The following is a 67,198-nucleotide window of genomic DNA, read 5'->3' as shown; positions in this document are numbered from 1 at the left end:
CTTTTCTTTTAACGTTGTTGCGGAGCACACTGTTCGTTGCCCCGTTGTCGGTGTTGTTTCTTCTTCTCGTTTCTCTGAACCTTTCAATTCCCAAACTGTCCTTTCTCTGCGCCTCCCACTTCCTTGTTTTTGTATTTTATGCGCCTCCCTAGCTAACATTCCTTTATGCACATGCTCTTAATTCCAACTCTTTGTGGCGGGAGTTCTTCAGAGAGAGTGGTTTGTGGATTGTTGGAGTTGTCTGTCTCTTGAGGAAAGTGTAGGAATGCCTGGTGAATGGAATGTGTTAAATCTTTCTCATTTTAAAAACGTTATTTCTGTGGTATTACATGCAACCTACCTCAAGTGAAAACTTTTTTTGAAACAATATTTTTATTAAAGGATGCGCATATGCACATTTCTAATTTAATTTATTTAAAAAAAGAATTAAATTAAGGATGCGCATATGCGCATATGACCCGCCTGTCATTGGGGGTGCTGCTGCTGGTGGGACCGAGAGAAAGGCCTTGTCATTATTAATGGGAAAACGTGAGATGCTTTGGAGACTGGTGATGGCCCAGCCACATGAGTATGGCTGAAGTGGGAATGGGGCATGTATGTCCGCATGCACACTCCACCTACTTGGCTACTTCCTCGATCTTTATGTGTTCGGTGTGAAGATTGGAGAAAGGGTCTTGGAAGTTCTGTTGGCCTGCCGAGGACCCAGATGGCAGGAGCTGAATTTGCCATGGCCTATGATTCAGGGCTGCTCTCACACAACCCACTTTCACCCCAGTCGTGTCATAGGCAAATGCCTCCATATACCATACTACTTTATTGTTATCCATAGATCCATGAGAAAACAAGAATCAAACATGAAATCATACAGTTAGAGATATTATCAACTTTCATCTAATACACAGAGAGCTCTAATCCTGGCCGCCACTGTAAGAAATTTAGCAACAGCCAAAGTTACTCTTGAGGACTTGTCTTCCAACAGAAACTTAACATAAAATTTGTCTGGACTTCTGGACAGTTTACTCAACAATGGGGTGATCATAAGATGGCGGGCCTGATTATAAAAGCTACAGGACAGAAGGATAGGCTCCATCGTCTCCACTTCCATATTCTTACAGGGGCACCGTCGTTCCTGATGAGGGACACCAGCATATCCGCCCTGAAGTAATTCAATAGAATAAACATTGCATCTGGCCTTGGAGAAAACAATACAATATTTAGCCACTGACAGGTTCTTTAGATAGTCAGCCAGCTGAAGAGGCCCAACGTAATGAACATGCAATGCACTGGGAGAGCAAGAAACATAAGAGCGAGTACGTAAGTCACAGAAGGCTATATCCCACAACCTTTGTTTGACAGATTTAAAAGCAAAATTCAAGCCCAGATTAAGGAGGAGGGATGAGGAGAGACCGATTGAAGCTGCCTTCCTGGCAAGAAGCTTGGACCAGCTATTCACATAGTTGTCCAGAGCCAAACATGAAAGCAGACCTGAGCCCCTCCCAAAAAGTCTAACTTCCATCCAAAATTTTAAGGCAGACCACCAAGCCCTAAGCGAAAGAGAGCTTTCCCCTGGTTTCCAACAAAAGTACGGAATTAGGGACACATTTTGGAAGTTGAAGAAGGGTCCTCATAAACCTTGTATGTAGCCTATCTATCTCAGATGTTCACCCCCCTATCAAAATGTTGGAGGCATATAAAAGCTGGGCTGCAGACTTGACATTAAACACTTTGATAGCAGATGGTATAAACATTCCCCCTTTAGTAAAGAAAAAGCATGTTATTGCGCCTGAACTGACTGAAGCTTTATTAAGGGTGGCCGATCTATGGGCACTCCAGGACAGGGTATGATGGAATAACAGCCCCAGGTAAGAGAAATTTTTCACCTGTTCCAGGATATGCCCGTCAAGGGACCACCGACGTTGAGAAAATCTATTTTCAAAGAACATGACTTTAGATTTCTCAAAATTAATTTTCAGATCGCTGGTCAAACAAAAGTTGGAGAATTTAATTAAAAGATGTTTCAAACCAGGTCTAGAGCGGGAGAGAATAACAGCATCGTCTGCGTAAAGTAAAATAGGAATTTTCCTTGCGCCAAGTTTGGGCAAATGTCCTTCATGGTCAGACAGGGCCTCCTCAATATCATTTATGTATAGGTTAAATAGCGTAGGTGTTAGGATACAGCCCTGTCTTACTCCTCTAGACATAAGAATTTCATTTGAAAGCTGTCCCTGGGCGTTGCTAGACGTACCGGGTGTTCCGTCGTTGAGGAGCGGTGAAAGCGGCTTTTCCCGTTCAGCCGTGACGCCTCATCATCCACACCTGCCTTCGATTTGTGGCGGAAGTTTGCGCCGGTTGTGCTGCTGCCGCCGCGAGAACGGTTGCGCAGCCACACCGGCCTGATTGCCGCGGCTTTTTTTTTCGCTCGCTGCACGGTTTGCGCACGTCCGAAAGACCGCAAACTTGCGCAGCCGTCAGCGATGCCGCCGCCGGCCCTGGCGGCGGCAGCGGCGGCAGTGCCAGTGCCAGCCGAAGTGCTGCTGGTGCTGTTGAGGGTCAACATTGATGCGCTCACTTCCTGATGGGGGTCGTGGCGGGTGTCATATGACCCGAGGTCAATCGTCTGCATGGCCACTCTGTGCCTACATCTCCCATCATGCCTCTGAGGTGTCGGCGGCGATGACCGCCTCTGTGCCCTGTGCCCCATCCCAAGGAGCCAACCCACATCTGGCCGTAGCCATGGCAGCAGCCCACAAACAGCTCTGCCCTCTGCCAGCCTGGTACCCACACTAACAGGCAGCGTACAGCACCGCCATTATGCGGCCACGGTAGCTGCCCACCGCAAGGAGTCACCAGCCACTTTTGTGGTCCTCCGTTCCTGCGCAAACTGTCACTGGGGAAATAAAAAAAAAAAGCCGCTCCGCCGCGCTGCCCCAGCTGCCGGACTGCGCGCAAATGGCGGAGGCGGCTTGACCGAAGCCGCTGACCACTCCCCCTTAGCACGCCTTTTCCTGCCCAGTCCGGACCGCAGTGACCTCACATCCTCCCACACGTACTCCGAATTACCGCGGGACAGCAGGAAAAGGCGTCCTAAAACTCACTTTTTTAAAGTCGGGAGAAAGAGGCTTCACCGCGGGATAACGGCGGATCCTCGTGAACGTCATCTGGAAGCCTCGACGTGACTGCGGAAGGTAACGCGCGCTAGAGCCTCGTCTAGTAACGCCCCCTGTGTGCCACATCTAACTCGCATCCTGCTGTCGCTATATAGAACCATTATAAGATTAAGAAGTCTTTTGTCCACCAGGATTTCATCTAATTTCTCCCATAGTTTAGTTCTAGGGATGGAGTCGAAAGCGGACTTCAGATCCATGAAGGCGACAAACAGTTTGTTACGTAGAAATTTAAGAGGTTTCTCCGCTAAGTGAAAAAGAATCAGACCATGATCAGAGGTGGAGTGATTCTTTCTAAAGGCAGCTTGGGCCTCCGTGACAACTTTCACCCGACTCGTGTCATAGGTAAATGCCTCCATATAGCTGACGTGTTCTTTAAATATATGCATTGCATAGATGGGACTGCAAAATTCATTTAATCAGCTCTAAAGAGAGGACACTGCCAGCCCATTTATTTTCTCCTGACTCTGGAGTGTTTTTATCATATCTAATGATGCCAGAAGAACTTTGGAACTCTAAGTACTGATGCCGGAGTTCCTGTGTTCCCTTTCCTGTGCCTCCTTCCCTTCCCATTTTTAGAAATATCCTTAATGAACAAGCTAAGATTGTCTTGTTCATTGAGCACAGACCACTCTAAGGAAGGTAGAGCTCTAATCCTGGCCGCCACTGTAAGAAATTTAGCAACAGCCAAAGTTACTCTTGAGGACTTGTCTTCCAACAGAAACTTAACATAAAATTTGTCTGGACTTCTGGACAGTTTACTCAACAATGGGGTGATCATAAGATGGCGGGCCTGATTATAAAAGCTACAGGACAGAAGGATAGGCTCCATCGTCTCCACTTCCATATTCTTACAGGGGCACCGTCGTTCCTGATGAGGGACACCAGCAAATCCGCCCTGAAGTAATTCAATAGAATAAACATTGCATCTGGCCTTGGAGAAAACTATATGTCCGGGAAAGCCGCCAAATGGCTTGACAAAGAAAGATAAGACCAGCCGGTAGCTAGGCAATGAAGGTGTTTATTTACAGAAGCTAAACAGTGCAGGGAAAGGAGGGGAAAATGGGGGTTTGACTGCAAAAGTCAAGGAACAGGAACAGTTCAAGGAGCAGGCTTGTAGAGTAGTCAATGTCCAGTCCAAAGTCAAGGGAGCGTGGCAAAGAGGAGATTCGATAATGCAGTCCAAGTTCAAACACAGCCAACAGTCAGCGACAAACCAGTAACACAGTCCAGAGTCAGGGGCAACAACAGGCAAGACATAGTCACAAACCGGTCCAAGGTCGAAGCAGGAATCCAGAGTAGGCAGACGTGGTCACGGGGTCCAGGAATCAAGACAGGAATCAGAATCCAGGCGTTAAGGCACAAGGTCACAAGATCCAAGAGCAAAGGCTTCCGCCAGAGTGATTCTTTCTAAAGGCAGCTTGGGCCTCCGTGACAACTTTCACCCCACTTGTGTCATAGGCAAATGCCTCCATATAGCTGACATGTTCTTTAAATATATGCATTGCAAAGATGGGACTGCAAAATTCATTTAATCAGCTCTAAAGAGAGGACACTGCCAGCCCATTTATTTCTCCTGACTCTGGAGTGTTTTTATCATATCTAATGATGCCAGAAGAACTTTGGAACTCTAAGTACTGATGCCGGAGTTCCTGTGTTCCCTTTCCTGTGCCAGCAAAGTCCAAAAGTAGTGGATGGGAGAGACCGTAAAAAGCAAGCTGAATTCATTGGTGAGTGAGGCATTTGGGGCTATTGAGGAGGGGGATTACGTGTTGGTGTGGGGAATGAGGTTTGTCCTCTTTTAAAGTCCAGCTTGTCTGGAACCGCGAGAGGTGAGTTCTCCACTTCCTGAATTTAGGGAGACCATCAATTCACAGAACTGCATTCTGCATTTTAGGCTTTGTGGAATTGTCCTGTAAATGCCAAGGGCTCATGCAGAAGGACCCCTGAGGATTGTCTTAGGGTCTGGGCAGGTACATATGGGAGGAGGCATTCCTTGAGGTAACCTTGCCGCAAGCCGTTGGGGGCATTGAAAGTACTGTACTACTACTCTCTTTTATTTTAATGGATTCTTTTATTTTTATTATATACACTGTAGTTTCAATTTAGAGAAATTGATTTGTGCTTGAACGGCAATTTAAATGGCAGTTTTCATTTGCTCAAAAGAAAAGAAAAGAAAAGAAAAGAATGAAAATCCACTAGCTAGCTGAGTAACTGGTGTGTGTGTGTGTGTGTTTACAAAGGCTTACCTCCCTCATCCCCACTGCCACCACCTGCCTGAGACCTCTTGGCACCAGACGCCTCTGGAAGGACACCAGAGGTGTCTGGTGACAAGATTGCTGCATGTCTCTCTATTTCTCTTCCAGATAAGGTTTTTCCCCCAATGTCATCTGCACTGTATTTCACCCACAAGGGAATCCTTTTCCCAAATAAAGGGTATGATGTGGAAACACTCAACTTTGTGGAAAATGAATTCCAACTGTTGGACGACGATGTACTGAATGTTACTTATCCTAAATCAGGTCAGTGGTGCTGTTATGTTCCTGGACTAGTAGTCTTACATGGGCCCAGGCTTGCATGATAATGTGTGTTATTACACTTATGTCAAATGTGAAACATGCAATAAACATTGAACAACAATATATTTACCTCTTCCAACCCACTTCATGATTTACAACTTTCATTCCTTATATCCCAGTATCAGAGGCTGTAAGCTTATATATACCAGTTTCTGGAGGACATGGTCAAGAAGGTGCAGTTGCTGTTTAATTATACTAAAAAAGAAGAGAAAGATTGGGAAGAAAGGGGAAGAGAAATGAGAGTTAAGACTCAGATTAGATATTTGGGAATAAAAATTACGCAGAAGTTAGAGAGTTTAGAGAAAGAAAATTTAAATGTTTTTAAAAAAGAGATTTTAGTAAAATTGGAAAAATATAAAAGGTTAAATTTATCCTGGTTTGGAAGAATAGCATTAATAAAAATGAAGATTTTAGCAAAGATAAATTTTGTGTTTAGGATGCTACCAATAAAAATTTCAGAACTAGAGTTAAAAAGTTGGCAAAGGATTATAAATAACTTTTGTAATGGTGATAAGAAAGCGAGGGTAAATAAAAGTAAATGGTATTTGAGTCAAAAAAAGGGAGGATTGGGTCTCCCGAATATTACATTATATTATGTAGCCAATAGATTAAGCTATATAGTGGAGGCAATTTTAGGATTAGGGAACTTAGATTGGATGGAAGAAAAGAACATGAGTAACATAGAGACTAAATTAGAAAATGTTTTTTTTATGGAAGGAAAAAAAAATGGGTGGAAGGTATAAATAATCCGCTTTTGAGGTCTCACTGGGAAATTTGGAGTAAATATAAAGGGGCGCTGCTTCCGAGCAGCTCTCCCTTGTCACCGGTAATATTGTTGAAGAATTTCCCAGAGGAATTAAAGAGTAGATTAAGCAAAGTTTTAATAGAAAAAAATAAAATGAATTAAGAGATTGGTTAAGAGGAATGGGTACAAGAGAGGATATAGAAGAGGTCTTGAAGGATAAAAAGTTAACTTGGTTAAATTATAGGCAATTAGAACAATGGACTAAAAAGTGGGTAAGAGATAATGGAGAGTGTAGAGAATTAACAAAGTTTGAAGAATTAATAGATAAGAAAGATAAGGAAAGGGGGAAAAGAACAGTGTTAAAAGGGTTGATGAGCGAAATATATAGAATATTGGTGGAGAAAGGGACAATGGATAATTCGGGTAAAACGGTTTGGGAGACAGATTTGAAGGTACAAATAGGACAACAGGGTTGGGAGGGAATATGGAAACAAAGAGCGTTGAGAAATATGTCAGTAAGAATAAAAGAGAATTATTATAAAATTGTATGGAGGTGGTACCTAACCGGTTAGATTGAACAAGATAAACAATCAGCAAACAGAAAATTGTTGGAGAGGTTGTGGGGTTAAAGGAACGTATTTGTATATGTGGTGGGAATGTAACTATGTTCAGAAATTGTGGAAGATGGTGTTTTTGGGAATTGAAGAAATTGTTGAAATGAAGATAGAAAGAACACCAAAAGTTGCATTGCTGTCGCTATTTGAAGAAGATTTTAAATGTAAAAAGGAAATTAAGGAACTGATAACGAATTTGTTGACTGCAGCAAGATTAATTATAGCTAGGAACTGGAAGATACAAGGGGAATATTCTATTGAAGAATGGTATAAAGAAGTATGGGATATAGCTATTAATGATAAATTAACAAGTAATATTAAATGGAGAAGAGGTATAGCTAAATCAAATGATTTTGAAGGAATTTGGAAACAGTTCCTAATATTTGTATTTTCTAAAGGGAGTGGGAATCCAGCAGCAGAAGAAAGTATGAGATTCTGGAATCAGGTATGAGATCCTGTGGTGGGGGGTGCACTGTAGGTGTATTGATTATGTTATTAAGATAAGATATTGTATTCAACTGAATTATGTAGTATGTTGTGTGTTTTTTATGTGATGTAATGTGTATGTTTATGTATTGTAGAAAATAAAAAAATTTATAAAAAAAGAAGAAGAAGGTGCTGTTGTATCCATGTCCTGCTAGAAGGTTACTGGTTGACCACTGTGTAAACAGAATGCTGGACTAGATGAAACCTTGGTCTGATCCAGCATGGCTCTTCCTATGTTCTATTCATGGGCAGTAGGGCTACTAGTCATGATGATTGCTATACCCACAGTATCAGTATGCTTCTGAATAACACTTGCTAGGCAAAATACACAGGAGGATGTTATCAATTATTATTATTATTATTATTATTATTATTATTATTATTATTATTATTATTTTATAAAGCGCCATCAATTTTCATGGCGCTGTACAGAATAAAACAAAACAAGACAATCTGCTTTATGGCTTACAATTTAAAATTTACGTAACAGACAGGGGAGGGAGGGGAAAAACCAATAGGGGTAGGGACATTAAAACGAAATATAGACTAGTATGACGACGCTACAGTTAAAAAGCTTTCGAGAAAAGAAATGTTTCCAAGCGAGATTTAAAAACAGAAATTGACATTGTGGTCCTCAAATGCAATGGAAGAGAATTCCAGGCATAGGGGGCAGCGAGCGAGAACGGGCGAAGACGAGCGAGAGATGTGGAAACTCTTGGGCAGGTAAGAGACATGGTGTTAATGGAGCGGAGGGCACGAGCAGGGCAATGTGGACTTCCCACTGGAGCAACTGTCAGAAAAGCTATTTGAGAGAAGGGGAGAATGTATCACACAGAGAACAGCAAAAGCTTCAAAGTATAGCAAAAGCTAGAAAAGTAGGAATGAGTGGAATTATTTTCAGATACATTCAATGCCTCACCTGTTCTGTATTCCAGTGATTTTAACATTAAGATGTTATATAGAACAGGTATGTCTTAATTATGTGCTGTGAAATCAGACATGTGACCAAGGCCATATTTGGGTGGGCACTAGGGGTGTGCACGGACCCCCTGCTCCGCTTCACTTGCAGATCCGCCATTTTTCGGATCGGGCCGCCCCGCCCCGCCCCCGCTCCGCCCACTTCCGCTCCGCTCCGCCCGGAGCTCCGGATCCGGATCCGGAGCTCCGTTTCCCCCCCCCATAGGCTTGCATTGAAAGCTAAAAAATTATACAACTTTTTTTCTGTTCAAGTTAGAAACCTCATGTTTGGCACCATGACACCTCATGGGGATATACACACGCACGCCAAGTTTCAAAGCAATCCCATCATCCCCTGATTTTTGGCGAATTTTTGAAAATCGGGCACCCCACACACAACATCCCTGCGAGGTGTGTTAAAAAACACGGGGAAAAGCCCGTTCAGATGAAGAAAGAGAAGTTTCCCAGAATCCCAAGTTACCTGTTTTGCCTATGCCCTCCTCCAACTTTGGGATCATCATGACCGAGAGCTGACTCTGCCCCTCAGCCCTTTGAAAAAGGTTTTTTTCCCGCCGATTTTTTAAAAAATTCTAGCCCGCGACCCGTAAGATGCAGAAATTTGAGAGTGGTCTCAAAATGACCCCCATCCACGACTCTCTGTGCACAAGAATTTTCAGAATGATAGCTTAAACCCCCCCCCAGTTATCCCCGATTCTTTCCCTCAATGCAATCCTATGGGCGAAAAGCCGAAAACGCAGTTTGAGCCACGCGGTTGACCCGATTTTCACAAAAAATTAGCCCGCGACCCGTACGATGCAGAAAGTTGAGAGTGGTCTCAAAATGACCCCCATCCACGACTCTCTGTGCACAAGAATTTTCAGAATGATAGCTTAACCCCCCCCCCAGTTATCCCCGATTCTTTCCCTCAATGCAATCCTATGGGCGAAAAGCCGAAAACGCAGTTTGAGCCGCGCGGTTGACCCGATTTTCACAAAAATATAGCCCGTGACCCGTACAATGCAGAGAGGTGAGAGTGGTCTCAAAATGACCCCCATCCACGACTCTCTGTGCACAAGAATTTTCAGAATGATAGCTTCAAAAACAACGTAGTTATGCGCAATTATTTGCCGCAATGCAATCCTATGGCGAAATGTTTTCAAGATGGCGACCGGAGCGCTCCGCCTGAACTCGGAGCTCCGAAAAATGGCCGCTTCTCTTCGCCTTGCTTCTAGGGGGTCCGCGGTCCGCTCCTACTCCGCCTCTGGGTAAGGCGGAGCAGGCCAATCCGCTACTGCTTCTACGCTCCTAATCGGAGCGGAGCACATCCCTAGTGGGCACGTCCCGTTGTGGGCTGGACATGTTGGGCGTGGCCATGTTATCCTCCTTTTTGGTTTCCAAATTATGGTCACCCTACTGGTTGAACACTGTAGGAACAAAATGCTACACTAGATAGGTCTTTGCTCCGATCCACAAAGACTATTCTGTTCTTATGACCACCAATGCACCATAGTCATCTCTAGTTTTTCCCTAGATTTTCCCTAGACAAAACCAAGAGTGAAATAAGGGCATTTATTTAAGGGAAGGAAGGGGAAATGTGCCATGATGATGATGATGATGATTTGCATTTATATATCGCCTCATAGCTGAAGCTCTCTGGGCAGTTCACATAATAAAACTGGTGGAGGGTGGAGATGGGGAGGCCTCAGTTCCACTGCTGTATGATGATAATGCATATCCATCTCTGAAGGCAGGAAGGAGCCAATGGTGCCCCCTGATTGGTCGTAATGGGTGGCCCCATGCCAATAATAATAATAATAATAATAATAATAATAATAATAATAATAATAATAATAATAATCTGCTTTCATAGTGCAATATCCTGCTTGGTGAAGATGTGTCATGGGCCCCAACAGTTGTCAGCGCACTTCAGTACCACTATAAAGCAGTAGTGTAGATCCTGCAGTGCACTTCAATACTGCTATAAAGCAATAGTGTGGCTCCTGACTTTTATATACCGCTTTCAGTGGAATATCCTGCTTGGTGTAGATGAGCCCTCTATTGCAGAACCAAGAGTGGATGGGAAGAAGAGGCAACTGTATGATTATTGGACTCCCTTCCAGGTACCAATTGGATGGGGGAGATCTTGGGCTTGATCTGGCACAATGGAGACCCATCATGGGTTCGCAGCTCAGTTGCGTGGGAACGGTCACCATGGATTGAGGCTAGTGATGGTATGAAGATTGCCTTGGCATATCCTCGACCCAGACACATCACTTCTCACTTGCCATTTCAGCTTTTCCCCAAGTCATTTCTCCAGTCCAAGGCTAAGGTAAGGCAGCAACAATTCTCATATCAAGCCCACCTTCACCTCCTGAGAAGGGTGAGATGTGGCCCTCTCACAATGTCACCCTTGCCTCTCCTACAGGTGATCTATACTCTGCGTAATCCCAAGGATGTGCTGGTCTCATTTTACCACTATTCCAAATGCTGCAAAATATTCAAGGACCCTGGAACTGTGGAAGAGTTCCTGGAGGAATTCCTGAGTGGGAATGGTATGGAAAGAGGACAAACAAATGTCTTCCTCCATTTGGCTTGTAGCACACCTCCCCCCCAAAAGACACACTGAGCAATATAACCACTGAACTCTCCTGTCCTCCTTTACCCAGTAGTAGAAGCCAGCAGTTGAGACTTGTAACTACAAGTGTCTTTCATTTGTTTATCCTGACTTCTCTGAAGAAATTTTGTGCATTTGTCAAAGTGCTGAACTGGATCTGTTATTGTATTTATCTAACACTGTATTTTTGTATCTTGCTCTCCACAAGGCCACAAGACTGGGTACAAGACTGGAGGAGTTGTGCCATGTTACCCCTCATAATCATGGTGTAAGCTTAGTGGTAGAAATACTGGCTGCCACAGACTAGTCCAAAGCCACTCTGTGTATCTCATAACTGAGTGAAGATGGGCTGGTCCAACATGCTATGCCCCACACCATGAAGGCTTTCTTCTTACCCATCCTCATAACCTTATCACAGAACTATTAATTCCAACAGGGCAAAAGGGAAGGAAGGGGAAATGTGCCATGCTCATTAACTGCTTTCCTTGAATATATATATATATATATATATATATATATATATATATATATATATATATATGCCATTCACAGGTAGATGTGAATCACCTGAACATATGGAGGGTGGAAATGACGAGGCCTCAGTTTCAGTTGTGAGACGATAATGCGTATCTGTGTCTGAAGGCAGGAAGTGTATCCCTCCTGTCCCTGTCCCCCTGGACTGTTGACAAGCCACTTTTGGCTCTGCTTTGCTCTTCCAGTGGTGTATGGTTCCTGGTTTGACCATGTAAAATTTGGTTGGAGGTGAAGGGGAGACCCAATGCCTTCTTCAACAGTTATGAAGACCTGCAGCAGGTATGGTTTGACCGTCGGCTGTATACACACCCATCCTGGCTTACGTTGTTTCTTCACTTCTCCAAGTGAAGGTTTTTAACAATGGAAAGCTGTTAAGTGCAATGAGCCTCTACGAACATAAGAAGAGCTGTGCTGGATTTGATCAAGTATCCATTTGGTCCAGCATTCTGTTCATACAGTGGCCAACCAGTTGCCCATGGGAAAGCCACAGGCAGGAAATGACTGGAACAGCACCCTCCTGCCCCTGGTCCCCAGCAACTGGTGCACATAGTCATGCTATCTCTGATACTGGAGATAGTATATAGCTATCAGGACAAGGGGCCATTGGTAGCCTTCTCCTCCATGAATCTATCCACTCCCTTTTTAAAACTATCTGAATTGGTGGTCATCACTATACCCTATGTTAGTGAATTCCATAGTTTAACTATGTACTGTATGAAGAGGTCTTTTCTTTTCTTTGTCCTGATTCTCCCACCTATCAGCTTCATGGGATGACTCCATTGTGTTCTAGTATTGTGAAAGAGAAATGTCTCCTTATCCACTTATCCCCACCGCATGTACATCTATCACGTCTCTCCTCAATCATGTTTTCTCTAAGCTAAGCAGTCCCAGATGTTGCAAGCTTTCCTCGTAGGAGGGTTGCTCCAATCACTTGATCTTTTTACTTCTCTTTTCTGAACTTTTTCCAGCTCTACAAAATCATTTCTAAGGTCTGGTCACTGGAACTGTGCACAGTATTCCAAGTGTGGTCTCACCATAGATGTATTTAAGTGTAATCTTGGCAGGTTTTCTTTTTCATTGGCTTCGTAATTATGTCAAACATGAAATGCTGACCAGCACACTTGGTCAACATTTTCATCGACCTGTTCATCGTAATTAAGAACTCCTTCTTGCTCAGTCAACACTAGCTCAGATCCCATTAGCGTATATGTGAAGTTGGATTTTTTTGCCTCATAATGTGCATCACTTTCCCCTTGCTGTCCTCCAGGGTTCCAACTAAAAGCTGCTGTGCCACCTTTTTAATGTTAAGCATCAGCAGTCGGGTTGTATTCTGGTTCAACTAGAGCCCATCCCTTTTGTACAGGCCCAGCTTGTCCCAAAACATTTCCAGCACCCTAGAAATTTGAAGCCTTCTTCTCTACACCACCATCTTACCCACACATTGAAACTTCTCAGTTTTGCCTGCTTAGATGGCCCTGTGCATGGAACAGGGAGCATTTAAGAGAAAGCCACCTTGGTAGTACGGGATTTCGCACATTTATTGTGGTTTCCAGGACCTGCCTGTCATGGGGACCATTATAAACCAGAACTACTGACTCCACCCCAGCACGATCTACAAATCTGTTGAGTTGGTGTGTGATGTCCACAAGCTGAACCTCCACACTAGGCAGGCAGTTTCCCATGCCGTCTGTTTATTTCTCTGCCAGGACCTGCGAGGCAGTGTGGAGAAGATCTGCCATTTCCTTGGAAAGGAGCTGAATAGCCAGCAAATTGATTCTGTGGTGGAAAATGCCTCCTTCCAGAAGATGAAGGACAACCCGAAGTCCAACTTCACCACACTGCCAGATGACTTTTTAGACCACAAGAAAGGGAAGTTATTGAGGAAAGGTAAAAGCAGACCTTCCTGGGTATTTAGTGTTGTCACATGTGCATTTGCTGTTGTTTATTATTTATTATTATTATTTATTTAGAATATTTATATACCGCTCCCCATTGAAAAATTTCGGAGCGCCCAATAATTTTAGGAAATGTCAACATATTTATAGAGTCAGTTCCCCTTAGATACTATGGCAGAACTTTCCCACCAATCATAATACAGTTCTGAAAATGCAAGAACCAATAAGAAGCCAAGCATTTAGGCATGTACAGAGTATGAGTGCTTCTCTGACTAGAAGATACCACAGTTACAGAAAAACAGCAAAACATCTCTATCTGTTATTTTCTTGGTTATCTTTCGTTGCAGACATCTTCCACCCTCTGACTGCCGGGGTGGACAACGCCTATGTTGTCACGTAGTTTCAGCATCAACTTAACTCTAAAAGCAAAAGCAATTGCAGCATTAAAAATAAGTTTTAAAAGAACAGGAAGCCATGAACTTTATGAACTATAGCTAAGGATGATAGGCCATTTTCTTATACCCATGGGCATAGTAAAAGAACCAGCTACAATTCCACGACAGGTGTACAAGGTAAAATGAAAATAAAAACAGAATAAAACAAAAATTTAAAACAAAATTAAAACAAAATTTAAAAGAAGCAAAAACAGAAATCCAAGGCTGCATGTTAAAGAAAGGCTTCTTGGAATAAAGACGTTTTCAGGAGGCGCCGAAAGGAGTGCAAGGTTGGCGCCTGCCTGACCTCCAGAGGCAGGGAATTCCACAGGAGGGGGGCCACCACGCTGAAGGCTCTTCCCCTGGTGGATTCCAATCGGAGGATGGATCTATGTGGAACCACCAGGAGCAGGCCCTCGGGTGACCTCAGTGACCGGGCAGGTTGCTAAGGGAGAAGGCGCTCTCTCGGGTATCCTGGGTGGCAGCCACTGATCAAGAGAGATGGGAGGCAGGGAAGGACAGCCTCTTCCACCGTGCTTGGGAGCAGCAGGCCAGCTGAAGAGATTCAAGGCCGGGTTATTTATTTAGGTTTATTGATATACAAGCCTTTCCACGTGAGAACCCACATGCATTCCACATGATTCACCCAGTTCTCTCCACCAACACTTTGCCAGCTGCTTCATCTAGTGCCTGCTTGGTGCTCACTCAAGGAATTGCTGGAATGCAGCAGAAGTGGTACTGACACATGTTGCCTGAGTAGTCTGTGAATCTGCCTGCTGACTCAATCAAGCTTTCCCAAAGGGTGCTGAGTGAGTGCAGTTGGGAGACAGCTATAATGCAACAGCCAGTTGGTCCAGGGCCCCAGCACTGTAACGGGTCTGGCTCAGAATGACGTCACAGTAGGCAGCTTCCTCACTCTGCCTAAAGGAAGGGCCAGCCTTTAAAGGGACACTCATTTCTGTGTGCTAGCTCAACTACTTTGCGTTTACTGCTCCCTCTTGTGGTGTTCCAGGGATCGTCGGGGACTGGAAGAACCTCCTGACAGTGGCACAGAGTGAACGCTTTGACCGCGTTTATCAGGAGAAGATGCAGGGAGTGAATGTGACCATTTCATGGGACTGAAGAAGGCCAGACTGCTTCTTCTGCTGTTCTGTTTTCTTCCTGTCTGTGCCTCATATGGCTCAGGTTCCTTCTAATAAATCATTGGGCTGTATTACCAGAGTATTGTTATTTCTCCAGGTGTGAAGGAAGCTGAGCAGGAATTTCACAGTCCAAACAGGGGAGAAGTGCAAACAGGCCCAAAGCTACATGGATATGTTATGTTCAATTCTAGGCTCACATGAAGCTTGCTCCCCAGCTGTCTGGGTGATGTCACAGACTGAAAATATATTTCTTTTGAAAAACTAACCCCCCTTTCTCATAATTTTTGCTTGGTTCCCTAACCTCACTACTCCTCACTTTCCAGAGATTCACAGAGAGTAAAGTACGATACATTCCAACTAGATTTCCTTGTAATTTGTGAACTGCATTACACAGGCACTGTTTCCCACATGATAGCTACCTTTAGGCAGGATCTTCCATTTCTTAATCTTGTTTTTAATCGTCACCTTTCTTTACATGGAGTTGGGTTGAGACTCTGATTTCACTAGAGGCGTTGGAATCAGTTAGTCAGGACCCATGGTCTTCTTCAATGTCACGACTCAAGAATTTGTGGATAACAACCATTCAGAACAAGAGTATGAGAAAATGCTTTCATTTGTGGCAGAGCATAGGTTCATGTCATATAATTTGTGACTCTGGACTTAATGGTCTTATGAAGGAGCCTATTTATTTATTTATTACATTTATATACTTTCCAATGGCTGAAGCTCTCTGGGCGTTTCACAAATTTCATACCCACAAAATACAGCAGAGAGTACAAATATGGCCATGTTGTATCAGTTCAATCGTGAGGCAGGCAACTAAAATGTCGCTTCTTCGCCGTCGCCCTGCTATTCTATATTTTAGAAACGCTTCCGCATGACTGATAAAGCAAAGGAAAAAAAAAAGGAACAAGAACCAAAATAAAACTCCCAATTGCCAATCCTGATTGAAAAGAAGAAGAAAATACTCCAAAGCATGTGAAGTTTTGTATTTTAAATGCACTCAGCAGGAATAAAACGGAGTTTGCTTCTGCTGCCCCAATGCTGAACAGATTAGGCACCATTCTTTTTGTAGAAAAATGGAAGGTAGGTCCCAATCCCTGCTTGGGTCCTAATGCCTGTGCCTAGAAGCATAGCAGGAGGGATCCAGTCTAGCTTCCCTGGGAAGGGAGTTCCAGAGCCCTGGAGCAGACACCGAGAAGGCCCTCTCCTGCATCCCCACCGGGCGTTCCTCTGGTGCTGGTGGGACTGAGAGAAGGGCCTTGTAATTATTAATGGGAAAACGTGAGATGCTTTGGAGACTGGCGATGGCCCAGCCACATGAGTATGGCTGAAGTGGGGATGGGGCATGTGTGTCTGCATGCACACTCCACCTACTTGGCTACTTCCTCGAACTTTATGTGTTCGGTGTGAAGATTGGAGAAAGGGCCTTAGAAGCACTGTTGGCCTGCCGAGGACCTAGATGGCAGGAGCTGAATTTGGCATGGCCTATGATTCAGGGCTGCTCTCACACAACCCACTTTCACCCCACTCGTGTCATAGGCAAATGCCTCCATATAACTGATGTGCTCTTTAAATATATGCATTGCTGAGATGGGACTGCAAAATTCATTTAATCAGCTCTAAAGAGAGGACACTGCCAGCCCATTTATTTCTCCTGACTCTGGAGTGTTTTTATCATATCTAATGATGCCAGAAGAACTTTGGAACTCTAAGTACTGATGCCGGAGTTCCTGTGTTCCCTTTCCTGTGCCAGCAAAGTCCAAAAGTAGTGGATGGGAGAGACCGTAAAAAGCAAGCTGAATTCATTGGTGAGTGAGGAATCATTTGGGGCTATTGAGGAGGGGGATTACGTGTTGGTGTGGGGAATGAGGTTTGTCCTCTTTTAAAGTCCAGCTTGTCTGGAACCGCGAGAGGTGAGTTCTCCACTTCCTGAATTTAGGGAGACCATCAATTCACAGAACTGCATTCTGCATTTTAGGCTTTGTGGAATTGTCCTGTAAATGCCAAGGGCTCATGCAGAAGGACCCCTGAGGATTGTCTTAGGGTCTGGGCAGGTACATATGGGAGGAGGCATTCCTTGAGGTAACCTGGCCCCAAGCCGTTGGGGGCATTGAAAGTACTGTACTACTACTCTCTTTTATTTTAACTGTTTCTTTTATTTTTATTATTTACACTGTAGTTTCAATTTAGAGAAATTGATTTGTGCTGAACGGCAATTTAAATGGCAGTTTTCATTTGCTCAAAAGAAAAGAAAAGAAAAGAATGAAAATCCACTAGCTAGCTGAGTAACTGGTGTGTGTGTGTTTACAAAGACTTACCTCCCTCATCCCCACTGCCACCACCTGCTGTGACCTCTTGGCACCAGATGCCTCTGTAAGGACACCAGAGGCGTCTGGTGCCAAGATTGCTACATGTCTCTCTATTTCTCTTCCAGATAAGGTTTTTCCCCCAATGTCGTCTGCACTGTATTTCACCCACAAGGGAATCCTTTTCCCCAATAAATGGTATGATGTGGAAACACTCAACTTTGTGGAAAATGAATTCCAACTGTTGGACGATGATGTACTGAATGTTACTTTTCCTAAATCAGGTCAGTGGTGCTGTTAAGTTCCTGGACTAGTAGTCTTACATGGGCCCAGGCTTGCATGATAATGTGTGTTATGACACTTATGTCAAATGTGAAGCATGCAATAAACATTGAACAACAATATATTTTACCTCTTCCAACCCACTTCATGATTTACAACTTTCATTCCTTATATCCCAGTATCAGAGGCTGTAAGCTTATATATACCAGTTTCTGGGGGACATGGTCAAGAAGGTGCTGTTGCATCCATGTCCTGCTAGAAGGTTACTGGTTGACCACTGTGTAAACAGAATGCTGGACTAGATGAAACCTTGGTCTGTTCCAGCATGGCTCTTCCTATGTTCTATTCATGGGCAGTAAGGCTACTAGTCATGATGATTGCTATACCCATAGTATCAGTATGCTTCTGAATATAACTTGCTAGGAATACACAGGAGGATGTTATCAATTTTTATTATTATTATTATTATTATTATTATTATTATTATTACTATTAATTTATAAAGCGCCATCAATTTTCATGGCGCTGTACAGAATAAAACAAAACAAGACAATCTGCTTTATGGCTTACAATCTAAAATTACCATAACAGACAGGGGAGGGAGGGGAAAAACCAATAGGGGTAGGGACATTAAAACGAAATATAGACTAGTATGACGACGCTACAGTTAAAAAGCTTTCGAGAAAAGAAATGTTTCCAAGCGAGATTTAAAAACAGAAATTGACATTGTGGTCCGCAAATGCACTGGAAGAGAATTCCAGGCATAGGGGGCAGCGAGCGAGAACGGGCGAAGACGAGGGAGAGATGTGGAAACTCTTGGGCAGGTAAGAGACATGGGGCCTTCCTAGACCTGCCGGCTTACGCCGGCAGGGAGGCGGGGCCGAGGCGCGCTAACGTTAGCGCGCCTCCCCCACGCTTCCAGACAGCGGAGCTGCAGGGAGGACGCAAGCCCTGCGGCGTCCGCCATTTTTTTTTTTTGTTTAAAGGAGCCGCGGGTGGCCCGAAGACTCCTGGAAGTAAGTGGCTTTTTTACTTTTTTAAAAAAAACGGGGAGGGGGGGCGAAGGATGGGAGGGTGGGTGGCACGGGGGGAGGGTGGGTGCGATCGCGCCACCGCCGCCCGAGCAAGCAGCTGAGCAGCGCTTGCCCGGGCAATGCCCGGGATGGGGCGGCATTGCCCGGGCAAGTGCCGCTCGGCTGCTTGCTCGGGCGGCAAGTGGTGCGATCGCACCCGCCCTCCCCCCGTGCCACCCAACCTCCCATCCTTCGCCCTCCCTCTCTTCCCCCCCGCCGATGGGCACAGCGCTCCTATGAGCGCTTTGCCAGGTCCACGGCTTTTCGCGGCTCCTCGTAAGCGAGGAGCCGTGAAAAGCCGCAGAAGTCTCCACACTTCCCCCAGCCCCGGCCTGAGGCCGGAGCTGGGGAGAAAGCACGCCATAAGCGCATTTGCTTATGGCGCGCTAGACCAGGCCTCACTGCGGCCTGCCGCCGGATTCCCCTGTGCGTCATCTGGACGCACAGCAGGGAAACCGGGTTGGAAGGCGCGCTAAGGCCTGGTCTAGCAAGGCCCATGGTGTTAATGGAGCGGAGGGCACGAGCAGGGCAATGCGGCCTTCCCACTGGAGCAACTGTCAGAAAAGATATTTGAGGGAAGGGGAGAATGTATCACACAGAGAATAGCAAAAGCTTCAAAGTATAGCAAAAGCTAGAAAAGTAGGAATGAGTGAAATTATTTTCAGATACATTCAATGTCTCACCTGTTCTGTATTCCAGTGATTTTAACATTATTTATTTATTTATTTATTTAATTACATTTATATACCGCCCCACAGCCGAAGCTCTCTGGGCGGTTTACAACATTTAAAAATAGTAAACATTAAAAGTATACAATTTAAACACACACACACACACACACACACATAAAAACAGTATAAAAACAACAGTATCCATTTAAAAACAACAATTGTGGGGTCCATTAAAAACAAACTTAACATTGTTAAATGCTGTTAAAATGCTGTTAAAAATGCCTGGGAGAAGAGAAAGGTCTTGACCTGGCGCCGAAAAGATAACAATGTTGGCGCCAGGCGAGCCTCATCGGGGAGATCATTCCACAGTCGGGGGGCCACCACTGAAAAGGCCCTCTCCCTTGTTGCCATCCTCCGAGCTTCCCTTGGAGTAGGCACTCGGAGGAGGACCTTAGATGTTGAGCGCAGTGTACGGGTAGGTTCATGTCGGGAGAGGCGTTCCATCAGGTATTGTGGTCCCAAGCCATGTAGGGCTTTATAGGTTAAGACCAGCACCTTGAATTGGGCTCGGAAACATATAGGCAGCCAATGCAAGCGGGCCAGAATCGGTGTTACATGCTCAAACCTCCCTGTTCCAGCTATCAATCTGGCTGCCGCATTTTGCACAAGCTGCAGCTTCCGGACCGTCTTCAAAGGCAGCCCCATGTAGAGGGCATTGCAGTAATCTAATTTGGAAGTTACCATTAAGATGTTATATAGAACAGGTGTGTCTTAATTATGTGCTGTGAAATCAGACATGTGACCAAGGCCATATTTGGGTGGGCACGACCCGTTGTGGGCTGGACATGTTGGTGGGCACGCCCCCTTGGGGGTGGCCATGTTATCCTCCTTTTTGGTTTCCAAATTATGGTCACCCTACTGGTTGAACACTGTAGGAACAAAATGCTACACTAGATAGGTCTTTGCTCTGATCCACTAAGACTATTCTGTTCTTATGACCACCAATGCACCATAGTCATCTCTAGTTTTTCCCTAGATCTGGATTTGCCTCTATAGCTAATGTATGTCAACCCACTCCCTGCCAGAACGAAATTTCTCTACACCCTTCAGGCTTTCTTCCTATCGTACAAAGTTCTGTGGACAAAACAAAGTAAGAACTTAATGTTAACAAAACCAAGAGTGAAATAAGGGCATTTGTTCTCAAATGGTCAGTAAGAGGCCCAGTGTCTAGAGATGCTCTGTGTGGGCAGTATCCTGTGGTACCCCTTCACAGAGCAGATACTTCATAGTAAATGGGCCTAGTTTACGTAGGACTGCCATTGGCTACTGCCCTATATTTGCTTGTACCATGACCTTACGATAGGTGGCAGCAGAAGACATAAGAAGAGTCCTGGTGGATCAGGCCAAAAGTTTATGCAGACCAGCATTTTCCCCCCATAGAAGCCAACCAGATTCCTTTGAGAAAACCACTGGAAGACATCACTCTCTTGCTTGTATTCCATTGGAACAGGTATTCAAAGGCATAATGTCTCAAATACTGAATGTTGCATCAAAACAATTGCATCAACAAAATCACTGGAGGAAACAGCACTACTCAGTCCTTAGAATGAATATTATTATTATTATTATTGTTATTGTTGTTATTATTATTATTATTATTATTATTATTATTATTATTATTATTATTATTTACATTTGTATACCACCCCAGAGTCAAAGCTGTCTGGGTGGATTACATAGGACAACACACTTAAAAACCATATTCAAAAATTTTAAATCACAAAAACATACAAATTAAAATCACATAAACATACAAAAACAAACCCAAGCTAATTACATATTGCTAAATGCCTGGGAGAAGAGAAAAGTCTTGACCTGGCGCTGAAAAGTTAACAACGTCGTCGCCAGGCAGGCCTCTTCAGGGAGATTGTTCCACAATTGGGGGACCATCACAGAAAAGGCCCTCTCATTGCCATCCTCCGAGCTTCCTTCAGAGTAGGCACCCAGAGGAGGACCTTCAAATGCTGTACCTTTTTTAAGGAAGCAGGAGGATTCTGAGAAATGTTGAACAAAAGTCATCCATCTTTGAAAAGAAATATGGTCATGTCAACAGGGGTGTTATTTCAAGATAGACATCTCTGAATGCTGATTGCATTACAGACAAAGATGAGCATCTCTTCAGTTCTTTATTCTCCTTGCTAACATCTTTCCTTGCCGCCAGTCAGAAAGGTGTATGCTCAATTAGACATGACTATGTCGACTTGGTGATGAATTTAGGGAATCCTGGCTTTGTAGAGTTTTAAGTAGCTCCTAGGTCTACAGAAATCCTTTTCAGTTCTCATGATTTTGCATAGCTTGAGAATTATGTGTGGGTGGTGGAACGTAATGTGAAAGTGGGTAAGTAAAAAGGGTGTAGGGGAAGAAGAGGCAACCGTATGGTTATTGGACTCCCTTCCAGGTACCAATTGGATGCAGGAGATCTTGGGCTTAATCTGGCACAATGGGGACCCATCATGGGTTCGCAGCTCGGTTGTGTGGGACCGGTCACCATGGATAGAGCTTATTGGAGGTATGAAGACTGCCTTGGCATCTCCTCCACCCAGACTCATGGCTTCTCACATGCCATTCCAGCTTTTCCCCAAGTCATTTCTCCAGTCCAAGGCTAAGGTAAGACAGGAACAATTCTCACATCAAGCCCACCTTCACCTCCTGCTAGTCTAGAACACAGATATGGGGAGTTCTGAGTTGACTCACCTTCCATTCATAGAAAGCAAGGAATTTATAGGAACCATTTATAGGAAGCAAATACATTCTATGGTTCCATTGCCTCTGCCAGTGTTCCAAGGCTTTAATAGTACTCCTGGCAGCTTTTTCGCTATGATTTTCAGGAAAATAATTCTTGATCGAGGTCCTTAGGGAATCCCAGTTAAAACCGTAATGCACACGACATGTTCCATTTGCAGAGCATTTGGAGCTTCTTTGTAACAGGGGCGAGATGCTGCCCTCTCACAATGTCACCTTTGCCTCTCCTCCAGGTGATCTATACTCTGCGTAATCCCAAGGATGTGCTGGTCTCATTTTACCACTATTCCAAATTCTTCAAAGTATTCAAGGACCCTGGAACTGTGGAAGAGTTCTTGGAGGAATTCCTGAGTGGGAATGGTATGCAAAGAGGCCAATAAACCGTCTTCCTCCATTTGGGTTGTAGCAGTCCTTCCCCATGAGAGACTCACTGAGCAATATAACCACTGAACTCCCCTGCCCTCCTTTACACAGTAGTAGAAGTCAGCAGTTGAGATTTGTAGCTGCAACAGTGACTTTCATTTGATTATCTTGTCTTCTCTGAGGAAATCTTGTGCATTTGTCAAAAGTGGTGAACTGGACCTGTTATTGTATTTATGTAACACTGTATATTTGTATCCTGCCCTCCACTAGGCCACAAGCCTGGGTACATAGAGTTGTCCCATGTTAGCCCTCAGAATAGTGGTGTGAGCTTAGAGGTAGAAATACTGACTGCCACAGACTAGGCCAAAGCCACTCTGTGTTTCTCATGACTGAGTGAAGATGGGAAGTCCAGTCTCCCCTGGGCTGGTCCAACACGCTATGCCCCACACCACGAAGGCTTTCTTCGTACTCGATCCTCATAACGTTATCACAGAACGGTAATTCCCAACAGGGCAAAGGGGAAGGAAGGGGAAATGTGCCATGCTGCTGCTGCTGCTGCTGCTGCTGATTTGCATTTGTATACCGCCCATAGCTGAAGCTCTCTGGGCAGTTCACATAATAAAACTGGTGGAGGGTGGAGATGGCGAGGCCTCAGTTCCACTGCTGTGTGATGATAATGCATATCCACCTCTGAAGGCAGGAAGTGTAACCCTCTTCCACCCTCCTTCCCTCGGACTGTTGACATGCCACTTTTGGCTCTGCTTTGCTCTTCCAGTGGCCTTTGGTTCCTGGTTTGACCATGTGAAAAGTTGGCTGGAGGTCAAGGGGAGACCCAATGTCTTCTTCAACAGTTATGAAGAGCTGCAGCAGGTATGGTTTGACCTTTGGCTGTATACACACCCATCCTGGCTTACGTTGTTTCTTTACTTCTCCAAGTGAAGTTTTTTTTAAAATGGGATGCTGTTGAGTGCAGAGAGTCTCTAGGAATGGAAGAGCTGTGCTGGATTTGATCAAGTATCAATCTGGTCCAGCATTCTGTTCACACTGGCCACCCAGCTGCTCATGGGAAAGCCACAGGCAGGACATGACTGGAGCAGCACCCTCCTGCCCCTGTTCCCCAGCAACTAGTGTACATAGGCATCCTATCTCTGATACGGGAGATGGTACATAGCTATCGACTAGTAGCCATTGGTAGCCTTTCCCCTTGCTTACACTGTCAGCTGTCTTCCAGGGTTCCAGTTAAAAGCTAAAGTTTCACCTTTTTACGTTAAGCCCCAGGGATTAGGTTTTATTTAGGTTCAAATGGAGCCCAACCCATTTGTACGCAGGCCCAGCTAGTCCCAAAACATTTCCCAGCACCTTATAAATTTGATGCCTTCTTCTCTACACCCCATCTCATCCACACACTGAAACTCCTCAGTTTTGCCTGCTTAGATGGCCCTGTGAATGGAACAGGGAGCATTTCAGAGAAAGCTGCCTTGGTAGTACTGCCTTTCATCCTCCTACCTTGAATATTTATTGCGTTTTCCAGGACCCCATGTCTCGGGTACCATCCTCTGACTGGAGTCCACCAGGGGAAGAGCCTTCAGCGTGGTGGCTCCCCTCCTGTGGGATTCCCTGCCTCTGGAGGTCAGGCAGGCGCCAACTTTGTACTCCTTTCGGCATCTCCTGAAAACATCATTATTCCAGGAAGCCTTTCCTTAATGTCCAGCCATGACTCATTGTTTGTGCTTCCTTTAAAATCTGTTTTAACTTTTTCATTCTGTTTTTATTTTCATTTTATCTTGTACACCGCTTTGAAATTTTCAATGGGGAGCAGTATATAAATATTGTAAGTAAATAAATATAGTAATAATAATTATAAACCACCACTACTGACTGCACTTCAGCAATGTCTACAAAGCTATGTAGATGTTGTGTGATGTCCACAAGCCCTGCAGCAGGCAGACAGTTTCCCAGGCCATCTGCTTGTCTCTCCGCCAGGACCTGCGAGGCAGTGTGGAAAAGATCTGCCGTTTCCTTGGGAAGGAGCTGAATAGCCAGCAAATTGATTCTGTGGTGGAAAATGCCTCCTTCCAGAAGATGAAGGACAACCCGAAGTCCAACTTCACCACACTGCCAGATTACTTTTTAGACCACAAGAAAGGGAAGTTATTGAGGAAAGGTAAAAGCAGACCCTCCTGGGTGTCTAGTGTTGTCACGTGTGCATTTGCTGGAGTTCAGGTGGCAGCCACTGACCAAGAGAGATGGGAGGCAGGGAAGGATGTCCTACTACCTTGAGCTTCCTCACACATTTCCCTCTCAACTAGAATTAATGGTGAAGGGTTGCCTTTTCAAGTGCCTGTGGTGGGAGGGTCATTTGTGTGAGATGGGCACCCCTGCAGCCTAATCAGATATATTCTGAACTGATAAGATTCTTCTCCACTGACAGGTGGCCTTTTCTGAAAAACCCAGGTGGAAAACTTTGTTTCCTTTGAGAGGTTTTGAAATGGAGGCACTTGGCAACCTTGTTGTTGTTGTGGTTGTTGTTGATGATGATGATTTCATTTCCCAATTTTTTTTAGAACAGCAGACATAGATGCCTCATCCATGAGGGGATCTACACAGCGTACTGGAGGCGCACACAAGCGCCTTTAGTGTGACCCAAAATTGTGTGTGTAGATCCTGCTGGAAGAGGCGGAGGAAGAGGCGGAGGGAGAGGAGGCGGCGGCTGGGGAATCGGGCCATGTCCTTGCCGCCGCCGCCACCCACCTCCCCGCCGGCCTTGTCCCAGCCACGGGGGTGGGGGGCGAGACCCCCTCCCGCCACGGAGCAGGCTTGCATTCTTTGCATTTACTGCTTCCTCTTGTGGTCTTCCAGGGATCGTCGGGGACTGGAAGAACCTCCTGACAGTGGCACAGAATGAACGCTTTGACCGCGTTTATCAGGAGAAGATGCAGGGAGTGAGTGCGACCTTCCCATGGGACTGAAGAAGGCCAGACTGCAACTTCTGCTGTTCTGTTTTCTTTCTGTCTGTGCCTCATATGGCTCAGGTTCCTTCTAATAAATCATTGGGCTGTATTACCAGGGTAGTGTTATTTCTCCAGGTGTGAAGGAAGCTGAGCAGGAATTTCACAGTCCAAACAGGGGAGGAGAGCAAACATGCCCAAAGATGCATGGATACATTCTATGTTCAATTCTAGGCTCACTTCAAGCTTAGCCTTGCTTGCCCCTCAGCTGTCTGCGTGATGTCACAGTGTGGATCTACACTTCTGCTTATATCGATTTTTTGAGCCCTTGTGACGTTGTAAGTTGTATCGCTACCTTGTGTATACCGTTGCTCAGTAGCGTTACTTACCTTTTCTTGTAACGTTGTTGCGGAGCACACTGTTCGTTGCCCCGTTGTCGGTGTTGTTTCTTCTTCTCGTTTCTCTGAACCTTTCAATTCCCAGACTGTCTTTTCTCTGCGCCTCCCACTTCCTTGTTTTTGTATTTTATGCGCTTCCCTAGCTAACATTCCTTTATGCACATGCTCTTAATTCCAACTCTTTGTGGCGGAAGTTCTTCAGAGAGAGTGGTTTGTGGATTGTTGGAGTTGTCTGTCTCTTGAGGAAAGTGTAGGAATGCCTGGTGAATGGAATGTGTTAAATCTTTCTCATTTTAAAAACGTTATTTCTGTGGTATTACATGCAACCTACCTCAAGTGAAAACTTTTTTTGAAACAATATTTTTATTAAAGGATGCGCATATGCACATTTCTAATTAAATTAATTTTTTTAAAAAAAATTAAATTAAGGATGCGCATATGCGCATATGACCCGCCTGTCATTGGGGGTGCTGCTGCTGGTGGGACTGAGAGAAAGGCCTTGTCATTATTAATGGGAAAACGTGAGATGCTTTGGAGACTGGTGATGGCCCAGCCACATGAGTATGGCTGAAGTGGGAATGGGGCATGTATGTCTGCATGCACACTCCACCTACTTGGCTACTTCCTCGATCTTTATGTGTTCGGTGTGAAGATTGGAGAAAGGGTCTTGGAAGTTCTGTTGGCCTGCCGAGGACCCAGATGGCAGGAGCTGAATTTGCCATGGCCTATGATTCTGGGCTGCTCTCACACAACCCACTTTCACCCCAGTCGTGTCATAGGCAAATGCCTCCATATACCATACTACTTTATTGTTATCCATAGATCCATGAGAAAACAAGAATCAAACATGAAATCATACAGTTAGAGATATTATCAACTTTCATCTAATACACAGAGAGCTCTAATCCTGGCCGCCACTGTAAGAAATTTAGCAACAGCCAAAGTTACTCTTGAGGACTTGTCTTCCAACAGAAACTTAACATAAAATTTGTCTGGACTTCTGGACAGTTTACTCAACAATGGGGTGATCATAAGATGGCGGGCCTGATTATAAAAGCTACAGGACAGAAGGATATGCTCCATCGTCTCCACTTCCATATTCTTACAGGGGCACCGTCGTTCCTGATGAGGGACACCAGCATATCCGCCCTGAAGTAATTCAATAGAATAAACATTGCATCTGGCCTTGGAGAAAACAATACAATACTTAGCCACTGACAGGTTCTTTAGATAGTCAGCCAGCTGAAGAGGCCCAACGTAATGAACATGCAATGCACTGGGAGAGCAAGAAACATAAGAGCGAGTACGTAAGTCACAGAAGGCTATATCCCACAACCTTTGTTTGACAGATTTAAAAGCAAAATTCAAGCCCAGATTAAGGAGGAGGGATGAGGAGAGACCGATTGAAGCTGCCTTCCTGGCAAGAAGCTTGGACCAGCTATTCACATAGTTGTCCTGAGCCAAACATGAAAGCAGACCTGAGCCCCTCCCAAAAAGACTAACTTCCATCCAAAATTTTAAGGCAGACCACCAAGCCCTAAGCAAAAGAGAGCTTTCCCCTGGTTTCCATCAAAAGTACGGAATTAGGGACACATTTTGGAAGTTGAAGAAGGGTCCTCAAAAACCTTGTCTGTAGCCTATCTATCTCAGATGTTCACCCCCCTATCAAAATGTTGGAGGCATATAAAAGCTGGGCTGCAGACTTGACATTAAACACTTTGATAGCAGACGGTATAAACATTCCCCCTTTAGTAAAGAAAAAGCATGTTATTGCGGCTGAACTGACTGAAGCTTTATTAAGGGTGTCCGATCTATGGGCACTCCAGGACAGGGTATGATGGAATAACAGCCCCAGGTAAGAGAAATTTTTCACCTGTTCCAGGATATGCCCGTCAAGGGACCACCGAGGTTTAGAAAATCTATTTTCAAAGAACATGACTTTAGATTTCTCAAAATTAATTTTCAGATCGTTGGTCAAACAAAAGTTGGAGAATTTAATTAAAAGATGTTTCAAACCAGGTCTAGAGCGGGAGAGAATAACAGCATCGTCTGCGTAAAGTAAAATAGGAATTTTCCTTGCACCAAGTTTGGGCAAATGTCCTTCATGGTCATACAGGGCCTCCTCAATATCATTTATGTATAGGTTAAATAGCGTAGGTGTTAGGATACAGCCCTGTCTTACTCCTCTAGACATAAGAATTTCATTTGAAAGCTGTCCCTGTGTGCCACATCTAACTCGCATCCTGCTGTCGCTATATAGAACCATTATAAGATTAAGAAGTCTTTTGTCCACCAGGATTTTATCTAATTTCTCCCATAGTTTAGTTCTAGGGATGGAGTCGAAAGCGGACTTCAGATCCATGAAGGCGACAAACAGTTTGTTACGTAGAAATTTAAGAGGTTTCTCCGCTAAGTGAAAAAGAATCAGACCATGATCAGAGGTGGAGTGATTCTTTCTAAAGGCAGCTTGGGCCTCCGTGACAACTTTCACCCCACTCGTGTCATAGGCAAATGCCTCCATATAGCTGACGTGTTCTTTAAATATATGCATTGCAAAGATGGGACTGCAAAATTCATTTAATCAGCTCTAAAGAGAGGACACTGCCAGCCCATTTATTTTCTCCTGACTCTGGAGTGTTTTTATCATATCTAATGATGCCAGAAGAACTTTGGAACTCTAAGTACTGATGCCGGAGTTCCTGTGTTCCCTTTCCTGTGCCTCCTTCCCTTCCCATTTTTAGAAATATCCTTAATGAACAAGCTAAGATTGTCTTGTTCATTGAGCACAGACCACTCTAAGGAAGGTAGCAAAGTCCAAAAGTAGTGGATGGGAGAGACCGTAAAAAGCAAGCTGAATTCATTGGTGAGTGAGGAATCATTTGGGGCTATTGAGGAGGGGGATTACGTGTTGGTGTGGGGAATGAGGTTTGTCCTCTTTTAAAGTCCAGCTTGTCTGGAACCGTGAGAGGTGAGTTCTCCACTTCCTGAATTTAGGGAGACCATCAATTCACAGAACTGCATTCTGCATTTTAGGCTTTGTGGAATTGTCCTGTAAATGCCAAGGGCTCATGCAGAAGGACCCCTGAGGATTGTCTTAGGGTCTGGGCAGGTACATATGGGAGGAGGCATTCCTTGAGGTAACCTGGCCCCAAGCCGTTGGGGGCATTGAAAGTACTGTACTACTACTCTCTTTTATTTTAATGGATTCTTTTATTTTTATTATATACACTGTAGTTTCAATTTAGAGAAATTGATTTGTGCTTGAACGGCAATTTAAATGGCAGTTTTCATTTGCTCAAAAGAAAAGAAAAGAAAAGAAAAGAATGAAAATCCACTAGCTAGCTGAGTAACTGGTGTGTGTGTGTGTGTGTGTGTTTACAAATGGCTTACCTCCCTCATCCCCACTGCCACCACCTGCCTGAGACCTCTTGGCACCAGACGCCTCTGTAAGGACACCAGAGGTGTCTGGTGACAAGATTGCTACATGTCTCTCTATTTCTCTTCCAGATAAGGTTTTTCCCCCAATGTCATCTGCACTGTATTTCACCCACAAGGGAATCCTTTTTCCCAATAAAAGGTATGATGTGGAAACACTCAACTTTGTGGAAAATGAATTCCAACTGTTGGACGACGATGTACTGAATGTTACTTATCCTAAATCAGGTCAGTGGTGCTGTTATGTTCCTGGACTAGTAGTCTTACATGGGCCCAGGCTTGCATGATAATGTGTGTTATTACACTTATGTCAAATGTGAAGCATGCAATAAACATTGAACAACAATATATTTTACCTCTTCCAACCCACTTCATGATTTACAACTTTCATTCCATATATCCCAGTATCAGAGGCTGTAAGCTTATATATACCAGTTTCTGGAGGACATGGTCAAGAAGGTGCTGTTGCATCCATGTCCTGCTAGAAGGTTACTGGTTGACCACTGTGTAAACAGAATGCTGGACTAGATGAAACCTTGGTCTGATCCAGCATGGCTCTTCCTATGTTCTATTCATGGGCAGTAAGGCTACTAGTCATGATGATTGCTATACCCACAGTATCAGTATGCTTCTGAATAACACTTGCTAGGCAAAATACACAGGAGGATGTTATCAATTATTATTATTATTATTATTATTATTATTATTATTATTATTGTTATTAATTTATAAAGCGCCATCAATTTTCATGGCGCTGTTCAGAATAAAACAAAACAAGACAATCTGCTTTATGTCTTACAATTTAAAATTTACGTAACAGACAGGGGAGGGAGGGGAAAAACCAATAGGGGTAGGGACATTAAAACGAAATATAGACTAGTATGACCACGCTACAGTTAAAAAGCTTTCGAGAAAAGAAATGTTTCCAAGCGAGATTTAAAAACAGAAATTGACATTGTGGTCCGCAAATGCACTGGAAGAGAATTCCAGGCATAGGGGGCAGCGAGCGAGAACGGGCGAAGACGAGCGAGAGATGTGGAAACTCTTGGGCAGGTAAGAGACATGGTGTTAATGGAGCGGAGGGCACGAGCAGGGCAATGTGGACTTCCCACTGGAGCAACTGTCAGAAAAGCTATTTGAGAGAAGGGGAGAATGTATCACACAGAGAATAGCAAAAGCTTCAAAGTATAGCAAAAGCTAGAAAAGTAGGAATGAGTGGAATTATTTTCAGATACATTCAATGTCTCACCTGTTCTGTATTCCAGTGATTTTAACATTAAGATGTTATATAGAACAGGTATGTCTTAATTATGTGCTGTGAAATCAGACATGTGACCAAGGCCATATTTGGGTGGGCACGTCCCGTTGTGGGCTGGACATGTTGGGCGTGGCCATGTTATCCTCCTTTTTGGTTTCCAAATTATGGTCACCCTACTGGTTGAACACTGTAGGAACAAAATGCTACACTAGTTAGGTCTTTGCTCCGATCCACTAAGACTATTCTGTTCTTATGACCACCAATGCAGCATAGTCATCTCTAGTTTTTCCCTAGATCTGGATTTGCCTCTATAGCTAATGTATGTCAACCCACTCCCTGCCAGAACGAAATTTCTCTACACCCTTCAGGCTTTCTTCCTATCGTACAAAGTTCTGTGGACAAAACAAAGTAAGAACTTAATGTTAACAAAACCAAGAGTGAAATAAGGGCATTTGTTCACAAATGGTCAGTAAGAGGCCCAGTGTCTAGAGATGCTCTGTGTGGGCAGTATCCTGTGGTACTCCTTCACAGAGCAGATACTTCATAGTTAATGGGCCTAGTTTACGTAGGACTGCCATTGGGTACTGCCCTATATTTGCTTGTACCATGACCTTATGATAGGTGGCAGCAGAAGACGTAAGAAGAGTCCTGGTGGATCAGGCCAAAAGTTTATGCAGACCAGCATTCCCCCCCCCCCATAGAAGCCAACCAGATTCCTTTGAGAAAACCACCGGAAGACATCACTCTCTTGCTTGCATTCCATTGGAACAGGTATTCAAAGGCATAATGTCTCAAATACTGAATGTTGCATCAAAATAATTGCATCAACAAAATCACTGGAGGAAACAGCACTACTCAGTCCTTAGAATGAATATTATTATTATTATTGTTGTTGTTGTTATTATTATTATTATTATTATTATTATTATTATTATTATTATTTACATTTGTATACCACCCCAGAGTCAAAGCTGTCTGGGTGGATTACATAGGACAACACACTTAAAAACCATATTCAACAATTTAAAATCACAAAAACATACAAATTAAAATCACATAAACTTAAAAAAACAAACCCAAGCTAATTACATATTGCTAAATGCCTGGGAGAAGAGAAAAGTCTTGACCTGGCGCTGAAAAGTTAACAACGTCGTCGCCAGGCAGGCCTCTTCAGGGAGATTGTTCCCCAATTGGGGGACCATCACAGAAAAGGCCCTCTGATTGCCATCCTCCGAGCTTCCTTCAGAGTAGGCACCCAGAGGAGGACCTTCAAATGCTGTTCCTTTTTTAAGGAAGCAGGAGGATCCTGAGAAATGTTGAACAAAAGTCATCCATCTTTGAAAAGAAATATGGTCATGTCAACAGGGGTGTTATTTCAAGACAGACATCTCTGAATGCTGATTGCATTACAGACAAAGATGAGCATCTCTTCAGTTCTTTATTCTCCTTGCTAACATCTTTCCTTGCCGCCAGTCAGAAAGGTGTATGCTCAATTAGACATGACTATGTCGACTTGGTGATGAATTTAGGGAATCCTGGCTTTGTAGAGTTTTAAGTAGCTCCTAGGTCTACAGAAATTCATTCCAGTTCTTATGATTTTGCATAGACAGGGAATTATGTGTGGTCGGTGGAACGGAAGGTGAAAGTGGGTAAGTAAAAAGGGTGTAGGGGAAGAAGAGGCAACCGTATGATTATTGGACTCCCTTCCAGGTACCAATTGGATGCAGGAGATCTTGGGCTTAATCTGGCACAATGGGGACCCATCATGGGTTCGCAGCACGTTTGTGTGGGACCGGTCACCATGGATAGGAACTACTGATGGTATGAAGATTGTCTTGGCATCTCCTCCACCCAGACTCATGGCTTCTCACATGTCATTCCAGCTTTTCCCCAAGTCATTTCTCCAGTCCAAGGCTAAGGTAAGATAGGAACAATTCTCACATCAAGCCCACCTTCACCTCCTGCTCGTCTAGAACACAGATATGGGGAGTTCTGAGTTGACTCACCTTCCATTCATAGAAAGCAAGGAATTTATAGGAACCATTTATAGGAAGCAAATACATTCTATGGTTCCATTGCCTCTGCCAGTGTTCCAAGGCTTTAATAGTACTCCTGGCAGCTTTTTCGCTATGATTCCCAGGAAAATAATTCTTGATCGAGGTCCTTAGGGTAATCCCAGTTAAAACCGTAATGCACACGGCATGTTCCATTTGCAGAGCATTTGGAGCTTCTTTGTAACAGGGGTGAGATGCCGCCCTCTCACAATGTAACCTTTGCCTCTCCTCCAGGTGATCTATACTCTGCGTAATCCCAAGGATGTGCTGGTCTCATTTTACCACCACTCCAAATTCTTCAAAACATTCAAGGACCCTGGAACTGTGGAAGAGTTCTTGGAGGAATTCCTGAGTGGGAATGGTATGCAAAGAGGCCAATAAACCGTCTTCCTCCATTTGGGTTGTAGCACTCCTCCCCCATGAGAGACTGGGGGGGATCCGCATGTCACTCCCAGAGCGCTTCTATGTGGTCCCAGTGCACCCCGAAAACTATAGAGTGACTTCCCTGTAAAAGAAACGACGAAGAGCCGTCTATGGCGCCGCCGCTGCCGCCGCCGAGGAGAGCTCTCCGCCGGCGAGTAGAGCTCAGCAAAAGAAGGCGGGGTGAAAAGCGGAAGAAGCTCTCCACCCCGCCTTCTTTTGCCGAGCACTCCTCGCTGGCGAAGAGCTCTCGTTGTCGTCGTCGTCATCGGTGGCATGGACGGCTCTTCGTCGTTTCTTTTACAGGGAAGTCACACTATAGTTTTCGGGGTGCACTGGGACCTCATAGAAGCACTCTGGGAGCGACGTGTGGATCCCCCCTCACTGAGCAATATAACCACTGAACTCCCCTGCCCTCCTTTACACCGTAGTAGAAGTCAGCAGTTGAGATTTGTAGCTGCAACAGTGACTTTCATTTGATTATCTTGTCTTCTCTGAGGAAATCTTGTGCATTTGTCAAAAGTGGTGAACTGGACCTGTTATTGTATTTATCTAACACTGTATATTTGTATCCTGCCCTCCACAAGGCCACAAGCCTGGGTACATAGAGTTGTCCCATGTTAGCCCTCAGAATAGTGGTGTGAGCTTAGAGGTAGAAATATTGACTGCCACAGACTAGTCCAAAGCCACTCTGTGTTTCTCATGACTGAGTGAAGATGGGAAGTCCAGTCTCCCCTGGGCTGGTCCAGCACTCCAGGTACCACACCACGAAGGCTTTCTTCATACTCGATCCTCATAACGTTATCACAGAACGGTAATTCCCAACAGGGCAAAGGGGAAGGAAGGGGAAATGTGCCATGCTGCTGCTGCTGCTGCTGCTGCTGCTGCTGATTTGCATTTGTATACCGCCCATAGCTGAAGCTCTCTGGGCAGTTCACATAATTAAACTGGTGGAGGGTGGAGATGGCGAGGCCTCAGTTCCACTGCTGTGTGATGATAATACATATTAGGGGTGTGATCCGCTCCGATTAGGAGCATAGAAGCAGTAGCGGATTGGCCTGCTCCGCCTTACCCAGAGGCGGAGTAGGAGCGGACCGCGGACCCCTAGAAGCAAGGCGAAGAGAAGCGGCCATTTTTCAGAACTCCTAGTTCAGGCGGAGCGCTCCGGTCGCCATCTTGAAAACATTTCGCCATAGGATTGCATTGCGGCAAATAATCGCGCATAACTAGGTTGTTTTTGAAGCTATCATTCTGGAAATTCTTGTGCACAGAGAGTCGTGGATGGGGGTCCTTTTGAGACCACTCTCACCTCTCTGCGTTGTGCGGGTCGCGTGCTATATTTTTTTGAAAATCGGGTCAACCGCGCGGCTCAAATGGCGTTTTCGGCTTTTCGCCCATAGGATTGCATTGAGGGAAAGAATCGGGGATAACTGGGGGGGTGGTTTAAGCTATCGTTCTGAAAATTCTTGTGCACAGAGAGTCGTGGATGGGGGTCATTTTGAGACTACTCTCAACTTTCTGCGTCCTGTGGTTCTTGTGCAATATTTTTTTAAAAATCGGGGTTTGGGGTTTTTTGGGTTTTTTTGGAAGCGATGACAGGCACATTCAACTCCCAATCCTGATGAGAATTGATCTCCTCAGAAAGCATCATCCTCCAATCCCAGCATTGGAGGGGGGACTAAGGCAGACCCACCCTGAGAACTTTCTGTTTTGTGTCTCTTTGTGGGTTGGCGTTCGTGGAGGGAACACTTAGTTAGTTAGTGCTCCTGCTTTGGACTTTGGAGATAGATTAGGATAGATTTAGTTTGGCACGTGTGTGTGTGTTTGTTTGCTTCTTTCTGACTTATAGCTTAGTTTGCCCTGTGTTTTTCCCTTACTTTGATTTAATATAAACTTTATTTTTAAATTTTGGAGTGTGTGTTTGGTGGGTTGGGTTGGTTGCCCCCCCCCCTGACTGTTCTGCTTTTGTGAAAGCTTTCTTTTGAAAGCATACACACACTTCTTGTCCCATTTCCCTACATTTATTAGTAATATTCTTAAACATATTTTATTATATTCTTTTACATAGTCTTAGTAGTATATTAGTATCTCATACATATTATTAGTAGTATTCATATTTTATTCTTCTTATACATATTAGTAGTAGTGTTTGGTTGGTTCTTTCCCCCCCTCCTCTCTCTTAAATCCTGATTGTGTTTCCTTCTATCTTCTATATACCAAAAAATACCAAAAAATACCAAAAAAAATTTATTCTCTTTTTCTTCTCTGTGTAACTTGGACTGAGTGGGCTGCTTTTGTGAAGTGCAACAGGCAGCCACAGATTGAGCATTTTGGGGAAAGCATACACACACTTCTTGTCCCATTTCCCTACATTTATTAGTAATATTCTTAAACATATTATTAGATATTCTTAGTAGTATATATATTAGTATATTCTTAGTAGTATAATATTTTATTCTTTTTATACAGCATACACACTTCTTGTCCCATTTCCCTACATTTATTAGTAATATTCTTAAACATATTATTAGATATTCTTAGTAGTATATATATTAGTATATTCTTAGTAGTATAATATTTTATTCTTTTTATACAGCATACACACTTCTTGTCCCATTTCCCTACATTTATTAGTAATATTCTTAAACACATTATTAGATATTCTTAGTAGTATATATATTAGTATATTCTTAGTAGTATAATATTTTATTCTTTTTATACAGCATACACACTTCTTGTCCCCTGCCTGCCTGCCTGCCTGCCTGCCTGCCTTCCCTCCCTTCTCCCCTTCCCGCCTTGCAGGGATGGTGTATGTGTCTTGCTTTGACTCAGGGGAGAAGTCCTTCCTGCGCTCACTTAGACTTTATCAAGTTCAATAATCCCTTTTTCAAATGTGCCAGAAGATTTAGGGTTATCTCGTGGCATGTTGGGATTTCCTTGGAACTGGCCCCATTGAGCTGTCTGCATTGCAACTTTAAATCCCTGACATACTGGAGTGCCCGATATTCAAAAGTTCCCCTAACATCAGGGGATGATGGGATTGCCTTGAAACTTGGTGTCCATGGGGACACATGGGTAAGCTGTCATGGGACCAAAGGATAGGTTTCTGACGTGCAAATTGACGTAGTTGTAGAATGGGACTTGATTTGGGGTGAGTTAAAAAGTTTAAGCCGTGCCAAAAATCAGGGGATGATGGGATTGCCTTGAGTCTGGGCGTCCATGTGGACACATGGATAAGCTATCATGGTGCCGAGTTTGAGGTTTCTAACATGCAAATTGACGTAGTTGTAGAATGGGACAATTTGGGGTGAGTTAAGCCGCGCCAAAAATCAGGGGATGATGGGATTGCCTTGAGTCTGGGCGTGCGTGTGTATACCCCCATGAGGTGTCATGGTGCCAAACGTGAGGTTTCTAACTTGAACAGAAAAAAAGTTGTATACTTTTTTAGCTTTCAATGCAACCCTATGGGGGGCAAAAACGGAGCTCCGGATCCGGATCCGGAGCTCCGAGCGGAGCGGAGCGGAAGTGGGTGGAGCGGGGGCGGGGCGGAGTGGCCCGATCCGAAAAATGGCGGATCTGCAAGTGAAGCGGAGCGGGGGGTCCGTGCACACCCCTAATACATATCCATCTCTGAAGGCAGGAAGTGTAACCCTCCTCCACCCCCCAGCCCTTGGACTGTTGACATGCCACTTTTGGCTCTGCTTTGCTCTTCCAGTGGCCTTTGGTTCCTGGTTTGACCATGTGAAAAGTTGGCTGGAGGTGAAGGGGAGACCCAATGTCTTCTTTAACAGTTATGAAGAGCTGCAGCAGGTATGGTTTGACCTTTGGCTGTATACACACCCATCCTGGCTTACGTTGTTTCTTTACTTCTCCAAGTGAAAGTTTTTTAAAATGGCATGCTGTTGAGTGCAGAGAGTCTCTAGGAACGGAAGAAGAGCTGTGCTGGATCTGGAGAAGAATCCATCTGGTCCAGCATTCTGTTCACACAGTGGCCACCCAGCTGCTCATGGGAAAGCCACAGGCAGGACATGACTGGAGCAGCACCCTCCTGCCCCTGTTCCCCAGCAACTAGTGTACATAGGCATCCTACCTCTGATACGGGAGATGGTACATAGCTATCGACTAGTAGCCATTGGTAGCCTTTCCCCTTGCTTACACTGTCAGCTGTTTTCCAGGGTTCCAGTTAAAAGCTAAAGTTTCACCTTTTTACGTTAAGCCCCAGGGATTAGGTTTTATTTAGGTTCAAATGGAGCCCATCCCTCTTGTACCCAGGCCCAGACATTTCCCAGCACCTTATAAATTTGATGCCTTCTTCTCAACACCACCATCTCATCCACACATTGAAACTCCTCAGTTTTGCCTGCTTAGATGGCCCTGTATATAGAACATGGAGCATTTCAGAGAAAGCTACCTTGGTAGTACTGCATTTCATCCTCCTACTTCTAATATTTATTGCGGTTTCCAGGACCCCATGTCTCGGGTACCATCCTCTGATTGGAGTCCACCAGGGGAAGAGCCTTCAGTGTGGTGGCTCCCCTCCTGTGGGATTCCCTGCCTCTGGAGGTCAGGCAGGCGCCAACTTTGTACTCCTTTCGGCATCTCCTGAAAATATCATTATTCCAGGAAGCCTTTCCTTAATGTCTAGCCATTAGTCATTGTTTCTGTTTCCTTTAAAATCTGTTTTAACTGTTTTATTCAGTTTTTATTTTCATTTTATCTTGTACACCGCTTTGAAACTTTCAATGGGGAGCCATATATAAATATTGTAAATCAATCAATCAATCAATCAATCAATCAATCAATAAAAATAATTATAAACCACCACTACTGACTCCACTTCAGCAATGTCTACAAAGCTATGTAGATGGTGTGTGATGTCCACAAGCCCTGCAGCAGGCAGACAGTTTCCTAGCCAATCTGCTTGTCTCTCCACCAGGATCTGCGAGGCAGTGTGGAGAAGATCTGCCTTTTCCTTGGGAAGGAGCTGAACAGCCAGCAAATTGATTCTGTGGTGGAAAATGCCTCCTTCCAGAAGATGAAGGACAACCCGAAGTCCAACTTCACCACAGGGTCAGATGACACTTTAGACCACAAGAAAGGGAAGTTCTTGAGGAAAGGTAAAAGCAGAGCGTCCTGGGTATCTAGTGTTGCCACATGTGCATTTGCTGAAGGTCAGGTGGCAGATGGGAGGCAGGGAAGGATGTCCCACTGCCTTGAGCTTCCTCATACGTTTCCCGCTCAACTAGAATTAATGGCGAAGGGTTGCCTTTTCATGTGCCTGTGGTGGGAGGGTCATTTGTGTGAGATGGGCACCCCTGCACCCCAATCAGATATGTTCTGAAGTGATAAGATTCTTCTCCACTGACAGGTGGCCCTTTCTGAAAAACCCAGGTGGAAAACGTTTTGTTTCCTTTGAGAGGTTTTGAAATGGAGGCACTTGGCAACCTTGTTGTTGTTGAGATTGTTGTTGTTGTTGATGATGATTTCATTTCCCAAATTTTTTTAGAACAGCAGACATAGATGCCTCATCTATGTCTTCTGTTAAATGCCTGGGAAGAGGATGGTCGTTACCCAGCACCCAGATGATGACAGTGTCAGCCCCAGTTGGGTGTCAATGCGGAGCTCATTCCATAGTCAGGGCAGCCACCTCTGAGAAGGCCCTCTCCCTTGTTCCCACCTTCTGAACCTCCCTTGTAGCTGGAAATCAGAGCGGGATCAGTTGTTGATCATAGTGCAGTCTTAGGTAGACCTGTGCTGAAAGGAGCCTGCAAAATGTAAGATGTATCATATTTGTAGAATTTCTGCAGAGGCCTCTTGGAAGCAGCAATATGAGAGAGCAATCGGGGCCTTCCCATGACATTTTCTCAGCCTGCACAGGGGAGTGTCCACTCTCTGCATTCCATGGAAAGAAGCTGCCTAGACTGGCAGTTGAATCGGACTTGAATGCTGGCAACCGGACAGCCTCCTCCACTACGCTTGAGAGCAGCAAGCCAGCAAGACATTCCACATGATACACCGAGCTCTCTCCTCCATCATTTTGCCAGCAGCTTTGCCTGGTGCAGAATCAGCGGCATCAACACGTGTTGCCTGAGTAGTCTGTGAAACTGCCTGCTTACTCAAGCAAGCTTTCCCAAATGGTGCTCTGTGTGAGTGCATTTGGGAGAAAGCTATGATCCGACAGCAAGCTGGCACAAGCCATTAAAGAATACATGTAGGACAAGCACTGATGGGGGGGTGGCTCAGAAGGACATCATAATAGTAGGTGGTGGATCAGCCAGGTTGGAGGGCTGCCCCTGCTGCCGACCATCATCCACATCCTTCCTCACTCTGCCTAAAGGTAGGGTCAGCCTTTAAAGGGACACTCACTCATTTCTGTTTGCCGGCTCAACTTCTTTGCATTTACTTCAAAGAAACAAGCGCCTTTAGTGCGACCCAAAATTGTGTGTGTAGATCCTGCTGGAAGAGGCGGAGGAAGAGGCGGAGGGAGAGGAGGCGGCGGCTGGGGAATCGGGCCGTATCCTTGCCGCCGCCGCCACCCACCTCCCCGCCGGCCTTGTCCCAGCCACGGGGGTGGGGGGCGAGACCCCCTCCCGCCACGGAGCAGGCTCCTCCTTCCCTGCCCAGGCCAGCCCCAGCCCCAGCACGTCGTCCAGGCTGATCAGGAGGCCGGCGGGGAGGTGGGTGGCGACGGCGGCAGCAGGATCTAAGCACGTGCTTTCGGGTCACACTGAAGGCGCTTGCGTGCGCCTTCAGTACGCTGTGTAGATCCCCTCCTGGTCTTCTGTTAAATGCCTGGGAAGAGGATGGTCGTTACCCAGCACCCAGATAATGACAGTGTCAGCCCCAGTTGGGCGTCAATGCGGAGCTCATTCCATAGTCAGGGCAGCCACCTCTGAGAAGGCCCTCTCCCTTGTTCCCACCTTCTGAACCTCCCTTGTAGGTGGAAATCAGAGCGGGGTCAGTTGTTGATCATAGTGCAGTCTTAGGCAGACCTGTGTTGAAAGGAGCCTGCAAAATGCAAGATGCATCATATTTGTAGAATTCCCGTGGAGGCCTCTTGGAAGCGGCAATATGAGAGTGCAATCAGGGCCTTCCCATGACATTTTCTCAGCCTGCAGGGCAAAGCAAAGGGGAGTGTCCACTCTCTGCATTCCATGGCAAGAAGCTGCCTAGACTGGCAGTTGAATCGGACTTGAATGCTGGCAACCAGACAGCCTCCTCCACCACGCTTGAGAGCAGCAAGCCAGCAAGGCATTCCACATGATACACCGAGCTCTCTCCTCCATTATTTTGCCAGCAGCTTTGCCTGGTGCAGAATCAGCGGCATCTTTGCATTTACTGCTTCCTCTTGTGGTCTTCCAGGGATCGTCGGGGACTGGAAGAACCTCCTGACAGTGGCACAGAATGAACGCTTTGACCGCGTTTATCAGGAGAAGATGCAGGGAGTGAGTGCGACCTTCCCATGGGACTGAAGAAGGCCAGACTGCTTCTTCTGCTGTTCTGTTTTCTTTCTGTCTGTGCCTCATATGGCTCAGGTTCCTTCTAATAAATCATTGGGCTGTATTACCAGGGTAGTGTTATTTCTCCAGGTGTGAAGGAAGCTGAGCAGGAATTTCACAGTCCAAACAGGGGAGGAGAGCAAACATGCCCAAAGATGCATGGATACATTCTATGTTCAATTCTAGGCTCACTTCAAGCTTAGCCTTGCTTGCCCCTCAGCTGTCTGCGTGATGTCACAGTGTGGATCTACACTTCTGCTTATATCGATTTTTTGAGCCCTTGTGACGTTGTAAGTTGTATCGCTACCTTGTGTATACCGTTGCTCAGTAGCATTACTTACCTTTTCTTGTAACGTTGTTGCGGAGCACACTGTTCGTTGCCCCGTTGTCGGTGTTGTTTCTTTTTCTCGTTTCTCTGAACCTTTCAATTCCCAAACTGTCCTTTCTCTGCACCTCCCACTTCCTTGTTTTTGTATTTTATGCGCTTCCCTAGCTAACATTCCTTTATGCACATGCTCTTAATTTCAACTCTTTGTGGCGGGAGTTCTTCAGAGAGAGTGGTTTGTGGATTGTTGGAGTTGTCTGTCTCTTGAGGAAAGTGTAGGAATGCCTGGTGAATGGAATGTGTTAAATCTTTCTCATTTTAAAAACATTATTTCTGTGGTATTACATGCAACCTACCTCAAGTGAAAACTTTTTTTGAAACAATATTTTTATTAAATGATGCGCATATGCACATTTCTAATTTAATTTATTTTTTTTTAAAAAAAATAAATTAAGGATGCGCATATGCGCATATGACCCGCCTGTCATTGGGGGTGCTGCTGCTGGTGGGACTGAGAGAAAGGCCTTGTAATTATTAATGGGAAAACGTGAGATGCTTTGGAGACTGGTGATGGCCCAGCCACATGAGTATGGCTGAAGTGGGAATGGGGCATGTATGTCTGCATGCACACTCCACCTACTTGGCTACTTCCTCGATCTTTATGTGTTCGGTGTGAAGATTGGAGAAAGGGTCTTGGAAGCACTGTTGGCCTGCCGAGGACCCAGATGGCAGGAGCTGAATTTGCCATGGCCTATGATTCAGGGCTGCTCTCACACAACCCACTTTCACCCCAGTCATGTCATAGGCAAATGCCTCCATATACCATACTACTTTATTGTTATCCATAGATCCATGAGAAAACAAGAATCAAACATGAAATCATACAGTTAGAGATATTATCAACTTTCATCTAATACACAGAGAGCACTAATCCTGGCCGCCACTGTAAGAAATTTAGCAACAGCCAAAGTTACTCTTGAGGACTTGTCTTCCAACAGAAACTTAAAATAAAATTTGTCTGGACTTCTGGACAGTTTACTCAACAATGGGGTGATCATAAGATGGCGGGCCTGATTATAAAAGCTACAGGACAGAAGGATATGCTCCATCGTCTCCACTTCCATATTCTTACAGGGGCACCGTCGTTCCTGATGAGGGACACCAGCATATCCGCCCTGAGGTAATTCAATAGAATAAACATTGCATCTGGCCTTGGAGAAAACTATATGTCCGGGAAAGCCGCCAAATGGCTTGACAAAGAAAGATAAGACCAGGCGGTAGCTAGGCAATGAAGGTGTTTATTTACAGAAGCTAAACAGTGCAGGGAAAGGAGGGGAAAGCGGGGGTTTGACTGCAAAAGTCAAGGAACAGGAACAGTTCAAGGAGCAGGCTTGTAGAGTAGTCAATGTCCAGTCCAAAGTCAAGGGAGCGTGGCAAAGAGGAGATTCGATAATGCAGTCCAAGTTCAAACACAGCCAACTGTCAGCGACAAACCAGTAACACAGTCCAGAGTCAGGGGCAACAACAGGCAAGACATAGTCACAACCCGGTCCAAGGTCGAAGCAGGAATCCAGAGTAGGCAGACGTGGTCACGGGGTCCGGGAATCAAGACAGGAATCAGAATCCAGGCGTTCAGGAATAAGGCACGAGGTCACAAGATCCAAGAGCAAAGGCTTCCGCCAGAATGCTCAGATAATCTCTGACAACTCTGCATGGCTCACAGCTGCACTTTTATCCTTAGTCAGAGTGCTGAGTCATGGCCTCTCAGCTGATCCCTAATTGCCTGGTGTTTCTGGTGGAGACGGCGAGACCGGCGTCTGGTTGCCTTCTCCGCCCGCAACTGGCTGAAACCAGGCTTCTCCGCCTCTTCCTCGGACCTCTGCGGCTCCTCCATAGTCTTTGCTGGCATCAGGCCCTCAGAGCTAGCAGAGGTCCCAGCTGGCCTTGGCTCTTCTCCCTGAGGCTCTGCCACAGTCTCTGCCAGTCCAGCCTCCTCACTACCTGAGCTGGGCTTCTCGGTACTAGGTCCAGCCTCTGCCACCTCCTCCTCATCTCCTGACTCCATCTCTATGCAGGGCATGACACTATACAATATTTAGCCACTGACAGGTTCTTTAGATAGTCAGCCAGCTGAAGAGGCCCAACGTATTGAACATGCAATGCACTGGGAGAGCAAGAAACATAAGAGCGAGTACGTAAGTCACAGAAGGCTATATCCCACAACCTTTGTTTGACAGATTTAAAAGCAAAATTCAAGCCCAGATTAAGGAGGAGGGATGAGGAGAGACCGATTGAAGCTGCCTTCCTGGCAAGAAGCTTGGACCAGCTATTCACATAGTTGTCCTGAGTCAAACATGAAAGCAGACCTGAGCCCCTCCCAAAAAGACTAACTTCCATCCAAAATTTTAAGGCAGACCACCAAGCCCTAAGCGAAAGAGAGCTTTCCCCTGGTTTCCAACAAAAGTACGGAATTAGGGACACATTTTGGAAGTTGAAGAAGGGTCCTCAAAAACCTTGTCTGTAGCCTATCTATCTCAGATGTTCACCCCCCTATCAAAATGTTGGAGGCATATAAAAGCTGGGCTGCAGACTTGGCATTAAACACTTTGATAGCAGACGGTATAACATTCCCCCTTTAGTAAAGAAAAAGTGTGTTATTGCGGCTGAACTGACTGAAGCTTTATTAAGGGTGTCCGATCTATGGGCACTCCAGGACAGGGTATGATGGAATAACAGCCCCAGGTAAGAGAAATTTTTCACCTGTTCCAGGATATGCCCGTCAAGGGACCACCGAGGTTGAGAAAATCTATTTTCAAAGAACATGACTTTAGATTTCTCAAAATTAATTTTCAGATCGTTGGTCAAACAAAAGTTGGAGAATTTAATTAAAAGATGTTTCAAACCAGGTCTAGAGCGGGAGAGAATAACAGCATCGTCTGCGTAAAGCAAAATAGGAATTTTCCTTGCGCCAAGTTTGGGCAAATGTCCTTCATGGTCAGACAGGGCCTCCTCAATATCATTTATGTATAGGTTAAATAGCGTAGGTGTTAGGATACAGCCCTGTCTTACTCCTCTAGACATAAGAATTTCATTTGAAAGCTGTCCCTGTGTGCCACATCTAACTCGCATCCTGCTGTCGCTATATAGAACCATTATAAGATTAATTTCTCCCATAGTTTAGTTCTAGGGATGGAGTCGAAAGCGGACTTCAGATCCATGAAGGCGACAAACAGTTTGCTACGTAGAAATTTAAGAGGTTTCTCCGCTAAGTGAAAAAGAATCAGACCATGATCAGAGGTGGAGTGATTCTTTCTAAAGGCAGCTTGGGCCTCCGTGACAACTTTCACCCCACTCGTGTCATAGGTAAATGCCTCCATATAGCTGACGTGTTCTTTAAATATATGCATTGCAAAGATGGGACTGCAAGATTTATTTAATCAGCTCTAAAGAGAGGACACTGCCAGCCCATTTATTTTCTCCTGACTCTGGAGTGTTTTTATCATATCTAATGATGCCAGAAGAACTTTGGAACTCTAAGTACTGATGCCGGAGTTCCTGTGTTCCCTTTCCTGTGCCTCCTTCCCTTCCCATTTTTAGAAATATCCTTAATGAACAAGCTAAGATTGTCTTGTTCATTGAGCACAGACCACTCTAAGGAAGGTAGCAAAGTCCAAAAGTAGTGGATGGGAGAGACCGTAAAAAGCAAGCTGAATTCATTGGTGAGTGAGGAATCATTTGGGGCTATTGAGGAGGGGGATTACGTGTTGGTGTGGGGAATGAGGTTTGTCCTCTTTTAAAGTCCAGTTTGTCTGGAACCGCGAGAGGTGAGTTCTCCACTTGCTGAATTTAGGGAGACCATCAATTCACAGAACTGCATTCTGCATTTTAGGCTTTGTGGAATTGTCCTGTAAATGCCAAGGGCTCATGCAGAAGGACCCCTGAGGATTGTCTTAGGGTCTGGGCAGGTACATATGGGAGGAGGCATTCCTTGAGGTAACCTGGCCCCAAGCCGTTGGGGGCATTGAAAGTACTGTACTACTACTCTCTTTTATTTTAATGGATACTTTTATTTTTCTTATATACACTGTAGTTTCAATTTAGAGAAATTGATTTGTGCTTGAACGGCAATTTAAATGGCAGTTTTCATTTGCTCAAAAGAAAAGAAAAGAAAAGAATGAAAATCCACTAGCTAGCTGAGTAACTGGTGTATGTGTGTGTGTGTTTACAAAGGCTTACCTCCCTCATCCCCACTGCCACCACCTGCCTGAGACCTCTTGGCACCAGACGCCTCTGGAAGGACACCAGAGGTGTCTGGTGACAAGATTGCTACATGTCTCTCTATTTCTCTTCCAGATAAGGTTTTTCCCCCAATGTCATCTGCACTGTATTTCACCCACAAGGGAATCCTTTTTCCCAATAAAGGGTATGATGTGGAAACACTCAACTTTGTGGAAAATGAATTCCAACTGTTGGACGACGATGTACTGAATGTTACTTATCCTAAATCAGGTCAGTGGTGCTGTTAATTTCCTGGACTAGTAGTCTTACATGGGCCCAGGCTTGGATGATAATGTGTGTTATTACACTTATGTCAAAAGTGAAGCATGCAATAAACATTGAACAACAATATATTTTACCTCTTCCAACCCACTTCATGATTTACAACTTTCATTCCTTATATCCCAGTATCAGAGGCTGTAAGCTTATATATACCAGTTTCTGGAGGACATGGTCAAGAAGGTGCTGTTGCATCCATGTCCTGCTAGAAGGTTACTGGTTGACCACTGTGTAAACAGAATACTGGACTAGATGAAACCTTGGTCTGATCCAGCATGGCTCTTCCTATGTTCTATTCATGGGCAGTAAGGCTACTAGTCATGATGATTGCTACACCCACAGTATCAGTATGCTTCTGAATAACACTTGCTAGGCAAAATACACAGGAGGATGTTATCAATTATTATTATTATTATTATTATTATTATTATTATTATTATTATTATTAATAATAATAATAATAATTTATAAAGCACCATCAATTTTCATGGCGCTGTACAGAATAAAACAAAACAAGACAATCTGCTTTATGGCTTACAATTTAAAATTTACGTAACAGACAGGGGAGGGAGGGGAAAAACCAATAGGGGTAAGGACATTAAAATGAAATATAAACTAGTATGACCACGCTACAGTTAAAAAGCTTTCGAGAAAAGAAATGTTTCCAAGCGAGATTTAAAAACAGCTGGGGACTTTAATATGGTTATGGATAATAAATGGGACAGGTCAAATCCCACTAATGTTGAAAAAAGGAATAATATAACTATATTGAATAAATTAGTAAAAGAAAATGATTTTTCAGATTCGTGGTGTTTACTCAATGGGATTAAGCCTGGATTCTCATATTTTTCCTCAGTTCATCATACGTACTCCAGGATAGATTATATATTTGTCTCAAAAGATTTAGTAACGAAGATTTGTAAAATGGAAAGGGGGGTAATAAAAGTAACTGATCATGCCTTGTTAAGCTTAGAATTTACAGTTAAGAAGAATTATAAAGAGGCTTATAGATGGAAGTTAAACACAAAAATATTGAAATATAATAAAGTGGTAGAGAAAATTCAGAAGGAACTGTCGGAGTCATGGGAAATTAACGAAAAGGGAGGAACAGTTGGGTCAGTCGTTTGGGACACCATGAAGGCTGTAGTAAGAGGAATTTGTATTAGAGAAACGTGTAGTTTAAAAAGACAACAACGTGCAGAGCAGGAAAAGTTAGAGATAGAAATTACAAATTTGGAGGAAGAATATTGGCGAGTTAAAGATAAATATAAATTAGTGGAAATACAAGCTAAGAAGAAACAATTAGAAAATTTAAATATAGAGGAGGTTCAAAAGAATTTAATGTATATGAAAAGGGAATATTTTGAAAACAGCAATAAGAATTCTAGATTGCTTGCCAAGCTCACACAAAAAGAAAAAGGGAGGAATGGGATAGAAACATTGAAAGATAATCGAGGGAAATATTGTCATATAATGAAAGATAAAATAAATTTTTTTCAGGAATTTTATCAGGAATTATATAAGGGTAAAGAAACTCAACGAGAAAAGGTGGAGGAGTATATTGGAAGGTTTATAAAGAATGGAATAAAATCAGAATATAAGGAGTTAATGGAGGAAGTAATAACTCAAAGAGAAGTTGAAGAGGTTATTGATAATTTAAAAGTTGGTAAATCGCCGGGAGCAGATGGTTTGGGACCAGAATATTATAAGGTCTTCAAAGATTTTTTAGTTCCAAAATTAATGGAACTTTATAATAGGATATTATCAGGAGAGAAGATACCTGAATCATGGGAACATTCATTGATAATTCTGATCCCAAAACCAGATAAAGATTTGACTAATCCCGATTCCTACAGACCTATTTCATTAATAAATCAAGACGCAAATTTTTTTACATCTATTATGGCTAAACGGCTAAATAAATTTATATCAGAATATATAGGAGTAGATCAATGTGGGTTTGTGGCAGGAAGGCAGATGCATAATTTAGTGGGAAGAGTTTTAAATGTAATAAATGTAATAAAAAAAGCAAATATTAAGGCAGGAATTATGGTATTGGATATTTTTAAAGCTTTTGATTGTGTGAGCTGGCAGGCATTAAAGATTATTATAGATAAATTGGGATTTGGAAATAAATTTAAAAGCGTAATAGAACAGTTATATTCCCAAAATACAGCGGTAGTGGTGGTAAATGACGGACTCACTGAAAAGATTCGACTAGCCAGAGGAACAAGACAAGGATGTCCGCTCTCGCCGGTCCTGTTTGTAATGGTTATGGAAGTTTTGGCGAAGGCACTAAGGGAGAATGAAGAGTTAGAAGGAATTGGAGAGGTAAGGGAAATAAAGTTAAACATGTTTGCAGACGATACTTTATTGACCATTAAAAACCCATTAAGAAAATTAGAAAGAATTAAATATCAGTTGAGGGAATTTGAGGAAATTACAGGGTTAAGAATAAATTGGTCTAAATCAGAGATGATGTTGTTTAATCACACTAAGAAGGAAGAAAAGGATTGGGAACATAAGGGAATAGAAATGAAAGTTAAGGAGGAGATTAAATATTTGGGAATTAATATTACAAAAAACTTAGAGAATCTTGAAAGGGAAAATTTAACGAGGTTAAAGAAGGAGGTATTAGAGAAATTGGAGAAATATAAAAGATTAAATTTATCTTGGTTTGGAAGAATAGCTTTAATAAAAATGAAGATATTAGCTAAAATTAATTTTGTGTTTAGGATGTTACCAATAAAAATATCAGAAACTGAGATAAAGAGTTGGCAAAATATTATTAATAAATATTGTAACGGAGAAAAGAGAGCAAGAGTGAATAAAAATAATTGGTATCTAAGCCAAAAAAAGGGTGGATTGGGTCTCCCAAATATAAAATTATACTACGTGGCAAATAGATTAAGACATATTGTAGAAGCAATTTTAGGAGTAGGAGATTTATATTGGATGGAAGAAAAAACTATAAATAATGTAGAGATGAATTTGGATAATGTTTTCTTTAAAGATGGAGGGAGAAAGTGGGTTGGAAGTATAGTTAATCCACTCCTGAGGTCTCAATGGGAAATCTGGAGTAAATTTAAAGGGAAGTTGCTTCCGAGCAACTCTCCCTTAGCACCGATAATAATGTTAAAGAATTTTCCAGAGGATCTGAAGGGTAGATTATGTAAAATATTAAAAGAGAAAAGTAAAATGAAATTAAAGGATTGGCTAAGAGATATAAAAACAAGAGAGGATATGGAAAATTTGTTAAAAGAGAAAAAAATATCTTGGTTAGAATATGGGCAATTAGAACAATGGAATAAAAAGTGGATTAAAGAAAATGGAGTTTGTAGAAAGATGACGAAGTTTGAAGAGTTAATAGTAAGTAAGGAAAAAGGGAAAGGAGGTAGTATAGTTTTAAAAGGGTTAATGAGTGAAATATATAAATTATTGTTAGAGAAGGAGTTTAGAGAGAACCCAGAGAAAATGGTATGGGAATCAGATTTGAAGGTACAAATAGGGCGACAGAGCTGGGAGGGACTATGGAAACAAAGAGTGTTGAGAAGTTTATCAGTGAGAATAAAGGAGAACTATTTTAAAATTTTATGGAGGTGGTACCTAACCCCGATTAGATTGAATAAGATAAATGATCAGCATTCAGCAAATTGTTGGAGAGGTTGTGGGGAAAAAGGAACGTATTTACATATGTGGTGGCAATGCAAATATGTACAAAGATTATGGAAGATGGGGTTTTCAGATATTGAAGAAATAGTGGGAATGAAAATAGAACAAACACCAAAGATTGCATTGCTGTCACTATTTGAAGATATAAAGTGTGGAAAAGAAACTATAGAGCTGATATCGAGTTTGCTGGTTGCAGCGCGATTGATAGTAGCTAGGAACTGGAAGATTCAAGGGGAATATTCTATTGAAGAATGGTACAAAGAAGTATGGGATATAGCCATTAATGATAAACTGACATGTAATATTAAGTGGAGAAAAGGCGTAATTAAAATAAATGAGTTTGAAGGAATCTGGAAACAGTTCCTAATATTTGTGTTTATTAAGGGAAGTGGGAAACCACCAGCAGAAGAAACGATTAGGTTTTGGACTCAGGAATGATCCCGAGGTGGGGGGTGCACTTTTATGTTAAGAATGATGATGTTGTAGTATGATAAGGTATAGGTAATAGTTATGCAACATATGTACTCAACATTTATTCAATATGTATGCTGCAGTTGTTTGATGTTTTTCTGTTTTTCTTTGGGTTATTATTATTATTATGGTAATGTTTTATGTATGTTTATACAGTGTAGAAAATAAATAAAAATTATATATATAAAAAATAAAAAATAAAAACAGAAATTGACATTGTGGTCCGCAAATGCACTGGAAGAGAATTCCAGGCATAGGGGGCAGCGAGCGAGAACGGGCGAAGACGAGCGAGAGATGTGGAAACTCTTGGGCAGGTAAGAGACATGGTGTTAATGGAGCGGAGGGCACGAGCAGGGCAATGTGGACTTCCCACTGGAGCAACTGTCAGAAAAGCTATTTGAGAGAAGGGGAGAATGTATCACACAGAGAATAGCAAAAGCTTCAAAGTATAGCAAAAGCTAGAAAAGTAGGAATGAGTGGAATTATTTTCAGATACATTCAATGCCTCACCTGTTCTGTATTCCAGTGATTTTAACATTAAGATGTTATATAGAACAGGTATGTCTTAATTATGTGCTGTGAAATCAGACATGTGACCAAGGCCATATTTGGGTGGGCACGTCCCGTTGTGGGCTGGACATGTTGGGCGTGGCCATGTTATCCTCCTTTTTGGTTTCCAAATTATGGTCACCCTACTGGTTGAACACTGTAGGAACAAAATGCTACACTAGATAGGTCTTTGCTCCGATCCACAAAGACTATTCTGTTCTTATGACCACCAATGCACCATAGTCATCTCTAGTTTTTCCCTAGATCTGGATTTGCCTCTATAGCTAATGTATGTCAACCCACTCCCTGTCAGAACGAAATTTCTCTACACCCTTCAGGCTTTCTTCCTATCGTACAAAGTTCTGTGGACAAAACAAAGTAAGAACTTAATGTTAACAAAACCAAGAGTGAAATAAGGGCATTTGTTCACAAATGGTCAGTAAGAGGCCCAGTGTCTAGAGATGCTCTGTGTGGGCAGTATCCTGTGGTACCCCTTCACAGAGCAGATACTTCATAGTAAATGGGCCTAGTTTACGTAGGACTGCCATTGGGTACTGCCCTATATTTGCTTGTACCATGACCTTATGATAGGTGGCAGCAGAAGACATAAGAAGAGTCCTGGTGGATCAGGCCAAAAGTTTATGCAGACCAGCATTTCCCCCCCCCCCCCATAGAAGCCAACCAGATTCCTTTGAGAAAACCACTGGAAGACATCACTCTCTTGCTTGCATTCCATTGGAACAGGTATTCAAAGGCATAATGTCTCAAATACTGAATGTTGCATCAAAATAATTGCATCAACAAAATCACTGGAGGAAACAGCACTACTCAGTCCTTAGAATGAATATTATTATTATTATTGTTATTGTTATTATTGTTGTTATTATTATTATTATTATTATTATTATTATTATTATTTACATTTGTATACCACCCCAGAGTCAAAGCTCTCTGGGTGGATTACATAGGACAACACACTAAAAAACCATATTCAACAATTTAAAATCACAAAAACATACAAATTAAAATCATATAAACGTACAAAAACAAACTCAAGCTAATTACATATTGCTAAATGCCTGGGAGAAGAGAAAAGTCTTGGCCTGGCGCTGAAAAGTTAACAACGTCGTCGCCAGGCAGGCCTCTTCAGGGAGATTGTTCCACAATTGGGGGACCATCACAGAAAAGGCCCTCTGATTGCCATCCTCCGAGCTTCCTTCAGAGTAGGCACCCAGAGGAGGACCTTCAAATGCTGTACCTTTTTTAAGGAAGCAGGAGGATCCTGAGAAATGTTGAACAAAAGTCATCCATCTTTGAAAAGAAATATGGTCATGTCTATCCTGACATAACACCCCTGTTGACATCTCTGAATATTGATTGCATTACAGACAAAGATGAGCATCTCTTCAGTTCTTTATTCTCCTTGCTAACATCTTTCCTTGCCGCCAGTCAGAAAGGTGTATGCTCAATTAGACATGACTATGTCGACTTGGTGATGAATTTAGGGAATCCTGGCTTTGTAGAGTTTTAAGTAGCTCCTAGGTCTACAGAAATTCATTCCAGTTCTTATGATTTTGCATAGACAGGGAAATATGTGTGGTCGGTGGAACGGAAGGTGAAAGTGGGTAAGTAAAAAGGGTGTAGGGGAAGAAGAAGCAACCGTATGATTATTGGACTCCCTTCCAGGTACCAATTGGATGCAGGAGATCTTGGGCTTGATCTTGCACAATGGAGACCCATCATGGGTTCGCAGCTCAGTTGCGTGGGAACGGTCACCATGGATAGAGCCTATTGGAGGTATGAAGACTGCCTTGGCATCTCGTCCACCCAGACTCATGGCTTCTCACCTGCCATTTCAGCTTTTCCCCAAGTCATTTCTCCAGTCCAAGGCTAAGGTAAGGCAGCAACAATTCTCATATCAAGCCCACCTTCACCTCCTGAGAAGGGTGAGATGTGGCCCTCTCACAATGTCACCCTTGCCTCTCCTACAGGTGATCTATACTCTGCGTAATCCCAAGGATGTGCTGGTCTCATTTTACCACTATTCCAAATGCTGCAAAATATTCAAGGACCCTGGAACTGTGGAAGAGTTCCTGGAGGAATTCCTGAGTGGGAATGGTATGGAAAGAGGACAAACAAATGTCTTCCTCCATTTGGCTTGTAGCACACCTCCCCCCCAAAAGACACACTGAGCAATATAACCACTGAACTCTCCTGTCCTCCTTTACCCAGTAGTAGAAGCCAGCAGTTGAGACTTGTAACTACAAGTGTCTTTCATTTGTTTATCCTGACTTCTCTGAAGAAATTTTGTGCATTTGTCAAAGTGCTGAACTGGACCTGTTATTGTATTTATCTAACACTGTATTTTTGTATCCTGCTCTCCACAAGGCCACAAGACTGGGTACAAGACTGGAGGAGTTGTGCCATGTTACCCCTCATAATCATGGTGTAAGCTTAGTGGTAGAAATACTGGCTGCCACAGACTAGTCCAAAGCCACTCTGTGTATCTCATAACTGAGTGAAGATGGGCTGGTCCAACATGCTATGCCCCACACCATGAAGGCTTTCTTCTTACCCATCCTCATAACCTTATCACAGAACTATTAATTCCAACAGGGCAAAAGGGAAGGAAGGGGAAATGTGCCATGCTCATTAACTGCTTTCCTTGAATATATATGCCATTCACAGGTAGATGTGAATCACCTGAACATATGGAGGGTGGAAATGACGAGGCCTCAGTTTCAGTTGTGAGACGATAATGCGTATCTGTGTCTGAAGGCAGGAAGTGTATCCCTCCTGTCCCTGTCCCCCTGGACTGTTGACAAGCCACTTTTGGCTCTGCTTTGCTCTTCCAGTGGTGTATGGTTCCTGGTTTGACCATGTAAAAAGTTGGTTGGAGGTGAAGGGGAGACCCAATGCCTTCTTCAACAGTTATGAAGACCTGCAGCAGGTATGGTTTGACCGTCGGCTGTATACACACCCATCCTGGCTTACGTTGTTTCTTCACTTCTCCAAGTGAAGGTTTTTAACAATGGAAAGCTGTTAAGTGCAATGAGCCTCTACGAACATAAGAAGAGCTGTGCTGGATTTGATCAAGTATCCATTTGGTCCAGCATTCTGTTCATACAGTGGCCAACCAGTTGCTCATGGGAAAGCCACAGGCAGGAAATGACAAGCTTTCCTCGTAGGAGGGTTGCTCCAATCACTTGATCTTTTTAGTTCTCTTTTCTGAACTTTTTCCAGCTCTACAAAATCATTTCTAAGGTCTGGTCACTGGAACTGTGCACAGTATTCCAAGTGTGGTCTCACCATAGATGTATTTAAGTGTAATCTTGGCAGGTTTTCTTTTTCATTGGCTTCGTAATTATGTCAAACATGAAATGCTGACCAGCACACTTGGTCAACATTTTCATCGACCTGTTCATCGTAATTAAGAACTCCTTCTTGCTCAGTCAACACTAGCTCAGATCCCATTAGCGTATATGTGAAGTTGGATTTTTTTGCCTCATAATGTGCATCACTTTCCCCTTGCTGTCCTCCAGGGTTCCAACTAAAAGCTGCTGTGCCACCTTTTTAATGTTAAGCATCAGCAGTCGGGTTGTATTCTGGTTCAACTAGAGCCCATCCCTTTTGTACAGGCCCAGCTTGTCCCAAAACATTTCCAGCACCCTAGAAATTTGAAGCCTTCTTCTCTACACCACCATCTTACCCACACATTGAAACTTCTCAGTTTTGCCTGCTTAGATGGCCCTGTGCATGGAACAGGGAGCATTTAAGAGAAAGCCACCTTGGTAGTACGGGATTTCGCACATTTATTGTGGTTTCCAGGACCTGCCTGTCATGGGGACCATTATAAACCAGAACTACTGACTCCACCCCAGCACGATCTACAAATCTGTTGAGTTGGTGTGTGATGTCCACAAGCTGAACCTCCACACTAGGCAGGCAGTTTCCCATGCCGTCTGTTTATTTCTCTGCCAGGACCTGCGAGGCAGTGTGGAGAAGATCTGCCATTTCCTTGGAAAGGAGCTGAATAGCCAGCAAATTGATTCTGTGGTGGAAAATGCCTCCTTCCAGAAGATGAAGGACAACCCGAAGTCCAACTTCACCACACTGCCAGATGACTTTTTAGACCACAAGAAAGGGAAGTTATTGAGGAAAGGTAAAAGCAGACCTTCCTGGGTATTTAGTGTTGTCACATGTGCATTTGCTGTTGTTTATTATTTATTATTATTATTTATTTAGAATATTTATATACCGCTCCCCATTGAAAAATTTCGGAGCGCCCAATAATTTTAGGAAATGTCAACATATTTATAGAGTCAGTTCCCCTTAGATACTATGGCAGAACTTTCCCACCAATCATAATACAGTTCTGAAAATGCAAGAACCAATAAGAAGCCAAGCATTTAGGCATGTACAGAGTATGAGTGCTTCTCTGACTAGAAGATACCACAGTTACAGAAAAACAGCAAAACATCTCTATCTGTTATTTTCTTGGTTATCTTTCGTTGCAGACATCTTCCACCCTCTGACTGCCGGGGTGGACAACGCCTATGTTGTCACGTAGTTTCAGCATCAACTTAACTCTAAAAGCAAAAGCAATTGCAGCATTAAAAATAAGTTTTAAAAGAACAGGAAGCCATGAACTTTATGAACTATAGCTAAGGATGATAGGCCATTTTCTTATACCCATGGGCATAGTAAAAGAACCAGCTACAATTCCACGACAGGTGTACAAGGTAAAATGAAAATAAAAACAGAATAAAACAAAAATTTAAAACAAAATTAAAACAAAATTTAAAAGAAGCAAAAACAGAAATCCAAGGCTGCATGTTAAAGAAAGGCTTCTTGGAATAAAGACGTTTTCAGGAGGCGCCGAAAGGAGTGCAAGGTTGGCGCCTGCCTGACCTCCAGAGGCAGGGAATTCCACAGGAGGGGGGCCACCACGCTGAAGGCTCTTCCCCTGGTGGATTCCAATCGGAGGATGGATCTATGTGGAACCACCAGGAGCAGGCCCTCGGATGACCTCAGTGACCGGGCAGGTTGCTAAGGGAGAAGGCGCTCTCTCAGGTATCCTGGGTGGCAGCCACTGACCAAGAGAGATGGGAGGCAGGGAAGGACAGCCTCTTCCACCGTGCTTGGGAGCAGCAGGCCAGCTGAAGAGATTCAAGGCCGGGTTATTTATTTAGGTTTATTGATATACAAGCCTTTCCACGTGAGAACCCACATGCATTCCACATGATTCACCCAGTTCTCTCCACCAACACTTTGCCAGCTGCTTCATCTAGTGCCTGCTTGGTGCTCACTCAAGGAATTGCTGGAATGCAGCAGAAGTGGTACTGACACATGTTGCCTGAGTAGTCTGTGAATCTGCCTGCTGACTCAATCAAGCTTTCCCAAAGGGTGCTGCGTGAGTGCAGTTGGGAGACAGCTATAATGCAACAGCCAGTTGGTCCAGGGCCCCAGCACTGTAACGGGTCTGGCTCAGAATGACGTCACAGTAGGCAGCTTCCTCACTCTGCCTAAAGGAAGGGCCAGTCTTTAAAGGGACACTCATTTCTGTGTGCTAGCTCAACTACTTTGCGTTTACTGCTCCCTCTTGTGGTGTTCCAGGGATCGTCGGGGACTGGAAGAACCTCCTGACAGTGGCACAGAGTGAACGCTTTGACCGCGTTTATCAGGAGAAGATGAAGGGAGTGAGTGTGACCTTCCCATGGGAATGAAGAAGGCCAGACTGCTTCTTCTGCTGTTCTGTTTTCTTCCTGTCTGTGCCTCATATGGCTCAGGTTCCTTCTAATAAATCATTGGGCTGTATTACCAGAGTATTGTTATTTCTCCAGGTGTGAAGGAAGCTGAGCAGGAATTTCACAGTCCAAACAGGGGAGAAGTGCAAACAGGCCCAAAGCTACATGGATATGTTATGTTCAATTCTAGGCTCACATGAAGCTTGCTCCCCAGCTGTCTGGGTGATGTCACAGACTGAAAATATATTTCTTTTGAAAAACTAACCCCCCTTTCTCATAATTTTTGCTTGGTTCCCTAACCTCACTACTCCTCACTTTCCAGAGATTCACAGAGAGTAAAGTACGATACATTCCAACTAGATTTCCTTGTAATTTGTGAACTGCATTACACAGGCACTATTTCCCACATGATAGCTACCTTTAGGCAGGATCTTCCATTTCTTAATCTTGTTTTTAATCGTCACCTTTCTTTACATGGAGTTGGGTTGAGACTCTGATTTCACTAGAGGCGTTGGAATCAGTTAGTCAGGACCCATGGTCTTCTTCAATGTCACGACTCAAGAATTTGTGGATAACAACCATTCAGAACAAGAGTATGAGAAAATGCTTTCATTTGTGGCAGAGCATAGGTTCATGTCATATAATTTGTGACTCTGGACTTAATGGTCTTATGAAGGAGCCTATTTATTTATTTATTACATTTATATACTTTCCAATGGCTGAAGCTCTCTGGGCGTTTCACAAATTTCATACCCACAAAATACAGCAGAGAGTACAAATATGGCCATGTTGTATCAGTTCAATCGTGAGGCAGGCAACTAAAATGTCGCTTCTTTGCCGTCGCCCTGCTATTCTATATTTTAGAAACGCTTCCGCATGACTGATAAAGCAAAGGAAAAAAAAAAGGAACAAGAACCAAAATAAAACTCCCAATTGCCAATCCTGATTGAAAAGAAGAAGAAAATACTCCAAAGCATGTGAAGTTTTGTATTTTAAATGCACTCAGCAGGAATAAAACGGAGTTTGCTTCTGCTGCCCCAATGCTGAACAGATTAGGCACCATTCTTTTTGTAGAAAAATGGAAGGTAGGTTCCAATCCCTGCTTGGGTCCTAATGCCTGTGCCTAGAAGCATAGCAGGAGGGATCCAGTCTAGCTTCCCTGGGAAGGGAGTTCCAGAGCCCTGGAGCAGACACCGAGAAGGCCCTCTCCTGCATCCCCACCGGGCGTTCCTCTGGTGCTGGTGGGACTGAGAGAAGGGCCTTGTAATTATTAATGGGAAAACGTGAGATGCTTTGGAGACTGGCGATGGCCCAGCCACATGAGTATGGCTGAAGTGGGGATGGGGCATGTGTGTCTGCATGCACACTCCACCTACTTGGCTACTTCCTCGAACTTTATGTGTTCGGTGTGAAGATTGGAGAAAGGGCCTTAGAAGCACTGTTGGCCTGCCGAGGACCTAGATGGCAGGAGCTGAATTTGGCATGGCCTATGATTCAGGGCTGCTCTCACACAACCCACTTTCACCCCACTCGTGTCATAGGCAAATGCCTCCATATAACTGATGTGCTCTTTAAATATATGCATTGCTGAGATGGGACTGCAAAATTCATTTAATCAGCTCTAAAGAGAGGACACTGCCAGCCCATTTATTTCTCCTGACTCTGGAGTGTTTTTATCATATCTAATGATGCCAGAAGAACTTTGGAACTCTAAGTACTGATGCCGGAGTTCCTGTGTTCCCTTTCCTGTGCCAGCAAAGTCCAAAAGTAGTGGATGGGAGAGACCGTAAAAAGCAAGCTGAATTCATTGGTGAGTGAGGAATCATTTGGGGCTATTGAGGAGGGGGATTACGTGTTGGTGTGGGGAATGAGGTTTGTCCTCTTTTAAAGTCCAGCTTGTCTGGAACCGTGAGAGGTGAGTTCTCCACTTCCTGAATTTAGGGAGACCATCAATTCACAGAACTGCATTCTGCATTTTAGGCTTTGTGGAATTGTCCTGTAAATGCCAAGGGCTCATGCAGAAGGACCCCTGAGGATTGTCTTAGGGTCTGGGCAGGTACATATGGGAGGAGGCATTCCTTGAGGTAACCTGGCCGCAAGCCGTTGGGGGCATTGAAAGTACTGTACTACTACTCTCTTTTATTTTAATGGATTCTTTTATTTTTATTATATACACTGTAGTTTCAATTTAGAGAAATTGATTTGTGCTTGAACGGCAATTTAAATGGCAGTTTTCATTTGCTCAAAAGAAAAGAAAAGAAAAGAAAAGAATGAAAATCCACTAGCTAGCTGAGTAACTGGTGTGTGTGTGTGTTTACAAAGGCTTACCTCCCTCATCCCCCCTGCCACCACCTGCCTGAGACCTCTTGGCACCAGACGCCTCTGGAAGGACACCAGAGGTGTCTGGTGACAAGATTGCTGCATGTCTCTCTATTTCTCTTCCAGATAAGGTTTTTCCCCCAATGTCATCCGCACTGTATTTCACCCACAAGGGAATCCTTTTCCCCAATAAAGAGTATGATGTGGAAACACTCAACTTTGTGGAAAATGAATTCCAACTGTTGGACGACGATGTACTGAATGTTACTTATCCTAAATCAGGTCAGTGGTGCTGTTATGTTCCTGGACTAGTAGTCTTACATGGGCCCAGGCTTGCATGATAATGTGTGTTATTACACTTATGTCAAAAGTGAAGCATGCAATAAACACTGAACAACAATATATTTTACCTCTTCCAACCCACTTCATGATTTACAACTTTCATTCCTTATATCCCAGTATCAGAGGCTGTAAGCTTATATATACCAGTTTCTGGAGGACATGGTCAAGAAGGTGCTTTTGCTTCCATGTCCTGCTAGAAGGTTACTGGTTGACCACTGTGTAAACAGAATGCTGGACTAGATGAAACCTTGGTTTGATCCAGCATGGCTCTTCCTATGTTCTATTCATGGGCAGTAAGGCTACTAGTCATGATGATTGCTATACCCACAGTATCAGTATGCTTCTGAATAACACTTGCTAGGCAAAATACACAGGAGGATGTTATCAATTATTATTACTATTATTATTATTATTATTATTATTATTATTATTTTATAAAGCGCCATCAATTTTCATGGCGCTGTACAGAATAAAACAAAACAAGACAATCTGCTTTATGGCTTACAATTTAAAATTTACGTAACAGACAGGGGAGGGAGGGGAAAAACCAATAGGGGTAGGGACATTAAAACGAAATATAGACTAGTATGACCACGCTACAGTTAAAAAGCTTTCGAGAAAAGAAATGTTTCCAAGCGAGATTTAAAAACAGAAATTGACATTGTGGTCCGCAAATGCACTGGAAGAGAATTCCAGGCATAGGGGGCAGCGAGCGAGAGATGTGGAAACTCTTGGGCAGGTAAGAGACATGGTGTTAATGGAGCGGAGGGCACGAGCAGGGCAATGTGGACTTCCCACTGGAGCAACTGTCAGAAAAGATATTTGAGAGAAGGGGAGAATGTATCACACAGAGAACAGCAAAAGCTTCAAAGTATAGCAAAAGCTAGAAAAGTAGGAATGAGTGGAATTATTTTCAGATACATTCAATGTCTCACCTGTTCTGTATTCCAGTGATTTTAACATTTAGTTGTTATATAGAACAGGTATGTCTTAATTATGTGCTGTGAAATCAGACATGTGACCAAGGCCATATTTGGGTGGGCACGTCCCGTTGTGGGCTGGACATGTTGGGCGTGGCCATGTTATCCTCCTTTTTGGTTTCCAAATTATGGTCACCCTACTGGTTGAACACTGTAGGAACAAAATGCTACACTAGTTAGGTCTTTGCTCCGATCCACTAAGACTATTCTGTTCTTATGACCACCAATGCACCATAGTCATCTCTAGTTTTTCCCTAGATCTGGATTTGCCTCTATAGCTAATGTATGTCAACCCACTCCCTGCCAGAACGAAATTTCTCTACACCCTTCAGGCTTTCTTCCTATCGTACAAAGTTCTGTGGACAAAACAAAGTAAGAACTTAATGTTAACAAAACCAAGAGTGAAATAAGGGCATTTGTTCACAAATGGTCAGTAAGAGGCCCAGTGTCTAGAGATGCTCTGTGTGGGCAGTATCCTGTGGTACCCCTTCACAGAGCAGATACTTCATAGTAAATGGGCCTAGTTTACGTAGGACTGCCATTGGGTACTGCCCTATATTTGCTTGTACCATGACCTTACGATAGGTGGCAGCAGAAGACATAAGAAGAGTCCTGGTGGATCAGGCCAAAAGTTTATGCAGGCCAGCATTTCCCCCCCCCCCCCCATAGAAGCCAACCAGATTCCTTTGAGAAAACCACCGGAAGACATCACTCTCTTGCTTGCATTCCATTGGAACAGGTATTCAAAGGCATAATGTCTCAAATACTGAATGTTGCATCAAAACAATTGCATCAACAAAATCACTGGAGGAAACAGCACTACTCAGTCCTTAGAATGAATATTATTATTATTATTGTTATTATTATTATTGTTATTATTGTTATTATTATTATTATTATTATTTACATTTGTATACCACCCCAGAGTCAAAGCTCTCTGGGTGGATTACATAGGACAACACACTAAAAAACCATATTCAACAATTTAAAATCACAAAAACATACAAATTAAAATCACATAAACGTACAAAAACAAACTCAAGCTAATTACATATTGCTAAATGCCTGGGAGAAGAGAAAAGTCTTGACCTGGCGCTGAAAAGTTAACAACGTCGTCGCCAGGCAGGCCTCTTCAGGGAGATTGTTCCACAATTGGGGGACCATCACAGAAAAGGCCCTCTCATTGCCATCCTCCGAGCTTCCTTCAGAGTAGGCACCCAGAGGAGGACCTTCAAATGCTGTACCTTTTTTAAGGAAGCAGGAGGATCCTGAGAAATGTTGAACAAAAGTCATCCATCTTTGAAAAGAAGATGTCTATCCTGACATAACACCCCTGTTGACATCTCTGAATATTGATTGCATTACAGACAAAGATGAGCATCTCTTCAGTTCTTTATTCTCCTTGCTAACATCTTTCCTTGCCGCCAGTCAGAAAGGTGTATGCTCAATTAGACATGACTATGTCGACTTGGTGATGAATTTAGGGAATCCTGGCTTTGTAGAGTTTTAAGTAGCTCCTAGGTCTACAGAAATTCATTCCAGTTCTTATGATTTTGCATAGACAGGGAATTATGTGTGGTCGGTGGAACGGAAGGTGAAAGTGGGTAAGTAAAAAGGGTGTAGGGGAAGAAGAGGCAACCGTATGATTATTGGACTCCCTTCCAGGTACCAATTGGATGCAGGAGATTTTGGGCTTAATCTGGCACAATGGGGACCCATCATGGGTTCACAGCTCGTTTGTGTGGGACCGGTCACCATGGATAGAAACTACTGATGGTATGAAGATTGCCCTGGCATCTCCTGCACCCAGACTCATGGCTTCTCACATGCCATTCCAGCTTTTCCCCAAGTCATTTCTCCAGTCCAAGGCTAAGGTAAGACAGGAACAATTCTCACATCAAGCCCACCTTCACCTCCTGCTCGTCTAGAACACAGATATGGGGAGTTCTGAGTTGACTCACCTTCCATTCATAGGAAGCAAGGAATTTATAGGAACCATTTATAGGAAGCAAATACATTCTATGGTTCCATTGCCTCTGCCAGTGTTCCAAGGCTTTAATAGTACTCCTGGCAGCTTTTTCGCTATGATTCCCAGGAAAATAATTCTTGATCGAGGTCCTTAGGGTAATCCCAGTTAAAACCGTAATGCACACGGCATGTTCCATTTGCAGAGCATTTGGAGCTTCTTTGTAACAGGGGTGAGATGCCACCCTCTCACAATGTCACCTTTGCCTCTCCTCCAGGTGATCTATACCCTGCGTAATCCCAAGGATGTGCTGGTCTCACTTTACCACCACTCCATAATCTTCAAAATATTCAAGGACCCTGGAACTGTGGAAGAGTTCTTGGAGGAATTCCTGAGTGGGAATGGTATGCAAAGAGGCCATTAAACCGTCTTCCTCCATTTGGGTTGTAGCACTCCTCCCCCATGAGAGACTGGGGGGGATCCGCACATCACTCCCAGAGCGCTTCTATGTGGTCCCAGTGCACCCCGAAAACTATAGAGTGACTTCCCTGTAAAAGAAATGACGAAGAGCCGTCCATGGCGCCGCCGCCGCCGCCGCTGAGGAGAGCTCTCCGCCGGCGAGGAGAGCTCAGCAAAAGAAGGCGGGGTGAAAAGTGGAAGAAGCTCTCCACCCCGCCTTCTTTTGCCGAGCTCTCCTCGCTGGCGAAGAGCTCTCGTTGTCGTCGTCGGTGGCATGGACGGCTCTTCGTCGTTTCTTTTACAGGGAAGTCACTCTATAGTTTTCGGGGTGCACTGGGACCGCATAGAAGCACTCTGGGAGCGACGTGTGGATCCCCCCTCACTGAGCAATATAACCACTGAACTCCCCTGCCCTCCTTTACACCGTAGTAGAAGTCAGCAGTTGAGATTTGTAGCTGCAACAGTGACTTTCATTTGATTATCTTGTCTTCTCTGAGGAAATCTTGTGCATTTGTCAAAAGTGGTGAACTGGACCTGTTATTGTATTTATCTAACACTGTATATTTGTATCCTGCCCTCCACAAGGCCACAAGCCTGGGTACATAGAGTTGTCCCATGTTAGCCCTCAGAATAGTGGTGTGAGCTTAGAGGTAGAAATATTGACTGCCACAGACTAGTCCAAAGCCACTCTGTGTTTCTCATGACTGAGTGAAGATGGGAAGTCCAGTCTCCCCTGGGCTGGTCCAGCACTCCAGGTACCACACCACGAAGGCTTTCTTCGTACTCGATCCTCATAACGTTATCACAGAACGGTAATTCCCAACAGGGCAAAGGGGAAGGAAGGGGAAATGTGCCATGCTGCTGCTGCTCCTGCTGCTGCTGCTGATTTGCATTTGTATACCGCCCATAGCTGAAGCTCTCTGGGCAGTTCACATAATTAAACTGGTGGAGGGTGGAGATGGCGAGGCCTCAGTTCCAGTGCTGTGTGATGATAATGCATATCCACCTCTGAAGGCAGGAAGTGTAACCCTCCTCCACCCCCCGGCCCTCGGACTGTTGACATGCCACTTTTGGCTCTGCTTTGCTCTTCCAGTGGTGTATGGTTCCTGGTTTGACCATGTGAAAAGTTGGCTGGAGGTGAAGGGGAGACCCAATGTCTTCTTTAACAGTTATGAAGAGCTGCAGCAGGTATGGTTTGACCTTTGGCTGTATACACACCCATCCTGGCTTACGTTGTTTCTTTACTTCTCCAAGTGAAAGTTTTTTAAAATGGCATGCTGTTGAGTGCAGAGAGTCTCTAGGAACGGAAGAAGAGCTGTGCTGGATCTGGAGAAGAATCCATCTGGTCCAGCATTCTGTTCACACAGTGGCCACCCAGCTGCTCATGGGAAAGCCACAGGCAGGACATGACTGGAGCAGCACCCTCCTGCCCCTGTTCCCCAGCAACTAGTGTACATAGGCATCCTACCTCTGATACGGGAGATGGTACATAGCTATCGACTAGTAGCCATTGGTAGCCTTTCCCCTTGCTTACACTGTCAGCTGTTTTCCAGGGTTCCAGTTAAAAGCTAAAGTTTCACCTTTTTACGTTAAGCCCCAGGGATTAGGTTTTATTTAGGTTCAAATGGAGCCCATCCCTCTTGTACCCAGGCCCAGACATTTCCCAGCACCTTATAAATTTGATGCCTTCTTCTCAACACCACCATCTCATCCACACATTGAAACTCCTCAGTTTTGCCTGCTTAGATGGCCCTGTATATAGAACATGGAGCATTTCAGAGAAAGCTACCTTGGTAGTACTGCATTTCATCCTCCTACTTCTAATATTTATTGCGGTTTCCAGGACCCCATGTCTCGGGTACCATCCTCTGATTGGAGTCCACCAGGGGAAGAGCCTTCAGTGTGGTGGCTCCCCTTCTGTGGAATTCCCTGCCTCTGGAGGTCAGGCAGGCGCCAGCTTTGTACTCCTTTCGGCATCTCCTGAAAACATCATTATTCCAGGAAGCCTTTCCTTAATGTCTAGCCATTAGTCATTGTTTCTGCTTCCTTTAAAATCTGTTTTAACTGTTTTATTCAGTTTTTATTTTCATTTTATCTTGTACACCGCTTTGAAACTTTCAATGGGGAGCCATATATAAATATTGTAAATCAATCAATCAATCAATCAATCAATAAAAATAATTATAAACCACCACTACTGACTCCACCTCAGCAATGTCTACAAAGCTATGTAGATGGTGTGTGATGTCCACAAGCCCTGCAGCAGGCGGACAGTTTCCTAGCCAATCTGCTTGTCTCTCCGCCAGGATCTGCGAGGCAGTGTGGAGAAGATCTGCCTTTTCCTTGGGAAGGAGCTGAACAGCCAGCAAATTGATTCTGTGGTGGAAAATGCCTCCTTCCAGAAGATGAAGGACAACCCGAAGTCCAACTACACCGCAGTGTCAGATGACATTTTAGATCACAAGAAAGGGAAGTTCTTGAGGAAAGGTAAAAGCAGAGCGTCCTGGGTATCTAGTGTTGCCACATGTGCATTTGCTGGAGGTCAGGTGGCAGATGGGAGGCAGGGAAGGATGCCCCACTGCCTTGAGCTTCCTCATACGTTTCCCGCTCAACTCGAATTAATGGCGAAGGGTTGCCTTTTCATGTGCCTGTGGTGGGAGGGTCATTTGTGTGAGATGGGCACCCCTGCATCCCAATCAGATATATTCTGAAGTGATAAGATTCTTCTCCACTGACAGGTGGCCCTTTCTGAAAAACCCAGGTGGAAAACGTTTTGTTTCCTTTGAGAGGTTTTGAAATGGAGGCACTTGGCAACCTTGTTGTTGTTGAGATTGTTGTTGTTGTTGATGATGATTTCATTTCCCAATTTTTTTTAGAACAACAGACATAGATGCCTCATCTATGTCTTCTGTTAAATGCCTGGGAAGAGGATGGTCGTTACCCAGCACCCAGATGATGACAGTGTCAGCCCCAGTTGGGTGTCAATGCGGAGCTCATTCCATAGTCAGGGCAGCCACCTCTGAGAAGGCCCTCTCCCTTGTTCCCACCTTCTGAACCTCCCTTGTAGCTGGAAATCAGAGCGGGGTCAGTTGTTGATCATAGTGCAGTCTTAGGTAGACCTGTGCTGAAAGGAGCCTGCAAAATGTAAGATATATCGTATTTGTAGAATTTCTGCAGAGGCCTCTTGGAAGCGGCAATATGAGAGAGCAATCGGGGCCTTCCCATGGCATTTTCTCAGCCTGCGGGGCAAAGCACAGGGGAGTGTCCACTCTCTGCATTCCATGGAAAGAAGCTGCCTAGACTGGCAGTTGAATCGGACTTGAATGCTGGCAACCAGACAGCCTCCTCCACCACGCTTGAGAGCAGCAAGCCAGCAAGACATTCCACATGATACACCGAGCTCTCTCCTCCATCATTTTGCCAGCAGCTTTGCCAGGTGCAGAATCAGCGGCATCAACACGTGTTGCCTGAGTAGTTTGTGAAACTGCCTGCTTACTCAAGCAAGCTTTCCCAAATGGTGCTCTGTGTGAGTGCATTTGGGAGAAAGCTTTGATCTGACAGCAAGCTGGCACAAGCCATTAAAGAATACACATAGGACAAGCACTGATGGGGGGGTGGCTCAGAAGGACATCATAATAGTAGGTGGTGGATCAGCCAGGTTGGAGGGCTGCCCCTGCTGCCGACCATCATCCACATCCTTCCTCACTCTGCCTAAAGGTAGGGTCAGCCTTTAAAGGGTCACTCATTTCTGTTTGCCGGCTCAACTTCTTTGCATTTACTGCTTCCTCTTGTGGTCTTCTAGGGATCGTCGGGGACTGGAAGAACCTCCTGACAGTGGCACAGAATGAACGCTTTGACCACGTTTATCAGGAGAAGATGCGGGGAGTGAGTGCGACCTTCCCATGGGACTGAAGGCCAGACTGCAACTTCTGCTGTTCTGTTTTCTTTCTGTCTGTGCCTCATATGGCTCAGGTTCCTTCTAATAAATCATTGGGCTGTATTACCAGGGTAGTGTTATTTCTCCAGGTGTGAAGGAAGCTGAGCAGGAATTTCACAGTCCAAACAGGGGAGGAGAGCAAACATGCCCAAAGATGCATGGATACATTCTATGTTCAATTCTAGGCTCACTTCAAGCTTAGCCTTGCTTGCCCCTCAGCTGTCTGCGTGATGTCACAGTGTGGATCTACACTTCTGCTTATATCGATTTTTTGAGCCCTTGTGACGTTGTAAGTTGTATCGCTACCTTGTGTATACCGTTGCTCAGTAGCGTTACTTACCTTTTCTTGTAACGTTGTTGCGGAGCACACTGTTCGTTGCCCCGTTGTCGGTGTTGTTTCTTCTTCTCGTTTCTCTGAACCTTTCAATTCCCAAACTGTCCTTTCTCTGCACCTCCCACTTCCTTGTTTTTGTATTTTATGCGCCTCCCTAGCTAACATTCCTTTATGCACATGCTCTTAATTCCAACTCTTTGTGGCGGGAGTTCTTCAGAGAGAGTGGTTTGTGGATTGTTGGAGTTGTCTGTCTCTTGAGGAAAGTGTAGGAATGCCTGGTGAATGGAATGTGTTAAATCTTTCTCATTTTAAAAACATTATTTCTGTGGTATTACATGCAACCTACCTTAAGTGAAAACTTTTTTTGAAACAATATTTTTATTAAAGGATGCGCATATGCACATTTCTAATTTAATTTATTTTTTAAAAAAAATTAAATTAAGGATGCGCATATGCGCATATGACCCGCCTGTCATTGGGGGTGCTGCTGCTGGTGGGACCGAGAGAAAGGCCTTGTAATTATTAATGGGAAAACGTGAGATGCTTTGGAGACTGGTAATGGCCCAGCCACATGAGTATGGCTGAAGTGGGAATGGGGCATGTATGTCTGCATGCACACTCCACCTACTTGGCTACTTCCTCGATCTTTATGTGTTTGGTGTGAAGATTGGAGAAAGGGTCTTGGAAGTTCTGTTGGCCTGCCGAGGACCCAGATGGCAGGAGCTGAATTTGCCATGGCCTATGATTCAGGGCTGCTCTCACACAACCCACTTTCACCCCAGTCGTGTCATAGGCAAATGCCTCCATATACCATACTACTTTATTGTTATCCATAGATCCATGAGAAAACAAGAATCAAACATG

At 44.0% G+C, this 67,198-nt stretch overlaps 4 protein-coding genes across 5 annotated transcripts; all 4 read left to right on the top strand.

Annotated features, from left to right (window-relative positions):
- The first annotated feature begins 5,547 nt into the window (after nucleotides 1-5,547).
- LOC134408025 (sulfotransferase 2B1-like) lies at nucleotides 5,548-15,144 on the top strand. The gene is given in 7 exon segments (XM_063140086.1): nucleotides 5,548-5,686; nucleotides 10,666-10,874; nucleotides 10,971-11,097; nucleotides 11,879-11,908; nucleotides 11,911-11,972; nucleotides 13,400-13,580; nucleotides 15,035-15,144. Coding segments are annotated over 7 exon segments (858 nt in total).
- A 1,714-nt stretch (nucleotides 15,145-16,858) lies between these two features.
- On the top strand, nucleotides 16,859-26,157 carry LOC134408018 (sulfotransferase 2B1-like). 2 transcript variants are annotated; one of them, XM_063140079.1, is made up of 7 exons: nucleotides 16,869-16,975; nucleotides 17,602-17,757; nucleotides 21,958-22,166; nucleotides 22,535-22,661; nucleotides 23,440-23,534; nucleotides 24,648-24,828; nucleotides 25,524-26,157. In XM_063140079.1, the coding sequence occupies exons 2-7, from the start codon at nucleotides 17,619-17,621 to the stop codon at nucleotides 25,631-25,633; spliced, it is 861 nt and encodes a 286-aa protein (XP_062996149.1). In that variant the 5' UTR covers nucleotides 16,869-16,975; nucleotides 17,602-17,618; the 3' UTR covers nucleotides 25,634-26,157. The 2 variants fall into 2 exon arrangements, with proteins under 2 accessions (XP_062996147.1, XP_062996149.1); XM_063140077.1 differs by lacking the exon at nucleotides 25,524-26,157 and having other exon boundaries at nucleotides 16,859-16,975; nucleotides 24,648-25,252.
- Nucleotides 26,158-45,371: 19,214 nt separating this feature from the next.
- LOC134408022 (sulfotransferase 2B1-like) lies at nucleotides 45,372-56,067 on the top strand. Its single transcript, XM_063140084.1, has 6 exons — nucleotides 45,372-45,510; nucleotides 51,937-52,145; nucleotides 52,242-52,368; nucleotides 53,106-53,200; nucleotides 54,232-54,412; nucleotides 55,867-56,067. Exons 1-6 carry the CDS (start codon nucleotides 45,372-45,374, stop codon nucleotides 55,974-55,976), a joined length of 861 nt encoding a protein of 286 aa, XP_062996154.1. The 3' UTR covers nucleotides 55,977-56,067.
- A 2,392-nt stretch (nucleotides 56,068-58,459) lies between these two features.
- LOC134408020 (sulfotransferase 2B1-like) lies at nucleotides 58,460-65,975 on the top strand. The gene is made up of 6 exons (XM_063140082.1): nucleotides 58,460-58,598; nucleotides 61,304-61,512; nucleotides 61,882-62,008; nucleotides 63,157-63,251; nucleotides 64,370-64,550; nucleotides 65,866-65,975. Exons 1-6 carry the CDS (start codon nucleotides 58,460-58,462, stop codon nucleotides 65,973-65,975), a joined length of 861 nt encoding a protein of 286 aa, XP_062996152.1.
- Nucleotides 65,976-67,198: the final 1,223 nt, after the last annotated feature.

This window comes from Elgaria multicarinata, chromosome 13, assembly GCF_023053635.1.
Source record: "Elgaria multicarinata webbii isolate HBS135686 ecotype San Diego chromosome 13, rElgMul1.1.pri, whole genome shotgun sequence".
Classification (NCBI taxonomy): domain Eukaryota; kingdom Metazoa; phylum Chordata; class Lepidosauria; order Squamata; family Anguidae; genus Elgaria; species Elgaria multicarinata.
Note: the sequence above shows the minus strand (reverse complement) of the source record. Positions and strands in the feature narration are given on the sequence as shown.

Bases quoted from the DNA above. Each gene is read 5' to 3' on its own strand.
- LOC134408018 (XM_063140077.1), top strand. From the start codon at position 17,619: ATGTCGTCTGCACTGTATTTCACCCACAAGGGAATCCTTTTCCCCAAT. The intron at 17,758-21,957 runs GTCAGTGGTGCT...ACTCCCTTCCAG, and splicing joins TGTTACTTTTCCTAAATCAG to GTACCAATTGGATGCAGGAG. The intron at 23,535-24,647 runs GTATGGTTTGAC...TCTCTCCGCCAG, and splicing joins GTTATGAAGAGCTGCAGCAG to GACCTGCGAGGCAGTGTGGA.
- LOC134408022 (XM_063140084.1), top strand. From the start codon at position 45,372: ATGTCATCTGCACTGTATTTCACCCACAAGGGAATCCTTTTTCCCAAT. The intron at 52,146-52,241 runs GTAAGGCAGCAA...CCTCTCCTACAG, and splicing joins TTCTCCAGTCCAAGGCTAAG to GTGATCTATACTCTGCGTAA. The intron at 54,413-55,866 runs GTAAAAGCAGAC...GTGGTGTTCCAG, and splicing joins AGGGAAGTTATTGAGGAAAG to GGATCGTCGGGGACTGGAAG.
- LOC134408020 (XM_063140082.1), top strand. From the start codon at position 58,460: ATGTCATCCGCACTGTATTTCACCCACAAGGGAATCCTTTTCCCCAAT. The intron at 58,599-61,303 runs GTCAGTGGTGCT...ACTCCCTTCCAG, and splicing joins TGTTACTTATCCTAAATCAG to GTACCAATTGGATGCAGGAG. The intron at 62,009-63,156 runs GTATGCAAAGAG...TTGCTCTTCCAG, and splicing joins GGAATTCCTGAGTGGGAATG to TGGTGTATGGTTCCTGGTTT.